Source organism: Lathyrus oleraceus, chromosome 7 (assembly GCF_024323335.1).
Source record: "Lathyrus oleraceus cultivar Zhongwan6 chromosome 7, CAAS_Psat_ZW6_1.0, whole genome shotgun sequence".
NCBI lineage: Eukaryota > Viridiplantae > Streptophyta > Magnoliopsida > Fabales > Fabaceae > Lathyrus > Lathyrus oleraceus.
Genome location: NC_066585.1, coordinates 298,760,827 through 298,832,915, shown reverse-complemented (window position 1 = coordinate 298,832,915; position 72,089 = coordinate 298,760,827). Strand labels below are relative to the sequence as shown.

The 72,089-nt window shown below is 38.5% G+C and overlaps 3 non-coding genes across 3 annotated transcripts; all 3 read left to right on the top strand.

Moving 5' to 3' along the window:
* The first annotated feature begins 48,885 nt into the window (after positions 1–48,885).
* Positions 48,886–48,992, top strand: LOC127108832 (small nucleolar RNA R71). Its single transcript, XR_007796342.1, has one exon. It is a non-coding gene; the product is annotated as a small nucleolar RNA R71 (small nucleolar RNA).
* A 5,388-nt stretch (positions 48,993–54,380) lies between these two features.
* LOC127108831 (small nucleolar RNA R71) lies at positions 54,381–54,487 on the top strand. Its single transcript, XR_007796341.1, has one exon. It is a non-coding gene; the product is annotated as a small nucleolar RNA R71 (small nucleolar RNA).
* Positions 54,488–59,874: 5,387 nt separating this feature from the next.
* On the top strand, positions 59,875–59,981 carry LOC127108830 (small nucleolar RNA R71). The gene has a single exon (XR_007796340.1). It is a non-coding gene; the product is annotated as a small nucleolar RNA R71 (small nucleolar RNA).
* Positions 59,982–72,089: the final 12,108 nt, after the last annotated feature.

The window sequence follows — 72,089 nt, the reverse complement described above, 5'->3', positions numbered from 1 at the left end:
AAACAAATGTTTAACATGCATTTATTTGAATGAAAATATCATTGCACAAAATGTTGCCAACAATGTCATCACTTCTCCTTTTGGCATGGGAGAAGGGTTTTTAAACAAAGTGATTATTACTCTGACTTCTGAACAACTGTAGGAACACCCACAGTGACCCATTTGTGATAGATCCCACCAGGGATAACAACTGTCAGTATCCTTTGCATCAACAACTTCTGCTTTTGAACAAACCTCTTCGTTGAAGACCTCAGAAGAACAACCATCGCCAACCCGGGACTTGCCGTCTTCAAGCTTGATTAACACGGGGACCTAAGTCTTCAAAGCTCAGAATCCCTGACCTCACAAGGTCTTGAACCTTCATCTTCAGCTGGAAACAACTATCCACATCATGACCAGGAGCACCCGAATGATACACACAATGCTGTTCAGGCCTATACCACCACCGAGGGTTGACGGGTATAGCCGGCGGGTCTCTGGGAGTAATCAAGTTCCGCTCTATCAAAGAGGGATACAGCTCTGCATAGGACATAGGGATCGGATCAAAAATGATCTTCTTCCTCTCATTACTCGTACTGGCTTGATTACCATTGGGAGGCCGGTAAGCCTGCTGCTGAGGACGATGTTGTCGATGCTGATATTGCTGAGTTGGTCTTCTCTGTTGTTGTTGAGTTTGAGTGGCTGGAATAGTCACAGCAGCAACTTGCCGATACTGTCCTTTGTTCACACTCCTCCGACGGTGCACAACGTTTGTCTCACCCTCTCCCCTTCTGGGTGCCCCAGAGGATGGCTTTTTAGAACTTGAAGGATTTGAAGAGCCAGGATGGCGAACCTGAGCAAGAGTTGCTCTGACATTAACAGTCTCTGTAGCAAGGGGCTGTCTACTGATTATAATACCCCTCAAATCTTCACCCACGGCATAGTTGTTGACGGGAATAATGACAACAGTAATTTGATCATTGACAAGGACCCCCTCTGGTGAAGCACGACTGGGCGGCAGAATCACAGCTTCCTGTCTCTGGGCTAAGGCACGCAGCTCCTCTTGCCCATGAACAACTCCTTGCATCATGGTCATGAACTGGGCCATGTTTGCCCTCATCTCAGCCAACTCAGCTTGGACTTGATCCATACTCCTCTGATGATTCAATCTGGTTGCGGTGCGGACGATGATCAACAATCCAGTCTCAGTCAAAACCCAGAGTGAGAAGTCTCTCCCAAGCATGTCTGCAATGCAAGGATGATATGTGCATGATATGCATATGATGCGGATGCTATTTTATCATGAATGATCCTGAAAAGGATATGCACATGCGAGTTAACTTTTTTCATGCATTATTATTTTTTGGAAAATAAACATGCTATGATGCAAATGATGGAGCCAAGACTGGCAGGCTGTGCATCTCGGCACACAGGATCCGAAGCTTCGGCTTGAACTCTGATCACAACCATCTGAAACCCAAAGTCAATCTGATCAACTGGCATCTGAACCCATGTCTGGAGAACTGAGTCACCATCTGAGTGAGCACCCACAGATTCAGCCCAGGGATCCGAAATAAACGGAACCCGCTGATAAACCACGGACATAATTCCGGCGTCCCAGAAATAAACGTCCATAAATTTGGCTGAACCAAAGTCACCATCACAGCACCACTGGCAGAAGCCGTATCTGTAGAGATCAAACCCTCCCCTCACTGGTAAGTTCTAAGAACAGAAGTTTGTCAGCTTCAGCCCTTCAGTCGAGAATAATACATTTACCACTGAAGGTTCAGCATTATTACGGGATAAAAGACCTCTGCTGACTCCCCTCAACAGGACATCCTAAAGCAAGTTCCCAGTCTCGGGGTCCTCGGATTGAGCAGCGAGAATGCGCCCACCAGAGCTAACATAATCACGTCTCGGAGGAGAGGCCTCGACTGAGTTCTCGGGAAATGGTCACCAGAGTCGACGATTTCTAGAGGAATATCTGTCGTTATGGAACACCCATAGGACATAATATATCCAAAAGAAACCTCGTCTGGAATGTGGGTCTCATGAACGACTTAACGTAGCAACATACCACGCAAGCCTCATGACTATCCACTCTAGCACCTATGTGTACACTCAAGCCTGGGTAGTGGGCTTATCTCTCATAGAACAGTCCCAACCCAACAAACAAACAACCCACAGAACCCACAGATACATCAAGCATATGTACATGAATGCAATAAGATAAAGCAGGTAAATGCGGAAAATGAATAACTGTACAAAAGAATAAACACCCAACAAACAAGAAATCTACAAAAGCTAGGAGGGACTCGCTTAGGGAAACCGGGTCCCCAGCAGAGTCGCCAGCTGTCGTAGCCTGAAAAATACAGAGGTGCGAAAAAACAACCGGCGAAAGAAAAGACAGAAGAGTCGCCACCGTGCGTTATTTATCCCAAAGGAGGGAAAGGAAACGCTCGAAGTAAACCTGGAGAAAGGAAAGGAAAAGACAAGGTCTCGCAACCAAATCTTGGGTTCGGGAGTCGATTATGCGAAGGGAAGGTATTAGCACCCCTACGTATCCGTAGTACTCTACGGGATCCACTCTTGTTGTTCTTGTCTAAAGGGTGTATGTTTATCTAATGTACTATTTACTAAAAGAAGGGGTCAAAGAAAATGACTCGCATGGATGTCGCATCCACTGCATACGTATCTCATCTGAATATGAGAATCAGAGTCTTCGTAGCTCGGCTACCTATGGGTTAAGGATAAGTGTGCTCGCTAAGACGTCGCGTCTTATGCCTACGTATCTCATCGGGAATGAGAATCAGAGCAAAACGTAGTTCAGCTAACTACGGGAATAAAGGGTCTCGATTGCAACTAGGGCAAGAGAAAAGGAAAGTCTCGATCGCAACGAGGGCGAGAGAAAGGATCGCAACGAGGGCGAAAGCAAACAAGGATTAGTTGTTAGTTGTTAGTCAAACTCGGCAAGACATCGCATCTTGTGCCTACGTATCTCATCTGAACATGAGAATCAGAGTTGCCGTAGTTCGGCTAACACGCACACAAACAAACACAGGCAAACGTGGAGCCTGACTGCCAATCACTGGACTTACATCAGCATCCGAACCAAAACACAAACAAAGAGGCAAACGTGGAGCCCGACTGCCAATCACTGGACTTACGTCAGCATCCGAACCAAGCAAACACACACTGGAACCCGAATGCCACTCGATGGACTTACATCAGCTTCCAAGCACACAACAACCAAACAAGTTAATAGGGAGTTGAGACACAAAGGTTGAAAAAGAAAAAGGGCGCCCGGAGAGACCTCGTACGGTCTCCTGCCTACGTACCTCATCTGGTATGAGAATCAGGGCGACGTAGTTCCCCTACATAGGGGGGTTTGCCATCTGAATATGGACTTAGAGAAGGAGGACACCAGTTGTGTCAAAAGAGAGTGGGCAATGTGTTCACATCCTAGCAGTAGGTGTCGCAGCTCACTGAATCGAGTCTTAGGCAGTTACCTCTTTGCAATAGAACGGACTACATGCCACAAGATCGAAGACGCTCGGAAAGGTCTAGAAGTGGGGGAAGCTCTGCCCTAGAGTTGTCATGCAATATGTACTTAAGTGTTAGGATTTACAAATGGGAACATCTACCTAATGTTAGCATGCAAAGAATATGGGAATCCTACCTACGTTATCATACAAAGGGTTCTATCTAATGGGTGCTACCTAATCGGAACAAGAGTTGACGAGTGGAGCAAGGAGAAGTGTTAGGGATAAAGGTAGATGGCGATGCATGAAGCAATCGACTTACAAGGTTGATGGCGATGCATAAAGCAATCGACTTACAAGGTTGATGGCGATGCATAAAGCAATCGACTTACAAAAGGATGGATGAATACGTGCTGGTTCTGTTAGGTTTTGAAAAATGATTACTCGACGTGGGATCGAGGTTTTGATCTTGTTTTGAAATGTTTATCGAATGTTCATTTTAATTCTTGTATTAACAGATGAATAAAGAATGAAAGAATAAATATTATACATTTCATGGGAGAGGGATACATTTGTTATGAATGGGGGTTGACATGGCAATCAAGCAATATAAATATATGCCTCAAACACCATACAAGTAGGCCACAGTTAATCAAACAAGTAAGATATAAACAAGTATATAATCGAATCAAATAATCAAAGAATGAAATAATAAAGCATTAAACAATGTATGAGTGTAAGTGCAAAGGACATGTCTCATTGTAAGGAAGCCCAAGAGTAAGCTATGTGAGGTCGATGGCGATGCTTAAAAAGCAATCGACTTACAAGGGTGTAAAAAATGGGCTCGATATTAAATCGAGAAAAACATGATTTTTATAGTTTAAAAATGGTTTTGAATTAAAATACAACAACTTTACATTATTAACAAAATGAACATATGAGTGTGGGAGAAATCATAATAAAACATAAACATGAGAATTAAAAAAAACTGAGAGATTGGAATGCTGAAGAATCAAAATAATACAACATGGGTATCGAACCCAGGACTAAAGGGGAGATGAGCTAAATCCATCTCCACCTGACCACAAGGTGTTTACTATTTGGATACCAACGACCGAATACTTAAACAAGGACAAAAAAAGACAATAATGAAAATAAATAAATAAAAATGAGATGGGCCTGGGATGAAAGAGAGACCAACAGTCCCTTGGGCTATCTAAACTTGGGTTACGGAATACCCACCTCCTACTTGGCCCGAGGTGAGGTGGTTTTGGAATTGGGAAACTTCCCTAGCCACGTGGCCGTTAGGGGGTGAAGAAGATAGGAGAACAAGTCTCCATTAATGGCGAGGTGCCAAACAGGTCTGGGAAATAGGGAAGTAAAACGAAGGGGCAACGAATACACCATTACCGTTTCCAAGCCAACAGGAACATCAATGCTACTAACGGTCAAACACTAATAAAGCTCTGGAGGAAGATAAAACGAACGATAACTCGTCTATATCTCTCTAGAGAAATTCGACCAAGATCTTCACCAAGGTGCAAGAACTTTCTGTTTTTTCTCTCAAAAAAGTCATGGCTATGAACAGGCAAATAGAGTTAAACAGAAATCGAATGCCAACACTAACCAGTTGCGACGGAGTCGACGGCGATGCGAAAAGCGATTTTGGATTTCTCCCTCTAGAACGTTTCTGTTTCGGCTATCCCACTTCGACTCGTGCGAATCCTCCAACGGTACTCCGATGAATCCTTTGCGTGCTCCCTGAAGTGAGGTACAGATTCTAGCTTATCTCCTCAATCTCTTTCTTTGATTATGGATTTTCTCTTATTTTAGGATTAGAGTTTTTTTGTTTGCTCTGAAGTTTTTAATTCCGCCTCCGATTTTTTTGTTGTTGATTCCTCTCCCTCTCTATTTATGTTCTTTGATTAGGGTTTCCAAGGGGGTCTCTGCAAAATCCCTTTTGATGTGCTCAGTCGGGATTGGCTTTACTCAATGCTAAATCAGAACCGGTAAACTGCACTCATGCTTTCTCTTCGTTTTTTTTGTCTGGATGCCAAATTGGGAACTCTTGAACTTTCAACTGACTTGCCAATTGCTTTGTGTTTTTTTTACTGCAGTAAAAACGACGAAGACATGAGGAGCTTTGGTTTTCACCTTGTCCCATTCCAAAACCCGTTATATCTTGAGCCAACTAAGTTGGAGGCAGAAGCAGTGATCTTGTATTGCTGTTAATTTCTGATCAGTCAATTGGACTTGATTTTCCCAAAAACTTCTGTGTAATTGCTGTGTGTCCAAAGGGGATGGGCCCATCTGTAAGGAGGTTGTATGTACAAGGCAAGGAGATAAATGGTGCTGGAATTAATTCAAGTTTTGGAGTCCACCAGGATGTGGATGGCAGGGCTACTAATGTTGCTTTGGGGTGGTCTGTTGATAACAAAATATTGGTTCCTGTTGTTGTACCTACAGGTGTGGTTTCAAGGTACTGCAGCAGGTGTGTTGCAGGCATGCTGCAGCGAGCCTAGCAAAGTGCAGGTAAGTTTCTGAATGCCAATACTAGGCTTTGTTATGTAATGTTGTATGGTATGAGTTCAGTTGGTGGATACAATATGGGATTGTGTATGTTAGGTCTGATGTATTGCAGGTTACTTCATGGTGCAGGAATGAATGCTAGTTCATGTTCATGACAGGCTACAGGATGTTGGTTTTGGATGCCATGTGTTTATGTTTTCAGTTTAACTTTAGGTTGTGTAGAATGCAAGAAGGTCCATTTGTTGCAGACTGATGTTGCTGCAGGTTGTGGGCATTGTTGAAGGTTTGATGTATTATAGGACTGGTTTGTCTTGGTAGGCAAGGAAAAATGCAAAGCAATGTGTGGCAAGGTTGTTGCAGCAGTAGGTTCTTGTAGATTTGCAACAGGATTCCCAGTATGAACATACTGCATAAACTCCTCCTTAGGATCTATCCAGAGTTGGGTGTGTAGCACATAATCATTGTCTTTGGTTGGTTTGAAGTGGTTATGAACTCATCATTTGGCTTTCCCTCGGAGGCAAGTCTCTTAGAGAGTTTTTGTGCATCATCGACGTAAGCTTTCAAAATGGGAACTGGTGGCATCTTATCGGTGAGTTTGAAGTGAAAAATATACTTGACAGCCAAAATGTGTTTACTTCTTTCAATAAGTTTCTGAATAATACCTTGAACTCTATCTGACAAAACAATAATCTGGTACAGGTCAATAAGATCATCACTTGTAGAAGCAGTAGCAGAATAAGCAGCAAGCTCAACCAGAGTCAACTCAGATAGAAAAACATAAACAACAACAGAATGTAAAAAGGCCAAAGTCCAACTCGGTTCAGAATTCTCATTCATCAGGTTTACCTTCCACTCATTAAACAATCTCTTAGCTTTCTTTCTAAGAGGCATAATCTCTTTCTGACAAGAGTAATTGTTCTGCAGGCCAGAGGAAACAAAAGATTTTCTTGAGCTATGCCTCCTCTCTGCCTCTTCTATATCTGATTCCAAACACTTTAATTGTTCAAACAATTTGGAGGCATCGCTCCGCTTCTGCTCTTTTGATGAGATGAGGAAATGCAATAATAATTCTGACTCAGCACCTTCTTTGTCTATACGTGATGACAATTCCTCACTATATAGCTCCTGTAATTCATTAATCACTTCGGATTGTAGGATTTCCCCCGTTGTTGGACGTGATGATGGTTCAGGATGCAGCAGCCAAAGACAAAAGCCAGCTTCCTTAGGATTTTCTGATAGGAAAGCTGGAGGAAGAATCCTGCGATGAAGATCAGACATTGTTGCAATATGTGCTTTTTCAGAGTCAAAATGAACTAGTAACTTAAAAAGGAGTACACCTAGGCAGTAAATGTTTGATGATGTAATGTAATGCTTATTATATGTAATAAGAATACACAAAATTTAGATTCTTGATGTAACTTGGAACAATTGTAGTAATGGATTATGCAGACTTCTGACAGGAATATGAACAACCCCTGAATGTTATTGCTTGTGTTGTTCAGGTTTGCAATTGATGCTGGTAGAGGTCCTGATATATGATCTTGATTGATTTGTATTCTGCCAAGGTTCGGAAGAAAGCCAAGCTCATCCGGCAGTGAACCTGTTAATAGATTTCCATTTAATAGCAGGAGGACTAGAGATTTGATATTGCCAATTTCCTTTGGAATACTCCCAATTATTTTGTTCCACATGAAGTTCAATCTTTCCATATAAGCTAAGCTGCCAATTTCTGGTGCCAAATTTCCGGACAAGCTCCAATTCATTAGTTGCAATTCTTGAACGTGTAAATAGGCATCAATTAATGTTTCATTGAAACATAAAATTCCTGTCCAGCGAGATGTACATGGGTCTCCGCGTATCCAATTGCTCAAATTTCCATTAGGATCAATCAATCTTTCTTTTATGGCTTTTAATGCTTCAACCTCGGTAGGGTCAGTGATATTATCCTGTGCAGCAATAAGCACCAAATAGAAACAAAACCATAAACTGAAAATAACTTGATGCTCGTGACCTTCTGAAAGAAACATCCTTGAAATATATAGAAACCACAACAACACAGTCTTTGAATTAGCACAGTGCTCAATGTACAACATCCGGTCTTTAGCTGTTCCAAATGCTTTCTCTCTCACGATACCAACCGTTCCTAACTTTTCTGCAGTTAATTCCTGGAACCTGTGAACAATTCTTCCACTTGTTGCTATGGCAATCAATTCCAACTCAACACCACCAACCCACCTAACAGCTGGCAAGTTCGTGTGCATCAAGAGATGATTTGCTTCACCATCAAAACCCCTTTTGCAAATAACAAGGGTTGCGTCTACATCCTTGCATTGTTGAACCATGTCATCAAAATATTTCTGCTCCTGCTTCCTTAAAGTCTGAAACTTCTCCACTGTGTCAATATCAATCTTATGCTTGTTTTTTTTTGCTTTGGTCTGTGCAGGTTAAGCGTGCTAAACAAAAGTGAAAACATAAAAAATTCAGAACCAAAATCGGGGTATGACAGTATGTTATCTACGTTCTGATAGTAATAGATAATATATCTCATGCGCTCTTCAGTCGAAGTCTTTTTCTTCCCCAGTTGAGTAAGATTCGTATTTCCTCATGGAATCGAATGCCCATCTTGCAATCGAGTTTGCTTTTTCAGCCCTCCTTTCGGATGATGAGTGTCTTGGAAATATTCCCCAATTCACGTCTGGTCGGTCACCTATTATATGCCCAGTAACCGGTATCCCTGGTGTTCCTTCCCTTCTGCTCCCTATTATTGACTTTTCGTCCCTTGTGGAGTCAGATTTTCCTGAGTTGAAATATACCTTTTTAGGTCTTCCTTAGATGTTTTGGATGATTGATATCTCTCACCCTTATACCGGTCTTAGATATTCATTCTCCCCGAGCGTGCTGTTCTCTCACCCTTATACCGGTGATTTGATCACATGTCTCTTTGAGCTTATTACCTAGTAACCGGTAATACCTCATTTGTTGTTCCCTCAGCTGAGCCCTTTGTGGACGTTCCCAGCCTGAGTCCCTTTGGTGGGTTTTCCCCGTCTGAGTCCGGATTTTTATCCGAAGTATCCTTTGTGGATAGTTTTGCTGTATTGGCATATTCCCCAAGACGTGCATCTTTGCGTCAGCTCGAGTCTTTCCATTGATTTATTTTCATGGAACCCCTTCGTGTCTCTCAGCAAATTTCAAGTCGTGACCTGCTCACGCATTTTATCCCCTTTATTCCCCGGTAAAGTCCTTAGAGTCTCTGTCCCATTTATGAGTGTATTACTCATATGGATTTGCAGTTTCTCCTAATTTCTTTTCTCCTTTGTGGACATATATCCCCACAGAGTATTAACTTTTGCATACATACATTTGTATCATGAGGTCTCTTAGGGACCAAAATTTGTCTCTTTGTTATTATTTAAGCCCATTCTACCTCATCGAGACGAAGATTTTGACCTTCATATCTCCGGCTAGAATGACCTTAAATAGGGGCATCTGTAAGACCCTAATTTTGACCCTAAGATCTCTCATGACATTATATCATTTGCATTACATTTGCCTCAAGGATCATAGCATCTTGGCTCCTTACCCTTGGGTGGGACTTGTGTGAGTTGGTTTGAGACCACCAAGCATGCTTGAATTGTATATTATTGCTTTTCTTATTTTGTTTACTAACCAAAAGCACAAAAATATGTCACTAACATCTTTTGTTTTGTAGCTTGAGCAATCATAAGATCTGAGGCTCCTAGGAGACCCTATGCTCAAAGAAATGGCCAAGTGAAGATGAAAGTAAGCATGACAATGGTTCCCAAAGCTCTCATTCATCATATATGCCTCCCAAAGTTCTCAATTTGTCAATTTGATCAAAGCAAACCAAAGGGCTTGAGGATTGTTTCCTAAGGAAACCCTAATTCAGCTATGCATCAACTGTGCCTTGCTCATGAAGCAACCTCAACCCATGATCAAATAAAATCAAGGGAAGTTCTTTAATTCATAATTTCATGCATATTTGATCTTATTTGAGTTTCCTCAATCATGCATTCATCAAGATTTGAAGTTTGGACTTGAGAAGTTGATCAGTCAATTCATCTGACTATTTTGAAATCCACTGAGACCTAACTTTTGATGTGTTTGTCAAATGGAGATGACCCAAGAGCAAAAATGTTATTAAGAACCATATGAACAACTTTCATGTTCATCAAAAATTTATTCATCATCCATTTCAAAACATTATAGGTCATTTTGACTGAAACCCTAATTTTAGGTCAACTTCCCAAGGACCTAACTCATTCATTTTTCATGATTTTGATGTGGGATCAAATGAATTGGAAATTTTAAGATGTCTACTTAATTTTTTATGTTGAACAAATTTTCATAATCCTAAAATAAGTACATGTGATAATACAAAACATTATAGGTCACTTTGGGCCAAAGTCATTGAAATGTGAAAAAGTCCAACTTCAAGTGCCCATAACTTTCTCATAAAAACTCCAAATGATGCACAACTTAAGTCCAAATTGATTGTCTTGAAAAGATATACAACTTTTATGTTTAAGGTTTTGTCATTTGAGGCTTGATCCAATAAATCATAAGGGCTTGAAGTTGGTCCATTTTGACAAATTTCTCATGCACATGTTTTGCACCTTGAACTTTATGACCAATTTTCATTAATTTACCATTTCCAAATGAAGTTTTGTTCAACATAACAATTGTTACTCATATAAAGACCTTTCCAACCATTACCCACAAGGCCATGTTTCATTTTGGTAAGAGGTAGTTTCAAAGAGGAGAAGATTCATGTGCATTTTTTAGAAACCATTTGAAAACTCCATGCACACCCCAATTCCATTACATCTGCACATCCAAAACTATTATGCTGATGTTAAGCTTGCATTTACAATTGGATTTGGGGCCTCCATGCGCATGTACATGCCCATGCATGAAGGCCCTCATCATTCATGCACATGATTTCTCCATGCCTTGCAGCTTGCTTTGCTATAAATACAGGTGCATACCTTCATCATAAACCAACCTTAAGGCGCTTTAGATGCTGCAGAAGTGAATCCCCACACCCTACCAAAGGAATTTTTTGCATTTCCCTTTCACTTTTCAGATCCAATTTTCAACCTCCTTGGTTGTTCTTTGGACTCTAATTCCTTATCCTTATTTCCTTTCCACCTCAAGAGCAAACTGCAACAAAGAATTGTGAAGGATCGTGCTCCATAGATCTTCATTTTCAAGGTTGATGCTCAAACTTTTTTCAATCGAAACTCACTGATTCTTGCTCATTTCTTGTGTTTATTGGCTGGTCTGAAGTCCTCTCATAAGAGACATTTGAATTCTGTTCTTAATTTTACAAATCCTTTTAGTTCAGATTGAACTCCATTATTTTCCATCTCTGATTTCTCTTCCTATGAGGATCTAGAGTGAAAACCAATGGCACAGGGGTGATGTACATCACCCCAGCTTTCCAATATGAGAATCACTCGTTTTCATTAAGTTTTGTTGACCTGCAACTCTGGCCAGAATCTCCATGTTCGTCGGAGAAGACGGTGGTGTGCACCACCGTCCCCTTGCTAGATTGAATCCAGGCCATTGATCTCAATCTCCAGATCTAATCTCAGCTCTTCATTCTTATGACTTTTATTAATTCACTGTGTTGCTCAGTCGACTCACACCTTCGGTGAGCGCGCGCCTGTAAGCCACTTGATGTTCCAGGTCATTTAATGAGAATGAATCCAACGCGCCTGATTTATTCTATTTTCTGATTTTCTATTTTCATTTTCCATTATTTCAGTTTATTTCAAAAATCCATAACTCTTTCATTTTAATTCCAAAAAATATGGGACCAATTGCATTATTTCCCTTTTTAATTCTAGTTTCTGAAAATGATTTTTAATATTTTTTATTTTGTCATTTGATATTTTTTGTGAATTTTCTCTTTTCTGGTTATTTTTAATTCATTTAAAATAGTTTCCAATATTCAAAAAATGCCAAAATATTTTCTTAACCTCTTTGAATGATGATGAATCTACGAAAAATATTCTCATCAATTTATTAATTGATTTGAAATTTATTTGAGATTTTAGTTCAATAAGGTTATTTTTTATTCATTTTTAATTGTTTAAAAATAGTTTCTGGTTTCTAAAAATGCTAAATTTTTTTGTCAAACTTTGTTTGACTTTGTTGAACTTAGGATGATCCATTTGGACTTTTAAAAGTTGATTTGAAATGGATTTGAAGTTTGACCTTTAATTGTTTATTTTAATTCAAGTATTATTTTAATTTTCAAAAATACCAAAAATATTTTATTTGTTTCTTGACTTCTAAGTTTCATATTGCTTCTGTTTACTATTGTTTGACCTTGATTCCATTCATCTTTGGTCAATGTACTTTGCTTATTTCATTTGAAGTTCAATTCATGTATATTCTTATTCATCTTCTTCTTCATATTTTTCTTTTTTTGATCAATGAGTTAAAGATTGGTGGTTAGTCTTGACATATGGGGGGATTAACCATCCTTGATTCAAATCTAATTCATCTTGGTCAAAGATCAAGTGAATGACTTTGCATTAAGGATAGGTTGCTTCTTGGTCAAGCAAAAAACCTAAATCAATACAAGATCATTCTTCTTTTCTTTTGGCATGGCAAGTTGTAGTAGCTTGGCTTACTAGTCAAGGTCTCTAACTTGTGTTTGTTGCCTATATTTTATTGACCGGCCTCAGATAGGTGTGACTACTACATTAGTCCACTTACGATTGCTTAACATAGCGCTAAATTGCCTTATGGCACACTAACACTAACTATTGACCATTAACTTTTAATTCAAGCCTTTAATTCTTGCACTTTTCATTAATGCAATTTAATTTCTTGTTCATTATTCATTTGCTTTTGCCCTTTGCTCATTTGAGCTCATATTTATGTTAATGCAATTTGCCTTTTGCTCACTTGAGCATATTATTGTGTATATACTATTGTGCTTGTGTTTTATTTTGATTGTTGTGAACCAAATGCAAATGGACAAAAGGACTTAGATCTTAGGACATTCCCTATGCTAAATGGAGTCAAAGAGCAACTAGGCCTCGTGCCTTTAGAATGCTTAATCTAGAAGGGGACTTTGAAAGGACTTAATCTCTAAACTCACTCTTGTTCATTCTTTGTTTGCATTGTAGAACTTTTTGATGTATGTGTTCTTGTGCTAGGGATCCCAAATTTGAGCCAAGTAGAAGAACCATTGTCATGAGCATCTAAAGTGAGAGATACAAAAGCCATTTGAAGATTCCTAGGAGCTTGTTTGATTGTTGTGTGCTTGATTGCTTAAGTCATTTGCTTATTGCTTGCTATTCCAAAGGAAAGAGATCAACTTGGATCATCACTATGATCTCAAGAAGGGAACTCCATTGTTGGTTTTATTTCTCCTCCCTCACCTTTGTATGTTTAGGACTTAGCCATTCTTCTTCTTCCCTCCACTCTAACCCAAGCCAAAACTTTTGTGCAAACATTAACATTCTTTTCAAAAATTAGAAACCTAAGCATTATGCTTTTGATTTTCAAACTTCTTTTCATAACACTTATTTTGAATTGAATCCTTAAGTCAACTTTGACCATACTTTGTAAATACTTTTCATTGGTAAATACAACTCAATCAATTGTTTTTGTGGTTTCAATGGCCACTTCTTGCCAAAGCTTTTCATAAACATTAGCTATTAGGTTTGAGTTATCTTAGTGGATGATATGATACTCACCTATATCCTTAGTGATGAACTATAAGACTTCCATGCTTATTATAGGGTTAACCCCTCACTAGCATGTTGAAGCTCTCCTCACATGGTGGATTTGTGGTTTTAGGTTGAGTTTTCTCCCTTTGAGAACAAAAGACCTTAAGGCTTTTTGACCAATCAATTCACCAACTTCTTTTGAGATTTTTACCCCGAACTACGAGGTTTTGATCCTAATCTTTTTTAAGATGGTACGTAGGCAATGGGTTTATCCATTCAAACACAAAATTGTAAATAATTTGTACGTTCTTCTCTCATCTCCACAATCATGTTTGCACAAATAATTTTTCACAAATACCAACCTACCTTACAACAATTGTGAAAAGGGTTCCCTAGGAGTACCTAGGATGTTTTGGGTGCTTAAAACCTTCCCATTGCATAACCAACCCCTTACCTAAATCTCTGACATTTTTATTAGTTTTTGATTCGATAAAACTTCTCGGTTTTTGTCCGCTTTCTAACCTTTCCTTTGGATAAATAGAAGTGCGGTGGAAACTCGAATTGTATGATTTACTTTTGATTTAGTCAATAAATCTAAAGGTAACGAATACCCCGCTACAATGCCGCTTTCCATTTGGGCTTTAAGTCGTTCGTAAGGGAAATCATCATTGATTGGAATTTGTTCAGGTTTATTCCCTTCGATTCGTGATAAGTGGTATGCTACTACGTTTTCAGTACCCTTCTTATCTTTTATCTCTAAGTCAAATTCTTGTAAGAGTAAGATCCATCTTAAAAGTCTTGGTTTGGCATCCTTCTTCGTTAGCAGATATCTAATAGCGGCGTGGTCAATATAGATAATGATTTTCGCCCCTACTAAGTAGGAACGGAATTTGTCCAAGGCGAACACAACGGCTAAAAGTTCCTTTTCAGTGGTGGCGTAGTTCATTTAGGTTGGATCTAGTGTTCCACTTGCGTAGTAGATAGCATGAAGTTTCTTATCCTTTCTTTGTCCTAGTACTGCGCCTATTGCGTAATCACTCGCATCACACATGATTTCGAAAGGTAATCTCCAGTCAGGTGGTTGCATTATAGGTGCGGTGATTAAAGATGTTTTTAATTGCTTGAACGATGTTAAACATTTTTCATCAAAGATAAAATCAGCGTATTTCATTAATAAACCCGTATGTGGCTTGGTAATTTTCAAGAAATCTTTGATGAAACGTCGGTAGAAACCGGCGTGTCCTAAAAAGCTTCTATTTCTCGTACGGTTGTTGTAGGTTGAAGATTCTCTATGATTTAGATCTTGGCTTTGTCTACTTCAATTCCTTTATCAGATACTACGTGACCTAACACGATTCCTTGTTGGACCATGAAATGGCATTTCTCCCCGTTTAAAATGAGATTCACCTTTACGCATATTTCAAGTACCATTTCAAGGTTTGATAGACATCCTTCGAAGCTCTGCCCACAAACAGAAAAGTCGTCCATAAAGACTTCCATAATGCCGTCTATAAAATCAGCGAAGATTGATATCATGCATCTTTGGAATGTTGCGGGAGCGTTGCATAATCAAATGGAATTCGTCGGTAAGCGAATGTACCATAAGGGCACGTGAAGGTTGTCTTTTCTTAGTCGTCAGGATGGATTGGAATTTGAAAGAATCCTGAATAACCGTCTAGATAGCAGAAGTGGGAATGCTTAGCCAATCGTTCAAGCATTTGGTCAATGAAAGGCAGAGAAAATGATCATTCTGAGTGGCTTTGTTTAGTTTTCTATAGTCAATGCACATTCTACTTCCGGTCACAACTCTTTGTGCTATAGATTCGCCCTTCTCATTCTTAACAACTGTAACACCCCCTTTCTTGGGTACTACATGAACGGGGCTAACCCATTGACTATCGGAGATCGGGTATATGATTCCAGCATCTAGTAACTTCTTTACTTCATCCTAGACTACCGTACTTAAGATTGGGTTGATCCTTCTCTAGTGTTCTCTAGAGGTTTTACAATCTTCCTCCAGCATAATGCGATGCATACATATAGAATGACTTATCCCTTTTAGGTCGGAGATGTTGTATCCTAACGCAGTTGGATATTTTCTTAAGACATCTAGTAACTTTTCAGTTTCCATCTATCCCAAGTTAGTGTTGACTATTACTGGTCTTTTGAGTTCAGTATCTAGGAATTCGTATCTTAGGTTCTTTGGTAGTGCTTTTAATTCCAAGTCAGGTTTCTTTGGGCATGGCATGTGGTTGGGCGTAAGTGCTAAGCATTTGCTTAGACTGTCATTTTGGTATGGTTCATGCCAATTCTCGTCTTCAAAGATTGGAGGGATTTGGATTTTCATTATATCAGAGCATGTGGTTTCTTGCATTTCCATCTCTCTTACGCACTTGTCTATGACATCAAGTAGACAACAGGTATCGTCTATAGCTGGCGCTTGTAAGAATTGGGTCAAGATGAATTCAACCTTTTCCTCTCCAACTTCGAATGTTAGCTTACCTCTCTTTACGTCTATTATGGCTCCGGCGGTAGCTAAGAATGGCCTTCCTAATATAATAGGTGTACTGGCATCTTCTTTGATGTCCATGATTATGAAGTCTGTAGGAATGTAAAATTGTCCTACACGTACAGGGACATTTTCTAGTATACCGACAGGATATTTGATTGAGCGGTCAGCTAATTGAACATACATCTTGGTTGGTCTTAGTTCTCCCATATTGAGCCTTTTACAGATGGTTAAGGGCATTACACTAATGTTGGCTCCTAGATCGCATAGAGCTTTGTCTATGATGAATTTTCCAATGACACGGGGTATGGAAAAACTACCTGGGTCTTTTAGTTCGGGAGGCATGTTATTTTGGATTATTGCGCTACACTCAGCAGTAACTATAACTGTTTTGTTATCCTCGATCTTTTTCTTATTGGATAGGATCTCCTTAAGAAATTTGGCATATGGGGGCATTTGTGTGATGGCTTCTGTAAAGGGAATTGTAATGTATAGTTGTTTCAGAAGTTCAACAAATTTCCTAAATTGCCCTGCAGTTTTAGAACTTGCGAGTCTTTGAGGATACAAAATGGGTTGTTTATAAGGTGGTGGAGGCACATAAGGTTTTTCTTTCTCTTCGGCCTCTAGGATATTATCTTCCTCTTCCTTCGGTTCACTTACCTGCTCAGTTGTGGTTTTGTCTGGTTTTTGGTACATGGCAGGGTTTTGGAGTCTTGGATCTACGGGTCCGTCTATTTCTTTTCCACTCCTCAGTATAATGGCATCTGCATGTCCTTTTGGATTAGGTTGGGATTGTCCAGAAAATGTTCCAGCGGGAGCGGAAGTAGATGCTTGTTGTTGAGCCTGTAATACCCCAAAACTTACCCTTCATTTTTCCTGGAAGCATGGGATTATGTTTTACACTTCATTAGCATCATATTAGGTCATACTCATTGCATACTGCATTAGTGACATGGAGATCTTTGATCGATCACTCCTTAACAGAAGGAGCCCACACAAAGCAAGATTGAGAATTGGACTTCATTTTCTAAGTATACAAGTCTCAAGGGTCTCAAGGGGGTCCAAGTATCTTATTATGGTCCTTAGTTCATCAATGAAGGATTCAAAGCTATTAGAGTGTTCATCTAGATTTAATCAGAAATTAGGGTTTCATGGCTACCTGCAATAGGCAATGTTTGGTTGGAAGTAGAGGAGCTCATCCATGTCATTATTAGAGAGGCATCTTGGCCTAGGAAGATTCACAATTATCTCAGAAAGATCCAGTGGCAATCAGTGCAATCAGTTCTTGATCATTTTGCCCTAAAACTAGGGTTTGGTATAAAATCAGTTTATTTCTGATTCTTTGGGTGACACTCTTTTCCATGGCCCTCCATATGTCCACAAGGGTCTACATACAAAAAATCAGCTCTTTATTTGAGCTAGAAGTGCTTCAAATGATCAATGGAATCGGAAATCAGACAGTTTGGGAAAAGTCAAATGTGAGGCCAGAAAAGTTAACTCCTGACATTTCGAGAGTGGAATATCAAAATCCATGCCTAGGGGATCCTACATGTGAAATTTGATCAAGGTTGGATCATGGATTCATCATTTAATCAGGAATTGGAAAAGTTACTTAATTTGGAAATGGTTGACTTTCCATTTAGGGCAAGTTTTCATGATCGTTGCACTCACTTTAATCCCATTTTGCATCAAGATAAAAGATCCATTTGAAAATTTCCCCAACATGAAAGTTGTTCCTCTTGTTCCAATATTTCTGTAGATATAAAGTTTGCTCCATTTGGATTAGAATTGAGAAAGTTATGCTTAGTCAAAATGAGACATTTTTTTAGGACACTTAGAAATATTTCTAAGTCCAAAATCTTCAAAATTTGTCAAGACTTCTTGGCCAGTTTTCTTGCACTTCAAGGCATTATTTGAAAATACTTTCTTCACAACAATTTTACCTTGCCATGTCCTCTTTAACATCCTTTTGGAATCATCTCATTTGGATCTATGGTTTGAGAGATACATTCATTTAAAGTGGGCACCATGACTTGATTTTCTAGGCAGATTTTGGGCTTGGCTGGCCCAATCAGATTTTCTAAGCATGCTGCACAAACCAGTCACGTTTTTTTTACCTCTTTTGGCCATGCATTGGACATCCATTCACTTAAGTTTGGCCCAAAATAACAACATTTTACACCTCACTTCACACTTTTATTCTTATGGATAAATCACTTATTAAAAAGCCCATGAGAACACCTAATCCACCCTATTTAAGAAGCTGAAACCCTAACCCTAAAGGAGCATTGGAATTTCGTGGCAAGGAGGAAAAACTTCATCACATATCATATTCCATTCCACTTCTATTTTCCATTAGGTAATCATCTCTTCCATGACCATGTTTTGATATATCTGCGCTTGCTTACCATGTTCATCACCATTAATCCTTCCATTTTCATATTTCTTTTTCTTATTTAAAATATTTTCTTCGTCCATAAAATTACCCAAAAATATTTTTCACTTTTCTTAACGTTTTATTTAATTTTATATAATTTTTATTTTCGTATTTTTTAATATTAAAATATTATTTTAATTATTTATTCTAACTGGTCCATTTTAACACACTTTTTTTTATTGATTTTATTTTTATGACTTAAAATTATTGTTAGCATTTGATTTTTGGGATGAAGGTTGACCACTGTCTCATGGTCAAACTGACCTTTTCTTGGAATTTTATTTTACATTTTCAATTTATTTTGGATTTATTTTTGACCTAGTTTGGTTGGTGGACTTTTAATTTGACTTCTATTTTATTTTAATTAATTCACGTACCAATTTTCATTATTTTAAAAATATTTTTGGGGGATGATGAAGTCCTGACCCCACCTTATTTAGTTTAATGTTTCATAATTTTCTTGATTAATTTACTATTTATTCTTGATTTATTACTAACCTAGTCTTATTAATTGACTTTTAATTTGACTTCTGTTTTATTTTAATTAATTCACGTGCCAATTTTCATTATTTTTAAAATCTTTTTGGGGGATGATGATGTCCTGACCCCACCTTATTTAGTTTAGTTTTTCATAATTTTATTGATTAATTTACTATTTATTCTTGATTTATTTCTAACCCAGTCTTATTAATTGACTTTTGGTTTGACCTATGTTTTGTTTTAATTAATTCACGTGCCAATTTTCATTATTTTTAAAATCTTTTTAGGGGATGATGATGTCATGATCCCACCTTATTTAGTTTAAGTTTTCATAATTTTCTTGATTAATTTTCTATTTATTTGTTATTTTTTAAATTGACTTGAATTTTCAGTTGACTTCTTTATGATCGATGTTTGACTTAGGGATTACTTATGGCAATTGAAGAGATCTTTTGATCCTCTCTTGTTCATCTCATATGCCATGTATTAGAGGCCTCTTACCTTGATTTTATTTGGTCCTTACCTCATTTCCTGATTAAATTATTCAGTGGACCCTTCGTGTGCATATTTTCATCTGTTTGATTCATCTGTTATCTTTTATACTTGTTTCTCTCATTCATGCTTTCTATTGCTTGATTATTTAACATATTCATACTCCCATGCATTGTTTAAATGCTACATTATTTGATTCTTTGGTTTGATTATATATTGTTTGTTTATCCGATCTGATTGATAACTGTTGCCTACTTGTATGATGTATGAGGCATATATTTTTATTGTTTGTTTGCCATGAACAATCCCCATTCATAACAAATGTACCCCTCTCCCATAAAGTGTATAATATTTATTTCTTTATTTATTTATTCATCTGTTAATACAAGAATTAAAACGAACATCCGATAATCATTTCAAAACAAGATCAGAAGCTCGATCCAACGTCGAGTAATCATTTTCAAAACTTAACAAAACCAGCACGCATTCATCCATCCTCTTGTAAGTCGAATGCCTCAGGCATCGCCATCTACCTGTAAGTCGATTGCCTCTGGCATCACCATCTACCCTTATCCGTAACTCCTCTCCGCGCTCCATCCGTCGACTATTGTTCCGTTTAAGTAGCACCCATTAGGTAGAACCCTTTGTATGATAACATAGGTAGAATTCCCTTATTCTTTGCATGCTAACATTAGGTAGATGTTCCCCTTTGTAAATCTTAACACATAGGTCCATATTGCATGACAACTCTAGAGCAGAGCTTCCCCACTTTTAGACCTTCTGTGCGTCTCCGATCTTGTGGCATGTCAGTCCGTTCTATTGCAAAGAGGTAACTGCCTAAGACTCGATTCAGCGAGCTGCGACACCTACTGCTAGGACGTTGAACACACTGCCCACGCTCCTTTGAAACAGTTGGTGTCCTCTTTTGTAAGTCCATATTCAGATGGCAATCCTTAACCCCTAGTTAGCTGAACTACGTTTTTCTCTGATTCTCATTCCAGATGAGATACGTAGGCATAAGACGCGACGTCTTACCGAGCATACTTCTCTTTAACCCATAGGTAGCCGAGCTACGAAGACTCTGATTCTCATACTCATATGAGATACGTAGGCAGTGGATGCGACATGCTTGCGAGTCATTTTCTTTTAACCTTCCTTTTAGTAAATAGTACTTTAGATATACCTACACCCTTTAGACTAGAACAACACTTATGAAAAGGGCTCCCTAGGAGTACCTAGGATGTTTTGGGTGCTTAAAACCTTCCCATTACATAACCAATCCCTTTACCCAAATCTCTGACATTTTTACTAGTTTTTGATTCGATAAAACTTTTAGGTTTTTGTTCGCTTTCTAACCATTCCTTTGGATAAATAGAAGTGCGGTGGCGACTCTACTTGTATGGTTTACCTTGGATTTAGTCAATATCTCTAATGGTAACGAATACCCCGCTACAGAAAAGTAGCGACTCTGCTGGGGACTATCATTTGTCTAGTGGGTTTTGCCTACTTTTCATATTTGTTGTATTGTATGGTATATTGCTTTGTGACATATTTTTGTGCAATTTGGGATTACTGTATTGTATGTAATGATTGAATTGTTTGAATATTAATTCCTTGTATGCTTGGTGATCTTCGTGAGATGAGTTCTATACCCGAACTCGAGTGTACTTAGGATAGGAGAATGGCATAGTCTTGTTGACTTGTGTGGAGTTATTCCTTAGCAAGTTGACTTGCAAGCCCATTCACTTGGTGGAGGTTATGTTGGGATCAATAATGTCATACGAGTAGTCGTGGTTAGGCATTACTCTTTCCAATATATGCCTTACAAGCCAAGGACCTTAGTTTACCACGCCCATCTTGGCCTATTTTGTAGGACGTAGTGCGAAGATCGTTCAAGTGTAAGATTTGATGCGATTGTTACGCGATACTACACTCATAAGAGTCTCTCTTGAGAATATTTTTGGAATACGAGTAGTCGTTTATCCGATAATATCCGAAAGATGGAATGATGACTATGGGAACCTCTTGTAGAACATGATTATCAGGTTTAACCATAGTACACTCCCTTTGGGTGGTTCTTAACCAAGACTTCATGCTCGCGACTTGCAACAAACCCTTGATTCGTGGTTGATCCGTTCTTGTGTATCCTTAATATCAATGGAACTTGGGTGTCGATAAGGTGTAAGCCATAATCCACCAAAATGGATGATTGATATTAAGGATGACTTGATCCATCCCATGACCTTTGTGTGGTGTGATTTGCTTGATCCTTGAGTGTGATTGTTGCATCCATGCATTCATGCATTCATACACATCCATATCATCAACAATGAGAAAATTTTCAAGGAACTTAAGAGGTCTATTTGCAAATTTTCAGACATGGATAAGCAAAGAAGGAATACAAAGAAGTACAGTTTCAGACAACCCGACTTGAAAGAGTTAAGGAGTTTGACATCCTATGTATTAGATCCCTTGGAATTCAAGGCTCGTCATGGGAAGCTTCTGTCTATTCTGGCTACTCAAGTGGATGAAGGTCTAATGAGTGTGTTGGTGCAGTTCTATGATCCCTTGTATCGTTGCTTCACTTTTCTGGATTTCCAGATTTTGCCCATGCTTGAGGAGTATGCCTATCTTGTGGGCATACCTATCCTAGACCAGTTTCCGTTCAGTGGCTTGGAGAGAGTTCCTTCTTCTCAAGAGATTGTTGATCTGTTTCGTATAAATAAATCTATTATTGGTGCTCATATGACTACCAAAGGTGGAATTCAAGGTCTCCCGTCTGATTTCCTCATTGATCAAGCTACTATGTTTGGGAAGGCCATGAGTGAGGACACCTTTGAGGCCATATTTGTATTTCTCATCTATGGGCTAGTGTTATTCCCCAACATCGACAAGTTTGTGGACGTGAACACCATTAGGATTTTCTATACTCTTAATCCCGTTCCTACTCTGTTGGGTGACACTTATTTCTCTTTGCATATGAGGAATGCAAAGGGCGGTGTGTGTTGTTTGCCTCTGTTGTACAAGTGGTTTATTTCGTACTTGCCTCAGACGCTCGCCTTCAAGGAGAACAAAGGATGTCTACGGTGGTCCACGAGACTTATGTCTCTCACTAATGATGATATCTTTTGGTACAACCGTGTATATGATGGTGTGTAGATTATCGACTCTTGTGGTGAATTCTCCAATGTACCTCTTCTTGGTACATGCGGTGGAATTAACTACAACCCTATTTTGGCACGTCGTCAACTTGGGTTCCCCCTAAAGGATAAACCCAATAACATTCTGTTAGAGGGTGTGTTCTTTCAGGAGGGTAAAGATCCCCAAGGCTTGAAGGGCAGGATGGTCCGCGCTTGGCGCAAGATCCACAAGAAAGGAAGGAAGGAGCTAGGTCCTAAGAACTGTATCGCTTTGGAACCTTATACCTCTTAGGTTAGGAGGAGAGCTTCCGAGTACCTCATGCCTTATGAGTATCCAAGACCCACACCTTTGGTTGTGGCTGGGCCTTCAACCCTCCCTAGCCAAGGAGTAGAGGAGTTGAGAGACGAAGACTGTTCGCCTGCTTGGATCCATGAACGAGAGGAGTTGCTTCAGCAGATCAGAGAGAAGGATGCTTTGATAGAGTTCCTTGAGCACCAGGTTATTGATGATCCTGATGACGCATTGAGTTCTCTACTTCCCCAGTCTTCCAAGTTTTGGAAGAGGAAGTATGATCGACTTGCCAAAGAGAAGGCAGATATGGAGGCAGCCTATGAGAGGGAGGTGAAGATGCTTCGTACAGGTTATCTTCCGGTCTCGAGGGCTTTGGACGATTGCTTCTAAGGATCCATAGGATGTTCATTTTCCTTCTCTCTTGTATCGTATTTGGTTACCAAGACTGTACTTCTTTGGCGTAAAAACATTTCCAAATATTAATTGACGTGATATTTCCGTATGTGATAAACGTTTAACATTTCCAAATTTTGAAAATAAGACTCTAAAGTTCCTCTGATATAAAAAGTAAATCATAAGGATTGCATGCATCATGTTTATCTATTCCTAGGGGGTTTATATCTTCTTCTTGATTCTAGTCGGGGTTTTCTTACACTGTTTATCTAATGTGAGACTGGAATCAAGGGGTAGAATACCCTTTGAAATTGATAAACATGTCATTGCATTTGCATATTCATTAGCATGTCTTGCATAACAGGTACCGCCGCAGTGTTCTCATCTTGTTTGGTATTCCATTATTAGGATAGCTGACTCAGGCATTCACCGATACGGTACCCGAAGGAATCAACAGAGAGAAATGGAAGGTTTACAAGCAGAGCTCGTTGAGATGAGGATTCACATGAATCAGTTCATGGAAGTGGTCCAAGGAGTGGCTCAGGGACAGCAGGAGATTAGATTGTTGGTACAGGGGAATCCCCCTACTACTCAACCGGAGGTTGTGGCTGATCCTCCCGCTGGAGAGGCTAATGGACCCAATGGACCGGGGCATATCCCAATCCCACATGGCAACCTTGGTCAACAAGCCATCCATGATGATCAGGAGGATCAGTTCCCCCTGCTTCAGGAGGACTTTGTCATGGGCCATGGTATGAACCCTATGTTTCGGAGACTGGAAGAGAGGTCGAAAGTTGTGGAAGGGCAGAATGCTCTTGGTGTGGATGTTGCTGACTTGGGGCTGGTCCCAGACGTGAGAGTTCCGCCAAAATTCAAAGTCCCCGTGTTTGATAAGTACAATGGCAACTCTTTCCCGAAGACTCATGTACAAGCTTACTTCCGCAAGATGATCGTGTATTCTGATGATGAGAAGCTGCTCATGTACTTCTTCCAAAACAACCTAGCTGGGGCATCCTTGGAGTGGTATATGAGGCTGGACAGAGCCCATATTCGCTGCTGGAGAGACTTGGCTGAGGCCTTTGTGAAGCAATATCAGTACAATGCAGATATGGCACCTGACAGGACTGAGCTCCAGAATCTGTCTCTCAAGAGCAACGAGTGCTTCAAAGAGTATGCTCAACGCTGGAGAGAGTTGGCTTCCCGTGTTCAGCCTCCGATGTTGGAAAAAGAGATGGCCAATATGTTTATGAACACACTGCCTGTATCTTATTTGGAGCGTCTGGTGGGTTGCAACGCCTCGAATTTTGCTGATGTGGTCTCTACTGGTGAGAGGGTGGAGAACTACTTGAAGACGTGTAAGATCCAAAATGGGGTTGGATCATCTTCGAGGTCAAAGAAGCCGTTCTTAGGAGGACAGAAGAGGAGAGAAGGGGATTCAAATGCCATATCTTCTTATCAGAACAGGGGTAACCGGAGGAATAACTTTCAGAATTACCATCGACAACCTTATGTTGCAGCAGTGACCATTCCGGCTGCAGCACCAGTGCAACAACAACAACCTCAACGTCAACAAAATCAATACCAATAACAACAGGGTAACATACCTGCTTATCAATAGAGACAGAGGATGATGGATAGGCGTTTCGACACTCTTCCGATGTCGTATGCCCAGTTGCTTCCCAACCTTCAACATTTGCAACTTGTGCAGTTACGCACTTTGGCTCCTCCCGTTGGCAGGCTTCCAGTGGGTTATGACGCCAATGCTAGGTGTAATTTCCATTCTGGGGCACCTGGCCACACTATTGAGAACTGCAAAGCTTTTAAGCACGTAGTTCAGGACCTTATTGATTCAAAGGCCATTAACTTTGCGCCGGCTCCTAATGTTGTCAACAATCCTATGCCGCAGCATGGTAGAGCAAATGTTAACATGGTTGAAGGAGAAGTCAAATTAGTCAATGTGGTGTTGAAGCTGAAGACTCCGCTGTTAGAAATCAAAGAATACTTGCTAAAGGCAGATGTTTTCCCCGGCTGTGGAAGCGGTTGTTTGGGGTTGTGTTGCACAGAGTGGGGGTTGTGTGAAGCTGCAGCAGGGTTTCCAGACCTTGCTTGACGATGGTATCCTCTAAGCTGAAGACTTATCTGCCCAAAGGTCTGTTGAAGGGGTTGTTGAGAATGTAGATGTTGATCCTCTCTTTCCTGAAGATGCTGAAGAATTTACAAATGTTGTTCCTGCTGATTTTGTAATTCCCAATGACGTAATTAATTTTTCTGATGGTGTTGCTGATATTCCAAACATGGTGCTTGATTCCGATGTACTTGTTGAACTTGATTCCGATGTTTCGGACGTTTGTACTTCAATAAATAAGATTTCCGAGTATGACTGTGACGTTGCCACTATAACAGTTTTCTACCTGGCCGCTCAGATCAGTGTGCCAGTAGCGCAACCGGTACCACAAGTGCGACCGCATCAATCCACTATGACCATCACGACCCCTGGTCCTTTACCTTTCACCAGCGAAAGGGCCATTCCTTGGCATTACGGGGGGAGTGTGTACACGCATGATCATGGAACGGAGCAACCACTGAAAGTAGAAGAGGTGCAGGATCAGAAGTCTGAACCTGGAATTGAGATAAAAGATCCCGCAGTGGACAATGTTGGTGGAATCGGGCAATTCACCAGAAGTGGTAGACTGTTCTCACCACTGGTTACCCAACCTGATAGTGCTGACGCCGCGGTGAAGGCCAAAGGCAAGCAAGTTGTGAATGAGGGTACCTCTGCACCACAGGCTGGCTTTGAGCCTGCTTTTGCGAAGGATGTGGACGAACTTTTGAGAATTATAAAGAAAAGCGATTACAAGGTAGTCGATCAGTTGATTCAGACGCCATCCAAGATATCTATTCTCTCACTCCTGCTGTGTTCAGAGGCACACAGGGAGGCACTCCCGAAGGTCGTTAATGCTGCATATGTGCCTCAGGAGATCTCAGTGAACCAACTAGAAGGGATCGTTGCAAATGTTCATACAAGCAACGGGTTGGGTTTTATTGATCCTGACTTGACGCTAGCTGGACGCGATCATAACAAGGCTTTGCACATCTCGATGGAGTATAAAGACACTGTGATATCCCATGTTCTGGTGGATACAGGTTCCTCTCTCAATGTGCTACCCAAGAGAGCCCTGTCAAAGTTAGACGTAGAAGGTTTGATCTTGAAGCCTTCCGATCTTGTTGTGAGAGCTTTCGATGGTTCTAAGAGGTCGGTATTCGAAGAGGTAGAATTTCCAATTCAGATTGGATCACAAACCTTTAACACCGTATTCTATGTGATGGATATCAGCCCTTCGTATAGTTGCTTGCTGGGTCACCCTTGGATCCACAATGATGGGGCAGTCTCCTCGACCTTGCATCAGAAGATTAAGTTCCCGGTCAACGGAAGAATTATCACTGTCTGTGGTGAGGAGGATATTCTGGTCAGTAACCTGTCTACATTCAAGTATGTAGAGGTAGAAGGTGAGATTCATGAGACCCTGTGTCAGGCCTTTGAGGCAGTTCAAGTCAAGGATGCAGCTCTAGTGGAAGAGGTTGAAGCAGGTGCATCTTTGTCGTCCTTCAAGCAGGCACAAGCCTTGGTAAATTCAGGTGTTGCTCCCGGTTGGGGACGTCTGGTGGATTTACCTGTAAAGGAAGACAAGTTTGGGATTGGGTATCAGCCGACATTAACTTTTACAACTTCAACGCCTCAGACTCGTCAGGGGCCGATTACTTTCTCCAGTGATGGCATCATTCTGTACGGCCAAGTCTCTACAATCAACAAAGAAGATATAGATTTGTTGGTGTAAGCCCTAGAGGCCAATACTTTTGGTACTTGTATCGAATTATTTATTAATAATAAAAGGCTTTTTCTTTATTACGTTTGTTTAATAAAGTCCCTAGAATAGCTAGTCTGTTTAATGTATCAAGTATGACTTAATCATGAGATCACATTAAACATAAGGACACTATTCTTAAAGTATCCGTAGTCGAGCTTTAGTGTGAAGTGGGATAACATTAAAGCATTAAGACTATTATGTTTGTAGACTGATGATCACATCTCATGGATCATGGATAAAGAGTTATCAAGTCTTAAACATAGGTATGAATATTAGGAGTAATATTTATACCGGATTGACCCGCTATGAGAATACTATATAGAAAGTTATGCAAAGTGTCATAAGTTATTCTCATGGTGATAATAGTGTATTCCACTCTTCGACCTGAAACCACTATGGACCCTAGATGTAGAGTCGAGTGCTTTATTGCTGATCCAACGTTGTCCGTAACTGGATAACCATAAAGACAGTTGATGGGTACTCCACGAAGCATGCTGAGGGACATGAGTGACCTAGATGGAATTTGCCCATCCTGCATAACAGGATAAATGTCTATGGGCCCAATATTGAACTGGACAAGGATGACACGGTCTATGCCTTGTGTTCAATATAGACATAAGGGCAAAAGGGTAATTATACACATAAGTATTATCACAGAAGGAATTGTCAGATCACTTGACATTTTCGTGTCTTGGGTAGCAGTGATGTGTTGCTAGATACCGCTCACTGTTTATTATGTTAAATGCGTGATTTAATATAATTGCCAACGTCATGAAAACCTATAGGGTCACACACAAAGGACGGATTGATGAGAGATAGAGTAACTAAGGAATACCGTAAGGTATGGTGCCCTTAAGTGAATTATAGAACATCGTAAGGTACGGTGTACTTGAGTAGAATACGAAATATGGTAAGGTACCATGGGCTTAAGTGATTTTGGGCATATTATAAGATATGGGCCAAAATACACTTAAGTGGGCTTTTTAGCTTGAAGCCCACACAAGTGGTTCTATAAATAGAACCCTTGTGCAGAAGCATTCATTGCGGTTGCATTATTTCGTTTTCTCTCTCTCTCTCTCACTCACTCAAAGCCTTCATTCGTACCAGCTAGCACTGAGATTGAAGAAATCCGTTCGTGTGGACTGAGTAGAGACGTTGTCATCGTTCAACGTTCGTGATTGCTTCGTGGATCTGCATCAAAAGGTTTTGATCGTCACAAGAGATCTGCACCAACGGTTTCAACCGTCACAAGAGGTAAATATTCTATCACTGATCATGACCATTCGTAAGGATCTCTAAAGGAGAAAATTTTAATTTCCGCTGCGTTTTGGACCGCAATTCTCCTTCAAGATTATCCAAGTCACTCTTCTTAAAGAGTAATTTTCTTTGTTTATTCATGCATATCCAAGTCTTACGTTTCGCCCAGGGCGTGATGACTCATTGTAGGGATCATCTATGTGGATACCTGCATGTTTTATCATAAATAAAGGACATCTTTTTGCATTCAAATATTTTGTTCATTGTCTTTCTATTTTTGCAGTTTTCAAAAATCAAAAATATAAAAAAAATATATGCATTTGGCAATGTTTTGTTTAGTTTCCACTTCTTGTTCACACTCATAAGCACATACCATCACTCATGCAGATGCACGTCACCGGATCCAATAGATAACAGTTCTGCTATGGCTCACTTCGACTTTGAAAATCCAATCTTTCAAGCTGAAGAAGAGGGTGATGAAGACTGTGAACTCCTTGAAGAACTTGCCAGGTTATTAAAACAGGAGGAAAGGGTCATTCAACCGCATCAAGAGTCTACTGAAGTGATTAATCTCGGCACCGAGGACGTCAAGAGAGAGATCAAGATAGGGGTGGCTTTGGAAGATAATGTGAAGAAGGGGCTGATTGAATTGCTGCAAGAGTATGTTGACATCTTCGCTTGGTCTTATCCAGACATGCCAGGGCTTGACACAGACATTGTGGTACACGGTTTGCCTCTCAACGAGGATTGTCCTTCGGTCAAGCAGAAGCTCAGAAGAACAAGACCAGAGATGGCTGTCAAGATAAAGGAAGAAGTGCAAAAACAGTTGGATGCAGGGTTTCTAGCGGTTACAAATTATCCGCCATGGGTTGCAAATATTGTTCCAGTACCTAAAAAGGATGGAAAGGTACGGATGTGTGTTGACTACCGGGATCTGAACAGAGCTAGTCCTAAAGATGATTTCACATTACCTCACATCGACGTTTTGGTGGATAACACGGCTCAGTTCTCGGTATTCTCCTTCATGGATGGCTTTTTTGGCTATAATCAAATTAAGATGGCACCAGAAGACATGGAGAAGACAACTTTCATAACCCCATGGGGCACCTTCTGCTACAAGGTGATACCGTTTGGTCTAAAAAATGCTATGGAAACATATCAACGAGCTATGGTAACTCTTTTCCATGATATGATTCATCATGAAATCGAGGTTTATGTTGATGATATGATTGCCAAATCTCATACGGAAGAAGAACATCTGGTGAATTTGCAGAAACTTTTTGAGCGTTTGAGGAAATTAAAGCTGAGGCTTAATCCAAACAAGTGTACTTTCGGGGTGAGATCTGGAAAACTGCTGGGTTTTATTGTTAGTGAAAAAGAGATTGAGGTGGATCCGGCCAAAGTGAAAGTGATACAAGAAATGCCTGAGCCAAGAACAGGAAAACAAGTCCGTGGTTTCTTAGGAAGGTTGAACTACATTGCAAGGTTCATCTCTCACCTAACAGCCACGTGTGAGCCAATATTCAAATTATTGAGAAAAGATCAGGCCATCAGGTGGAATGATGATTGCCAAAGGGCTTTCGAGAAGATAAAAGAGTATTTGTAGAATCCTCCAATCCTTATGCCTCCAGTCCCAGGGAGACCGCTGATTATGTATTTGACAGTACTTGATAATTCCATGGGTTGTGTTCTCGGTCAACACGACGAGACAGTTAGGAAAGAGCATGCCATCTACTACCTGAGTAAAAAATTCACAGATTGCGAGTCGAGATACTCAATGCTTGAAAAGACATGTTGTGCACTTGCATGGGCTGCTAAGCGATTGAGACAATACATGCTAACTCACACGACCTTACTAATCTCCAAAATGGATCCAGTCAAGTATATATTTGAGAAGCCAGCTCTCACCGAAAGGGTTGCTCGTTGGCAAATGGTACTGACAGAGTACGACATCCAGTATACATCCCAGAAAGCTATCAAAGGGAGTATTTTGTCAGACTATCTTGCTCAGCAGCCGATTGATGATTATGAGCCGATGAAGTTTGATTTTCTGGATGAAGACATCATGTTCCTCAAGATGAAAGATTGTGAAGAACCAGTTGTTGAGGAGGGACCTGATCCAGATGAAAAGTGGACTTTATGAAGGTGAGAAAAACAAGAAAGGGGGGTTTGAATTGTTTTTGAAAAATAAGCGTTCTTGCAAAATAAAATCACACAGAACTTTATACTGGTTCGCTTATAACACAAAGCTACTCCAGTCCACCCGGCCAAGGTGATTTCGCCTTCAACAAGGACTTAATCCACTAATCTTGAAAGATTATTACAACCAACGTCTAAGAGAAGGATCTCTTAGTCCTCTCAAGTATACAGACTGCGCAGAGTCACTTGAGGAATATAAAACAACTTAGATAAAAACAGAGTTTGTAATCTAGAGTGCTTCTAGGATAAAGCAAATATTACAACAGTAAGAACAAAAGAATGTTTCACGTTCTAAGCAAAAGCTTCGTGAAAGATTGAGAGAGAGAAGAATGAGTTTATGTGTATTGGTGTATCTCTCAATGCTGATTGCTGTCCTTTATATAGAGGTGAAAGGACCGTTGACATTGATGGCAGATAATTTAGTCTTGAATAGGAATTAATGCCATAACTTCTGTTGTTTCTTGCCAAAACAACTTTGTCTCCCTGAATAACTTCTTTCCAATAATAGTTCCTTTCCATTTAAATTTGAAGTTGACGTTACTCTTTATGATTCAGGAAATCCATAATCAAGGTCTATGTAACTCTGTTAATCTGAGATCTTGCTATGTGGATTCGGAGCTTCTGATGTTTTGATCTCTTAGGGTTCTGATGATGACTTCAGATGACGCTGAGAGCTCTGGAATTTAGATATACCTTTGTTTAGAGTCAGAACTTCTAGAGCGTACTCCTTGTTCAGATGCCTCTGATGTTTTTGCTGTTTTGCTCAGAGTTGGAACATCTTGAGCGCGTTACTACTTTAGATGCTTCTGATAATTTGTATCTGATATGATTCAGTATCTGATGACGCAATCAGATTCCTTTCTTTTTGTGTAGATTCCTGCACACTTAGAAACATTTTGTTAGAGTGCCATTTTTGGTTTTGTTCTTTGTTATCATCAAAATCTTGGAATCTGTTGTAGAACAATTTTTGTTCTTACAATCTCCCCCTTTTTGATGATGACAAAACAAACTCAATTAGCAGATGAAACATTAAAGAATATCATATCAGATAGAAGTGAGCTCCCCCCGAGATAGGCTAGGGAGTTCAGAAGTTCTTACCAGAGCTTCCAAGCAATGAAGTTTCTTGATACCTTCTGCAATTTCTTAAGTCCAGTGTTAGAAGAATTTATTTTTAAGAAATAGTATGTTTGCAGAGTGCTTAAGGTATTAGGCAATTTTTCATCAGAGCTATATTTGATTTCTCCCCCTTTTTGTCAGAATCAAAAAGACTTAAAAAATTAATCAACAAAACATTGTATATATTCAGATAACAGACATCAGAGATAAGGGCAAGAAAAAACAAACAACAGAAACAAAGATAAGCAAGGCAACAAGCAAAAGATCCTAAGTGCCTAAGGGTTGGGAGGAGGAGGCATTCTCTGAAGCAGTTGAGTCAGCAGGTTCTGGATATTGTCGTTGACGGTGTCCTGTTTGTCCATTCTGGCTTTGAGTTCCTTCTGGTCTTTCTGAAGTTCTTCAAGCGTCTTGAGAACCATAGGAATGACAGTAGAGTACTCCCCCTAAGTCAGAGCACTCTGTTCTTCAGCAGCTCTGGCTTCAGCTTCTGCGGCTGCCTTTGCTTCAGCTTCAGCAGCAGCAGCAGCGTCAGCTAGAGCTTTGGCCTCAGCTTCCTTGGCCCTTTGGATTTCTGCTTGTCTGGCTCTTTCTTCTTCTTGCCTTCTGGCTTTTTCTTTAGCTTCTCTGGCCAGACGCTCCTGTAGTCTTGCCTCAGCATCTTTGATGAAGTCGTTTCTGACTTGCTCAGAGATGTGCTTCAGCTTGAAGGCCTCAAAAGTCATCCAGCCAATGACTCTGTTCCAGTGTGTCCTTACAGAGTCAGGATCATCACTGATGCCGGAGTTTATGGTCAGAGACTTGACCTTTTGTACTGAAGCCCCTGCGAACAGCATAATGGCTTCCTCTAGGGTAGGCAAGGAATGTTCAGGTTCAGATGTTTGAGGTGGAGAGGTTGGAGGGCTTAGGTTTAGTGTTTGAGGTTCAGGTTCAGGTTCAGATTCAGGTTCAGGTTCAGGTTCAGATTCAGGTTCAGGTTCAGCTTCAGCGGAAGGGTTTTGAGGGATAATGTCAGAGGTATGAAGGTCAGAGGGTTGAACTTTAGAAGGAGTGATGGTTGGTTGTAGTGTAGTTACTGCAGGTGGAGGTTGTGTTGGTTGTTGAGAGGCAAGGCTTTGAGCCTGAAGTTGGGCTAGGGTTGGAGAAGTTGGGTCAGAGTGTTCTGTATCTGAGGAAATGATAAAATAGGGAGGTGATTCTGGGGCTGTGGATGAGGAAGTGGTTTGATTTAATTGTTCGGCTTCGGATAGTGGTAAAGAGGTATTGGCAAGATTGAATTTTGGTAGAGGTTGAGAGGTTCTGGTTGTAGAAGGAGGGGTTTCAGATGTGGTGTAGATGGGGTTTGGTAGAGGAGTAGAAGAAGCCAATGACTGTACAGAGGGAATAGCAGAGGCAGACTTACCAGAAGATTCTTGCAGAGGCGCTGGAGGTCTTGATTCAGAAGTTTCTCCTAGCCTTGCTTTCTTCGCTCTTGAAGACTTCTCAGATGGACCTCTTTTGAACTTAACGAAGTCTGATTCTGAATCTAGCATATCGTCTAGTCTGAAGTCTGAGATGTCCACTCCTTCATCCTTCAGACGTTGGAGATAGTGGAGGATTGTCTCTCTGGGTTCATTCTTGTAGAACCTTGCGAGACCATGTGGCATCTTCCTCTGATCTTTTAAAGCGTCCCAAGAGGTGTCCAGCGTAGGTTTGACTTGAATCTTCTTCAGAATTCCCATGCTCTTCAGATTTCTGGAGTTCAGAGGCCTTCCAGTATCTATTGCCAAATCTTCCATGAGTTTGTTCTTCTCCAGATGATCTACAAGCCCATTTTCAATCAGAACATCAGAGAGAAGTCTTCCCAGAGGGATGTAGGTTCTGGGTTTCATGTTGTTCCTGGTCTCCCGTACAGAGTCTCTGAGATATTTGAAGAGGAGGACTGGGAGGCAAAGCTTCAGACCCTTATGAATATAGTACAGAATACACTTCTGATCTGTATTGATGTAATCTGATGAGTTGGATGCTGGGCGATGATGAATAGTTCCCAGAATGATCTTGAGCCACACTCGGAGATTCTGATGTAGTTCCTTGTTCTTTGATGGGTTGCCTTCTATGTTGTGTTTGAAGATAGTGGGGTTGATTTCATGAGCAATGTACTTTGACCTAGGATTGATGTCATAGATCCTTCTTCCTCCAGCTTTCTCCATGTTTAGCAATGAGGCTATTGACTTTTCAGTTATTACGATTTTTACCCCCAAAATGTAGGAGACGATGAAATGGTCGTCAGCGTCAGCAAACCTCCAGAATTCCTTGATGAGGTTTGGGTAAACAGGGCCATAGAGCCTTTGAAAGTAGTTTTCCCAACCTTGTTGACGGAGTTCTTCAGTTAGGTCTACTCCATTCCTCTTCATGTTGTTGAAATCCACAAGAGATTCACACAAAACTTCCAGTTTTTCAAAAGGAGTTGCAAGATTGATGTGAGCCTCACGATCAAGAATATGAGGTTCCTTGTAAACTGGTGTTATGGTTACGCCTGTAACTGTTGGAGTAGGAGTGCTTGTGCTTTGAGCTGCGTTGCTGGAGTCCATTTGTTGAGAGTAGTTGAATACTGATTGTTATTGAGAATCCATTGATGATGAAGAACAAGATGAAGATGAAATGTTTGCAGAAATGCCTGAGAGAGCTGGTTTGAGAAAGTGAGTGAGAGTGAAGTGTGTGCACAATGTGAGAGAAGTGTTTATATACTAAAAGGAACTGCATGCAAAACGACACAACAATCAGAGTTTAGCACAAAAACCAAGTTAGCACGCTTAGAGGGAGAAATGATTATGGCTCATTAATGAATGTCTAATCCCAACAGTATGCACACTGCTCGAGGAGATCTCAAACGTCTGTCCTTTGAATTTCTTCTGGACAGCTGTCTAGAAGTTCCAAGGTTAGACGTAATTCACTCCACGTGTTGATGTATCTGATCTTCAGGAATACCAAAGGATTGGTTCCTGGAGATTTCTAACTCAGATATCTTCTTAACATGGTAGAAGTATCAGAGTCAGAGGTAGAAGCTCATTTGTGTATGTCAGAGTCTCATTTTACATCTTCAGAGGCACAACTTATTCAGGGCAATTTTGAATGTTCAGATTTTATAGGATAAAAAGAAATCTATCTTCAGCTAAAGGCTTAGTAAAGATATCTGCCCATTGATGATATGTATCAATGAACTTCAATGTTACTATCCCTTTCTGAACATAGTCTCTGATAAAATGATGTTTTATTTCAATGTGCTTAGCTCTGGAGTGTAAAATGGGATTCTTACTTAAACAAATGGCAGCAGTATTATCACAGAAAATAGGAATGTTACTCTCGAAGATTTGCAGATCTTCTAACTGATTCTTCATCCAGAGCATCTGAGTTGTGCACAGTGATGCTGAGATATATTCTGCTTCTGCAGTTGATAGAGCGATACTTGACTGTCTTTTGCTGGCCCAGGATATAAGATTGTTTCCTAGGAGCTGACAATTTCCAGATGTGCTTTTTCGTTCCAATCTATCTCCTGCGTAATCTGCATCACAGTAACCCGGAAGTCTATACTCTGATGTTTTCTCATACATCAGGCCCAGGTTAGGAGTTCCTTTCAGATATTTGAAAATTCTCTTAACTGCTGTTAAGTGAGTTTCTCTGGGATCTGATTGGAATCTGGCACAGAGACAGACACTAAAGAGAATATCAAGTCGAGTAACAGTCAGATAGAGAAGGGAGCCTATCATACCACGATAGAGCTTCTGACAAACCTTTTTACTGACTTCTTCCTTTTCAAGAATGCATGTTGGATGCATGGGAGTCTTTGCAGGGTTGCATTCAGCCATGTCAAATTTCTTCAGAACGTCTTTTATGTATTTTCTTTGATGAACGTACGTGACTTCTGAAGTTTGGTTAATTTGAATTCCTAGAAAGAACTTCAGTTCTTGCATTAAGCTCATTTCAAATTCTGCCTGCATTAACTCAGAGAATTCTTGACAAACAGAGGCGTTAGCAGAACCAAAAATAATATCATCCACATATATCTGACATATCATGAGGTCATTGTTAAGGTTCTTACAGAAGAGTGTGGAGTCAACTTTCCCTCTGATAAAATTGTGTTCCAGAAGAAAATTACTTAAACGTTCATACCAAGCTCTGGGAGCTTGTTTAAGTCCATATAAAGATTTTTTAAGTTTAAAGACATGTTCTGGAAAATTTGGATTTTCAAAACCTGGAGGTTGGTTGACATACACTTCTTCTGATATATAACCATTAAGGAATGCGCTCTTGACATCCATTTGATATAATTTAATAGAATGGTTGATAGCAAAAGATACAAGAAGACGAATAGATTCTAACCTTACGACTGGAGCAAAGGTTTCAATTGTAGTCAATACCTTCTTGTTGACTGTAACCTTGAGTTACCAGTCGAGCTTTGTTTCTTACGACTTCTCCTTTCTCATTCAGTTTGTTTCTGAATACCCATCTGGTTCCAATAACGTAAGTGCTTCTGGGCTTGGGAACAAGATCCCAGACATCATTCTTTGTGAATTGATCTAACTCTTCTTGCATAGCTGAAACCCAGTCGTTATCTTGAAGTGCTTCATCACAGGACGTAGGCTCGATCAGAGACACTAGTCCCAGAGGCGTCGCTTCAGAAGTCCTGAAGGTAGATCTGGTTCTGACAGGTTCGTCTATGTTGCCCAGAATTAAATCTTCAGATACGTTGATGCGACTTTTAGCTTTCTTTGGGATTACTGGGGAATTAATTTCCTCAGAGTTCTGAGTGGCAGTTGCTTCTGGAGCTTTATCAGATCCTGCAAGAGTGATTTCTAAATCTGCAAAATTTTCAACTAGCTTTGACTTTTCAGGGTCAAGCTTATCATCAAATCTGACATGAATTGATTCTTCCACAATTTTGGTTTCTGTATTGTATACTCTGTAGCCTTTAGAGCGTTCTGAGTATCCTAACATAATACCTTTCTGTGCTTTGGAATCAAACTTGTTCAGATGTTCTTTAGTGTTTAAAATAAAGCAAGAACATCCAAATGGATGGAAATATGAAATGTTTGGTTTTCTTCCTATACACAGTTCATAGGGAGTCTTTTCCAGAATAGGTCTTATGGAGATTCTATTCTGAATATAACACGCTGTATTTACAGCTTCGGCCCAAAAGTGCTTAGCCACATTCGTTTCATTGATCATGGTTCTGGCCATCTCTTGGAGTGTCCTATTCTTCCTCTCTACAACTCCATTTTGTTGTGGAGTTCTAGGGCAGGAGAAATCATGGGATATTCCATTAGAGTCAAATAATTCCTCAAAATTTTTGTTTTCAAATTCCCCACCATGATCACTTCTAACTCTAATAATTTTAGAGTCAAATTCTTTTTGTACTTTGGAGCAGAAACTAGTGAATACAGAGTGTGACTCACTCTTGTGCTTTAGGAATTTCACCCATGTCCAGCGACTGAAATCATCAACAATGACTAGTCCATACTTCCTTCCATTGACTGATGCTGTTTTCACAGGACCAAATAAATCAATGTGAAGAAGTTCTAGAGGCTTAGAGGTGGTAACAATAGTTTTCTTTTTGAAAGAAGTTTTTGAAAATTTTCCTTTCTGACATGCTTCACATAGAGCATCTGAAGAAAACTTCAGTTTAGGTAGGCCTCTGACTAACTCGAGTTTATTTAGCTGAGATAGTTTTCTCATGCTAATGTGGCCCAAGCGTCTATGCCATACCCATTGCTCTTCGTGAACAGACATCAGACATTTCACATTTTGTTCTTTTAAATCAGAAAGATTAATTTTATAAATATTGTTTTTCCTCTTGCCTGTGAATAGGACAGAACCATTGTTTTGATTTATGGCTTTACATGTTTTTTGATTAAAGATCACGTCATAACCGTTATCACTTAATTGACTTATGGATAACAAATTATGCATTAATCCTTCCACGTAAAGGACGTCAGATATAGAGGGAAGAGTACCATTACCAATAGTTCCGGAGCCTCTGATCCTTCCTTTCTGATCTCCTCCGAAGCCTATAAATCCAGCGTCTTTAAGTTCCAGGCTTTGGAACATAGACTTTCTTCCCGTCATGTGTCGCGAGCATCCAGAGTCCAGGTACCATGACTGGTGTTTGAACTTTGCTGCATAGGATATCTGCAACATAAACAATCTTATCTTTTGGCACCCAGAGTCTCTTGGGTCCTTTCTGATTAGTTTTCCCAGAGTTTCTTATAACTTTGGGTTTTCTAGCATTTTCAAATTTTTGTTCTTGTGTGTGTGTGTAGTGATATGAAAAAGGAGATTTGTGTTGGTCACTAGTAGAAGTTTTATCTTCCTTAGGATCATACCCAATTCCCTTTTTATTGTTTTGACTGACTCCATAAATCATGGATGCCATAACATTCCTTCCTATCCCATTTTTCAAAAATTCTTGAAAGGCTTCTTCATATTTATAAATTATTGTATTTGAAGTCTGTGGAGCTTGAGATAACGCTTCTTTCAGTTCTAAACGATTTTTATTTGCAGCGTCTCTTTGTAATGTTAAAGATCTAATTTCATCTTCTCGTTTTAGAATTGTCATCTCAAGCTGGCCACATTCTTCAAATTTTTCTTTAAGACAACCTTTTATTGCTTTAAACTTTTGTTTTAATTTCTGATATGAGCTAAGAGTTTCTGACAAGCATGATTCTAGATCAGATCGAGAGAGTTCAGAAAATACCTCTTCAGATTCTTCATCTGAACTATTACTGGATGTGGTAGCCATGAATGCCACATTGGCCTGTTCATCAGAGTCAGATTCTGATGAGTCAGATTCGCTATCATCCCAGGTAGCCATTAATCCTTTCTTTGTCCTGAAGGTATTCTTCTTGAAACTTTCTTTTCTGGAACTATCTTTCTTTAGCTTGGGGCATTCATTCCTGTAGTGACCTGTTTCTTTACATTCATAACAAGTAATATCTTTGTTAGTTTTACCTTTTGAGGTTGATTCTGATCGACCCCCTCTGGGTTTTGGTCTTCTGAAGTTGTTGTTCCTCTTTTTCCAGAGTTGTTTAACTCTTCTGGTCAGGAGGGACAATTCTTCTTCCTCATCAGAATCTTCTTGTTCAGAGTCATCTGCATCTTCTGTCTCGGCCTGGAATGCTTTGGTTCTGTCAGATTTGCGCCTTTCAGATCTGGACTTTAATGCTACAGACTTGTTCTTCTTCTGAGGTTCGTCTTCCTCTAGTTCTATCTCATGGCTTCTGAGAGAACTGACAAGCTCTTCAAGACTGATATTGTTCAGATCCTTAGATAGCTTCAGAGCAGTGACCATGGGTCTCCACTTCTTTGACAAGCTTCTGACTATCTTTTTGACGTGGCCTGCAGTTGTGTACCCTTTGTCTAGAACTTTGAGACCTGCAACAAGAGTTTGGAATCTAGAGAACATTACCTCTATGGCTTCGTCATCCTCCATTTTGAAGGCTTCATATTTCTAGATAAGCGCCAGAGCCTTTGTCTCTTTGACCTGAGAGTTTCCTTCATGAGTCATCCTCAGAGAGTCAAGTATGTCTTTGGCTGTTTCTCTGTTGGTGATCTTTTCATACTCGTTGTAAGATATAGCATTGAGAAGTATGGTTCTGGCCTTGTGATGATTTTTGAAAACTCGCTTCTGATCATCTGACATCTTACTTCTGGGAACTTCAACTCCATCCTCTGTGACAGGAGGTTTGTATCCATCTGTGACAATGTCCCAGAGATCAGCATTGTAGCCTAGAAAGAAGCTCTCAATCCTATCTTTCCAGTAGTCGAATTTTTCTCCATCAAAGACAGGAGGCTTAGCATTGTAACTGTCTCTTTCATTTTGTGGGCCATGGTTTTTCTCGTTCTGGATCTCTCTACACTGTTAAGTGTTTGATTAGAAAATCAATAACAGAGCCGAAGCTCTGATACCAATTGAAGGTGAGAAAAACAAGAAAGGGGGGTTTGAATTGTTTTTGAAAAATAAGCGTTCTTGCAAAATAAAATCACACAGGATTTTATATTGGTTCGCTTATAACACAAAGCTACTCCAGTCCACCCGGCCAAGGTGATTTCGCCTTCAACAAGGACTTAATCCACTAATCTTGAAAGATTATTACAACCAACGTCTAAGAGAAGGATCTCTTAGTCCTCTCAAGTATACAGACTGCGCAGAGTCACTTGAGGAATATAAAACAACTTAGATAAAAACAGAGTTTGTAATCTAGAGTGCTTCTAGGATAAAGCAAATATTACAACAGTAAGAACAAAAGAATGTTTCACGTTCTAAGCAAAAGCTTCGTGAAAGATTGAGAGAGAGAAGAATGAGTTTATGCGTATTGGTGTATCTCTCAATGCTGATTGTTGTCCTTTATATAGAGGTGAAAGGACCGTTGACATTGATGGCAGATAATTTAGTCTTGAATAGGAATTAATGCCATAACTTCTGTTGTTTCTTGCCAAAACAACTTTGTCTCCCTGAATAACTTCTTTCCAATAATAGTTCCTTTCCATTTAAATTTGAAGTTGACGTTACTCTTTCTGATTCAGGAAATCCATAATCAAGGTCTATGTAACTCTGTTAATCTGAGATCTTGCTATGTGGATTCGGAGCTTCTAATGTTTTGATCTCTTAGGGTTCTGATGATGACTTCAGATGACGCTGAGAGCTTCTGGAATTTAGATATACCTTTGTTTAGAGTCAGAACTTCTAGAGCGTACTCCTTGTTCAAATGCCTCTGATGTTTTTGCTGTTTTGCTCAGAGTTGGAACATCTTGAGCGCGTTACTACTTCAGATGCTTCTGATAATTTGTATCTGATATGATTCAGTATCTGATGACGCAATCAGATTCCTTTCTTTTTGTTTAGATTCCTGCACACTTAGAAACATTTTGTTAGAGTGCCATTTTTGGTTTCGTTCTTTGTTATCATCAAAATCTTGGAATCTGTTGTAGAACAATTTTTGTTCTTACACTTTAATGTTTGATGGGGCCGTCAATGCCAAAGGAAGTGGAATTGGTGTTGTCATTACCACTCTGAAAGGTGCCCACATGCCTTTCACCGCTCGTCTGACTTTTGAGTGCACCAATAATGAAGCTGAGTATGAAGCCTATATCTTGGGTATCAAGCAAGCCATTGATTTGAGAATCAAGACTCTGAACATCTTCAGAGATTCAACTCTAGTGATCAATTAAGTGAATGGTGATTGGAATACTCTCCAGCCTAATCTGGTCCCCTACAGAGATTACACGAGAAGACTGTTGACTTTCTTCACAATAGTAAAGCTATATCATATACCTCGTGACGAGAACCAGACGGCAGATGCCCTTGCTACTCTATCCTCCATGATCAAGGTGATTCGGTGGAACTATGCTCCCAGGATCGATGTTATGCGCCTTGATAGGGCCGCATATGTGTTTGCTGCTGAACTGGTAGTTGATGACAAGCCCTGGTACCAAGACATTAAGTGCTTTCTGAAGAATCAAGAGTACCCTGCAGAGGCATCCAACAATGATAGAAAGACTTTGAGAAGATTGGCAGGCAGTTTCTTCTTGAACAAAGACGATGTGATGTATAAGAGGAACTTCGACATGGTTTTGCTGAGATGCGTGGATAGACACGAAGCGGACATGTTAATGCAAGAAGTTCATGAAGGCTCCTTCGGTACTCATGCCGGCGGACATGCAATGGCTAAGAAATTGTTGAGAGCGGGTTATTACTGGATGACCATGGAATCTGATTGTTTCAAATATGCTCAAAAGTGTCATAAATGCCAGATTTATGCTGATAAGGTGCATGTGCCACCAAATCCTCTGAATGTGATGTCTTCGTCGTGGCCGTTTGCTATGTGGGGCATCAATATGATTGGAAAGATTGAGCCGACTGCCTCCAATGGGCATCGTTTCATCCTTGTTTCCATCGACTATTTCACCAAGTGGGTCGAAACAGCATCATTTGCGAAGGTCACCAGACATGTGGTTGCCCGATTCATCAAGAAAGAAATCATTTGTCGTTATGGGATTCCCGAAAGAATCATTACTGATAATGGTTCTAATCTCAATAACAAAATGATGAAAGAGTTGTGCAAGAACTTCAACATTCAACATCACAAGTCTTCCCCTTATCGTCCTAAGATGAAAGGTGCTGTTGAGGCAGCAAATAAGAACATAAAGAAGATTGTGCAAAAGATGGTCGTTACGTATAGAGATTGGCATGAGATGCTACCCTTTGCCTTGCATGGGTACCGTACTTCAGTACGTACATCGACCGGGGAAACCCCTTATTCCCTTGTGTATGGTATGGAAGCAGTCCTACCTGTTGAAGTGGAGATTCCTTCTCTAAGAGTCATGTTGGATGTCAAGTTAGATGAAGCTGAGTGGATTCAGACAAGGTTCAATGAGTTGAGTCTTATCGAAGAGAAGTGAATGGCAGCCATTTGTCATGGGAAATTGTATCAGAGTCGGATGAAGAGAGCCTTTGATCAGAAAGTGCATCCTCGATGCTTCCAAGTCGGAGATTTGGTGTTGAAAAGGATCCTTCCTCCTCAGATAGATCACAAGGGCAAGTGGACTCCTAACTATAATGGACCGTATATTGTCACCAAGGTTTTTGATGGTGGAGCCTTAATGCTTGCAACTATGGATGGTGAAAACTTCACTTCCCCTGTGAACTCAGGCGTAGTTAAAAAATACTTCGCATAAAATAGACCCGCTGGACGATAAAAAGAATAGTCCAGGCAAAAAAAATCGGCATCCCAGCGAACCAAGAAAATGAAAAAGGTTCGAGCAAAAGTTAGGGATTAAAAAATGAAAAGATTGTACACCCGGTAAGTTGAAAACCTGAAAGGGCAACTTAGGCAAAAATGGGTATCCTGGTGGATTGAAAACCCGAAAGGGCGATCCAGGCAAAAGTTAGGGATTAAGAGAATGGATAAATTTTTAATAGTTTTGAATATCATCTCGTGTTGATAACTGGAAACTTTTGAAGGATAGGAAACAATCCAATCACCTTTTTCGGAAAGTTGATCATCTGGAGGATCTTGAAGACGAGCGAATCATAGCAGAATTGGAACCCGATAGAAATCCATTTCACATTGCCATTAGATTAATTTCTGTTTTTATCTGTTGTGAAATTACCTCTTTCCAGGGATTGCTTCCTGATGTAAATACCTATTCAGAGGTCACTCAATCAATAAAATCATGTTATTCAGTACATCTCTGTGTTCATTTTCATTTTACTATTTTGTTTGCAAAAATGACGTCCGAATTTTTGATAAACATTGCATCATGAAACATAAGAGCTTTACAGGTACGTGCTTAATAAACATTGAAAATTGCTGTAAAATTTAAGTGCTTTGGATCGTCTATTCAGAACAGGTACACTCGGGGCATTTCCTTAAGGTCCCCATCAAATGATCGCGGATGTTTTTCCTCAACAGTTGGAATTTGGTATCTTATCCCTACAGAGCTGGTCCGAGCGTTGGATTCTTCAATCCCCAGCAGGCTCTCACTGATGTACTTCCCCAAGCATTTGTTTCAGATTATACATTCACCAGTAGAGTCGACAGTGTTTGACTGTATATCCCCAGTGGAGTTGACAGTGCCAGACTGTATCTTCCCATCAGAAGCAGCTGCTCCTCAGAGTTTGATGCCAGATCGATGATCTCGACGCTAGACCCATAGTCTCTTTCCTTGAAGCAGAATCTCGGCCATGGTTATTTCTGTGTTATTCTGTGTTACCATTTACTTTTGTATTCAGGCTAACATTCCTTATTTCGGTGTTCAGACCGACTCTCACCGTACCAGATGGATTCTTTTTCAAGACCACCTCTTGGCCGATTCTGACAGGCATTGTTACTTCATTTTTTCACTTCAGTGTAAATTTTTGGGCTTTTATCGTATTCAATCACTTGATACCTCGAAAGTGCGAAAGCCGTTGCTATCTTCCTTTCGGGTTTCCAGTTGATTGAATAGGGGCAGATGTAATACCCCAAAATTTACCCTTCATTTTTCCTGGAAGCATGGGATTATATTTTACACTTCATTAGCATCATATTAGGTCATACTCATTGCATACTGCATTAGTGACATGGAGATCAGGTTTTGATCGATCACTCCTTAACAGAAGGAGCCCACACAAAGCAAGATTGAGAATTGGACTTCATTTTCTAATTATACAAGTCTCAAGGGTCTCAGGGGGGGTCCAAGTATCTTATTATGGTCCTCAGTTCATCAGTGAAGGATTCAAAGCTATCAGAGTGTTCATCTAGATTTAATCAGAAATTAGGGTTTCATGGCTACCTGCAACAGGAAATGTTTGGTTGGAAGTAGAGGAGCTCATCCATGTCATGATTAGAGAGGCATCTTGGCCTAGGAAGATTCACAATTATCTCAGAAAGATCCAGTGGCAATCAGTGCAATCAGTTCCTGATCATTTTGCCCTAAAACTAGGGTTTGGTATAAAATCAGTTTATTTCTGATTCGTTGGGTGAAACTCTTTTCCATGGCCCTCCATATGTCCACAAGGGTCTACATACAAAAAATCAGCTCTTTATTTGAGCTAGAAGTGCTTCAATTGATCAATGGAATCGGGAATCAGACAGTGTGGGAAAAGTCAACTGTGAGGCCAGAAAAGTCAACTCCTGATATTTCGAGAGTGGAATATCAAAATCCATGCCTAGGGGATCCTACATGTGAAATTTGATCAAGGTTGGATCATGGATTCATCATTTAATCAGGAATTGAAAAAGTTACTTAATTTGGAAATGATTGACTTTCCATTTAGGGCAAGTTTTCATGATCGTTGCACTCACTTTAAGCCCATTTTGCATCAAGATAAAAGATCCATTTGAAAATTTCTCCAACATGAAAGTTGTTCCTCTTGTTCCAAGATTTCTATAGATATAAAGTTTGCTCCATTTGGATTAGAATTGAGAAAGTTATGCTTAGTCAAAGTGAGACATTTTTTTAGGACACTTAGAAACATTTCTAAGTCCAAAATCTTCAAAATTTGTCAAGACTTCTTGGCCAGTTTTCTTGCACTTCAAGGCATTATTTGAAAATAATTTCTTCACAACAATTGTACCTTGCCATGTCCTCTTTCACATCCTTTTGGAATCATCTCATTTGGATCCATGGTTTGAGAGATACATTCATTTAAAGTGGGCACCATGACTTGATTTTCTAGGCAGATTTTGGGCTTGGCTGGCCCAATCAGATTTTCTAAGCATGCTGCACAAACCAGTCACGTTTTTTTACCTCTTTTGACCATGCATTGGAAATCCATTCACTTAAGTTTGGCCCAAAATAACAACATTTTACACCTCACTTCACACTTTTATTCTTATGGATAAATCACTTATTAAAAAGCCCATGAGAACACCTAATCCACCCTATTTAAGAAGCTGAAACCCTAACCCTAAAGGAGCATTGGAATTTCGTGGCAAGGAGGCAAAGCTTCATCACATATCATATTCCATTCCACTTCTATTTTCCATTAGGTAATCATCTCTTCCATGGCCATGTTTTGATATATCTGCGCTTGCTTACCATGTTCATCACCATTAATCCTTCCATTTTCATATTTCTTTTTCATATTTAAAATATTTTCTTCGTCCATAAAATTACCCAAATTTTTTTTCACTTTTATTAATGTTTTATTTAATTTTATATAATTTTTATTTTCATATTTTTTTAATATTAATATTTTAGTTTAATTATTTATTCTAACTGGTCCATTTTAACACACTTTTTTTTATTGATATTATTTTTATGACTTAAAATTATTGTTAGCATTTGATTTTTAGGATGAAGGTTGACAGCTGTCTCATGGTCAACCTGACCTTTTCTTGGAATTTTATTTCACATTTTCAATTTATTATGGATTTATTTTTGACCTAGTTTGGTTGGTGGACTTTTAATTTGACTTCTGTTTTATTTTACTTAATTCACGTACCAATTTTCGTTATTTTAAAAATCTTTTTGGGGTATGATGATGTCATGACCCCACATTATTTAGTTTAATTTTTTATGATTTTCTTGATTAATTTACTATTTATTCTTCATTTATTTCTAACCTAGTCTTATTAATTGACTTTTAATTTGACTTCTGTTTTATTTTAATTAATTCACGTGCCAATTTTCATTATTTTAAAAATATTTTTGGGGGATGATGATGTCCTGACCCCACCTTATTTAGTTTAATTTTTCATAATTTTATTGATTAATTTACTATTTATTCTTGATTTATTTCTAACCTAGTCTTATTAATTGACTTTTGGTTTGAGCTATGTTTTGTTTTAATTAATTCACGTGCCAATTTTCATTATTTTAAAACTCTTTTTAGGGGGTGATGACGTCCTGACCCCACCTTATTTAGTTTAAATTTTCATAATTTTCTTGATTAATTTGCTATTTATTTGTTATTTTTTAAGTTGACTTGAATTTTCAGTTGACTTCTTTATGATCGATGTTTGACTTAGGGATTGCTTATGGCAATTGAAGAGATCTTTTGATCCTCCCTTGTTCATCTCATATGTCATGTATTAGAGGCCTCTTACCTTGATTTTATTTGGTCCTTACCTCATTTCCTGATTAAATTATTCAGTGGACCCTTCGTGTGCATATTTTCATCTGTTTGATTCATCTGTTATCTTTTATACTTGTTTCTCTCATTCATGCTTTCTATTGCTTGATTATTTAACATATTCATACTCCCATGCATTGTTTAAATGCTCCATTATTTGAGTCTTTGGTTTGATTATATATTGTTTATTTATCCGATCTGATTGATAACTGTTGCCTACTTGTATGATGTATGAGGCATATATTTTTATTGTTTGTTTGCCATGAACAATCCCCATTCATAACAAATGTACCCCTCTCCCATAAAGTGTATAATATTTATTTCTTTATTTCTTTATTCGTCTGTTAATACAAGAATTAAAACAAACATCCGATAATCATTTCAAAACAAGATCAAAAGCTCGATCCAACGTCGAGTAATCATTTTCAAAACTTAATAGAACTAGCACACATTCATCCATCCTCTTGTAAGTCGATTTCCTAAAGCATCGCCATCTACCTGTAAGTCGATTGCCTCCGGCATCGCCATCTACCCTTATCCGTAACTCCTCTCCGTGCTCCATTTGTCGACTCTTGTTCCGTTTAGGCAACACCCATTAGGTAGAACCCTTTGTATGATAACATAGGTAGAATTCCCTTATTCTTTACATGCTAACATTAGGTAGATGTTCCCCTTTGTAAATCCTAACACATAGGTCCATATTGCATGACAACTCTAGAGCAGAGCTTCCCCACTTTTAGACCTTCCGTGCGTCTCCGATCTTGTGGCATGTCAGTCCGTTCTATTGCAAAGAGGTAACTGCCTAAGACTCGATTCAACGAGCTGCGACACCTACTGCTAGGACGTTGGACACACTGCCCACCCTCCTTTGACACAGCTGGTGTCCTCTTTTGTAAGTCCATGTTCAGATGACAATCCTTAACCCCTAGTTAGCCGAACTACGTTTTGCTCTGATTCTCATTCCAGATGAGATACGTAGGCATAAGACGCGACGTATTACCGAGCACACTTCTCTTTAACCCATAGGTAGCCGAGCTACGAAGACTCTGATTCTCATACTCAGATGAGATACGTAGGCAGTGGATGCGACATCCTTGCGAGTCATTTTCTTTTAACCTTCCTTTTAGTAAATAGTACTTTAGATATACCTACACCCTTTAGACTAGAACAACACTTATGAAAAGGGCTCCCTAGGAGTACCTAGGATGTTTTGGGTGCTTAAAACCTTCCCATTGCATAACCAACCCCCTTACCCAGATCTCTGACATTTTTACTAGTTTTTGATTCAATAAAACTTTTAGGTTTTTGTTCGCTTTCTAACCATTCCTTTGGATAAATAGAAGTGCGGTGGCGACTCGACTTGTATGGTTTACCTTGGATTTAGTCAATATCTCTAATGGTAACGAATCCCCCGCTATGGGTTGTTTATAAGGTGGTGGAGGCACATAAGGTTTTTCTTTCTCTTCGGCCTCTAGGATATTATCTTCCTTTTCCTTCGGTTCACTTACCTGCTCAGTTGTGGTTTTGTCTGGTTTTTGGTACATGGCAGGGTTTTGGAGTCTTGGATCTACGGGCCCGTCTATTTCTTTTCCACTCCTCAGTATAATGGCATCTGCATGTCCTTTTGGATTAGGTTGCGGCTGTCCAGAAAATGTTCCAGCGGGAGCGGAAGTAGATGCTTGTTGTTGAGCCACTTGTGAAATCTGTGTTTTAAGCATTTTTTCGTGGGTGGCAAAGGCGTCTACTTTGCTCGCTAGTTGTTTAAGTTTCTCGCTAGTATGTATGTTTTGGTTCAAGAAGTCTTTTTTTGTCTGAGCTTGGGTAGCTATGAAGCTTTGCATCATTAATTCTAGGTTTGACTTCCTAGTAATGTTAGGAGCATTATTAGATGGCTTTTGATATCCAGGCGGAACAGCTGGTGCTTGGCCAGGTGTATACATGGCGTTGTTATTCTTATACAAAAAATTAGGATGGTTTTTCCAACCTGGGTTGTAGGTATTCGAATAAGGATTTCCTTGTGCGTAATTCACTTGATCGGTTGGGACTCCTGCTAATATTTGACATTCTGGTGCAGTGTGTCCAGGGGTTCCACATAACTCACAGTTTGGAGTCACGACAGCCACGGTGGCTGCAGGTGATATGGTCAAGTTGTCTAACTTTTGAACAAGGGCATCTACCTTGGCATGGACATGGTCAAGGCTACTGATTTCGTAGATTCCACTTTTTGTTTGGGACTTTTCTACTAGAGTTCTTTCACCTCCCCATTGGCAATGGTTTTGGGCCATGTTTTTAATGAGTTGATAGGCTTCATTGTATGGCTTGTCCATAAGTGCACCGCCTACGGCAGTGTCTACTGTCAGTCTTGTGTTATACAGAAGCCCATTGTAAAATGTGTGAATGATCACCCAGTCTTCGAGATCGTGATGTGGACATATCCTCATCATGTCTTTGTATCTCTCCCATGCGTCGTAGAGAGATTCTACATCTTTTTGTCGAAATCCGTTGATTTGAGCTCTCAGCATAGCAGTTTTGCTCGGCGGAAAATATCGGAATAAGAAAACGTTCTTCAGTTCTTCCTATGTTGTAACTGAGTTGGATGACAAAGATTGCAACTAAGCACAAGCTCTGTCTCTTAGTGAGAAAGGAAAGAGGCGTAGTCTTATCGCATCTTGAGATACACCATTCGCCTTTACAGTGTCTACGTACTGCACAAACTTGGTCAAATGTTCATTAGGGTCGTCTGTAGGATTTCCAGCAAATTGATGTTGTTGGACGGCTAATAATAATGAGGATTTCAGCTCAAAATCGTTTCGATTGATAGCCGGGGCAGCAATGCTGCTGTGAGGTTCTTGTTGGGATGGGGTAGCGTAGAACTTAAGAGGACGATTTTGTGGTCCTTCTTCAGCCATGGTTGGTTTTTCGTCTGGTTCAGCAGTAGGAAAAAAGATATCGGGAATATCATACCTTTGTTGGTACTCTAGTATTCGGCGTCTTATATATAAGAAACACTATAATTCAGCGATTGGCGGTGCTAAGTTATCGCCTTGTGAGCGAGTACTTGGCATACATTTGGGGGAAATAAGGGAAAGGAGATTTTTTTTTATTTTTACTTTAGTCTATACCGTGCAACGAAAGAATCACACTATTTGACTAAATCAGGTCCCCGGGAACGGCGCCAAAAACTTGATACGTCTCGTGACTGTATATAGAATATAGTCTATCAGGTACTTGACTGCAAGTGCACAGTCCAGTCGTTTTAGTTTTAAAAGATATCGAACCCACAGGGATCGATGGACAAACTAATGCTACTGACGTCACTATGTTTAGCTAAGGGGATGATTTTTAGAAGATTGGTTGAAGAAAATTAAATCTAAGGAAAGTTGAGTTTTAAGAAAGTATTAATAGGAGGATATCAGTATGCAATGCATTAATCGTCAGGGATTCGATAGGTCATCGGTATATAATTTAAGTACCAAATATCTTTCAGTAGAAAATACTTATTTAAAAGGCTTTATCTCACACTCTCGTGATTGTTGATTCGGACTATACCTTTAAGTCAGAATGTACGCTCTCGCTGTCCCATTTGAAGTTAAAAATACTTTTTGAAAATAGATAAGTTCTAATTGCTTTTAAAGTGCTCTCGCTGTTTTTAAAATCAATGCCTAGTTTTTACTATCCAGTTCGACCCTCACGCTCTCGCGATTGTCGGTTCTCACCTTAGTTAATTTCCCACTTTCGTGGAAAAATCGTATTAAATAACTTCTCACCCTTGTGACAAAGTTAATTAAATTTAAATTAAAAACCACAGCCGAAAAGATTGTTTGAGATAAGAAGTTTTTCACCGATTATTATCAAATCCCGTCTAATTAAATTGTTACATACCGATACCGGTAGTTTAGCCAGACATGTTAAATAACACAAACACAGACGAGCATAAACTGATTAATAGTGCAGCAAACATAATTATAATAATAACAGAGCAATAATAATAATAATTGAATAAAAACCTGGCAATTGGATTAATAGAGTACGCCGAATCTTGAAGTACTTGAGCAGTCCTCCACAGGTCGGTAGGATTCTGCTTCTTCGATACAATTGCTTAAACTAAATTAAATAAATTGTAGTAGTTCCCCAGTGTAGGAAACTACTACTTTGGCTAAATGAAAAATGGAAAGGAAAAGGGAAAACGGAAACTCTAAACCTAACGGTAACTGAATTGCGGTAGAGGAAACAATGTTGCTGAAGGAAAATAATACTAGAAGACTGAATTGCTGTAGAAAATAAAATTGCAGAGAAAAATTAAGCCCCTCTCATTTCCAACCTCTGTCCTTTTTATATCTCCTGGTAGGTCATGGCAGTTGAGAGAAACAAGGATGACTCGGTTGAGTGAGGAATCCACGGGAAAGTGGTTCTGTTGCGGGAATTTAGGCATGTTTGCTCGCTTCTGTTGACTGTTTCAAGGCGTTGATTCTGGCCGTGTGACGTTCGTCATGGGCATGTGACAGTCGTCACAGGCTGGGCGTTCCGGTCGTTACACGCTTTGTGACGTTCGTCACATCAACAATTTTTGTGTTCTGCTGCTTTCTATTTTTCTATTGCTTTCTCTTCCGTTTCTTCTTCTTTTTCTTCCTTTTCTACACTTTGCTCATTTATGCATGGGGATTAAAATACCTGCAAAAATAACTTGAATACTTGCGGAATAATCGGAATATAAACGAAAGTGGTACGATCTTTGAGTGTAAATCAACGCAAATATACGATGTATTTTCGCGTTATCAATGGTCGACGTTGAGGCATTTTATGGGTTGTATAATAGCGTTATGGCCATCACATTGTCACTAAAGGTTGACACATTTGGTTGAAGGTTGGCCATCATGGATGTTGGCATACCATAAGGGTAATCTTTTCTAGGTGGTGGCATTGAGAACCCAAGCAAAGGTCTCGCGATCACAGGATTATTCAGAGAATTACCCGACTACGGTGGGGTGTTTCCCCTTGAGATGGAAAGTTGCGACCGACACCATTGATGCCACCAGAGCGGCCACTCTAACTAGTGTCGAGAGAACTGACTCCTCAACCGCAGGCACTGCTGGTTGTTGCACTACATTTTGGGGATTATTCAGAGGATTGACACTATTTATAGGAGGAAAAGACATTCTAGACAAAGTCTCACCACTCCTTAATTGCATACAAAATGCCCAGAAGTGACTTTTAAAAATAGAACACTATCTAAAAAGACAGAAAATAAGAAAATCTATAAACGGATAGGAAACTTAGCACACGTCCCACTGTGCGTGCCAATTTGTTTACGCTAAAAAATGGTAAACAACCGTTGGTCTCCAAATTAAGGGTTACTTGCAGGATGAACTAGTGAATCCTAGAACATAGTGTCAGATAACAACTTTGTTTTTTATTCTCTTATGATCAAATGATTGTTTTCGACTTGGTCGAAAAAATAGGGTCTTAGGCGACCGTAAGAACGAAAGACATCGACTACTTTAAAAATGTATAAAAGAAAAGATAAATACTAGAAATATTGAATGAAATTACTTGGATACTATTGAAAATAAATTAAATAAGGTAAAGTGAAACAGTAAGACTAGAAACTTTACATTGAAAGTAAAAGGTTGGTAATTCATCGGTTTTTACGTTCTCTCAGCCATTCGCTCGTTTCTCTATACGCTGATACTTTGAGTTTTCAGTGAGATTTTTGTAATACAATGAACACCACTGAATTCAACGTAATAAACTCCTATATATACAAGTATGAAATAACTACCCCTAACATTTCTATCTTTAGAGTTCACCACGTAAAACTCTGCATGCAGTTTGTCTATGTGCTTTCTCCATGTGTCTCTTTAGAAGGAAACCCACTGACAATTATTGATATTCGAAAGTAACATTGCACACCCAAATAACTGCCTTTTAGATCGATTTTCCACTGCCGTAAGACCTAGGTGATCAATGCTATCCAAAAATTTCTCTTGCGACATCCAAAAATTTCTCTTGCGACATCCAAAAATTTCTCTTGCGACATCCAAAAATTTCTCTTGCGACATCCAAAAATTTCTACCTAATAGGCAACACCCATTAGGTAGAACCCTTTGTATGATAACATAGGTAGAATTCCCTTATTCTTTACATGCTAACATTAGGTAGATGTTCCCCTTTGTAAATCCTAACACATAGGTCCATATTGCATGACAACTCTAGAGCAGAGCTTCCCCACTTTTAGACCTTCCGTGCGTCTCCGATCTTGTGGCATGTCAGTCCGTTCTATTGCAAAGAGGTAACTGCCTAAGACTCGATTCAACGAGCTGCGACACCTACTGCTAGGACGTTGGACACACTGCCCACCCTCCTTTGACACAGCTGGTGTCCTCTTTTGTAAGTCCATGTTCAGATGGCAATCCTTAACCCCTAGTTAGCCGAACTACGTTTTGCTCTGATTCTCATTCCAGATGAGATACGTAGGCATAAGACGCGACGTCTTACCGAGCACACTTCTCTTTAACCCATAGGTAGCCGAGCTACGAAGACTCTGATTCTCATACTCAGATGAGATACGTAGGCAGTGGATGCGACATCCTTGCGAGTCATTTTCTTTTAACCTTCCTTTTAGTAAATAGTACTTTAGATATACCTACACCCTTTAGACTAGAACAACACTTATGAAAAGGGCTCCCTAGGAGTACCTAGGATGTTTTGGGTGCTTAAAACCTTCCCATTGCATAACCAACCCCCTTACCCAGATCTCTGACATTTTTACTAGTTTTTGATTCAATAAAACTTTTAGGTTTTTGTTCGCTTTCTAACCATTCCTTTGGATAAATAGAAGTGCGGTGGCGACTCGACTTGTATGGTTTACCTTGGATTTAGTCAATATCTCTAATGGTAACGAATCCCCCGCTATGGGTTGTTTATAAGGTGGTGGAGGCACATAAGGTTTTTCTTTCTCTTCGGCCTCTAGGATATTATCTTCCTTTTCCTTCGGTTCACTTACCTGCTCAGTTGTGGTTTTGTCTGGTTTTTGGTACATGGCAGGGTTTTGGAGTCTTGGATCTACGGGCCCGTCTATTTCTTTTCCACTCCTCAGTATAATGGCATCTGCATGTCCTTTTGGATTAGGTTGCGGCTGTCCAGAAAATGTTCCAGCGGGAGCGGAAGTAGATGCTTGTTGTTGAGCCACTTGTGAAATCTGTGTTTTAAGCATTTTTTCGTGGGTGGCAAAGGCGTCTACTTTGCTCGCTAGTTGTTTAAGTTTCTCGCTAGTATGTATGTTTTGGTTCAAGAAGTCTTTTTTTGTCTGAGCTTGGGTAGCTATGAAGCTTTGCATCATTAATTCTAGGTTTGACTTCCTAGTAATGTTAGGAGCATTATTAGATGGCTTTTGATATCCAGGTGGAACAGCTGGTGCTTGGCCAGGTGTATACATGGCGTTGTTATTCTTATACAAAAAATTAGGATGGTTTTTCCAACCTGGGTTGTAGGTATTCGAATAAGGATTTCCTTGTGCGTAATTCACTTGATCAGGTGGGACTCCTGCTAATATTTGACATTCTGGTGCAGTGTGTCCAGGGGTTCCACATAACTCACAGTTTGGAGTCACGACAGCCACGGTGGCTGCAGGTGATATGGTCAAGTTGTCTAACTTTTGAACAAGGGCATCTACCTTGGCATGGACATGGTCAAGGCTACTGATTTCGTAGATTCCACTTTTTGTTTGGGACTTTTCTACTAGAGTTCTTTCACCTCCCCATTGGCAATGGTTTTGGGCCATGTTTTTAATGAGTTGATAGGCTTCATTGTATGGCTTGTCCATAAGTGCACCGCCTACGGCAGTGTCTACTGTCAGTCTTGTGTTATACAGAAGCCCATTGTAAAATGTGTGAATGATCACCCAGTCTTCGAGATCGTGATGTGGACATATCCTCATCATGTCTTTGTATCTCTCCCATGCGTCGTAGAGAGATTCTACATCTTTTTGTCGAAATCCGTTGATTTGAGCTCTCAGCATAGCAGTTTTGCTCGGCGGAAAATATCGGAATAAGAAAACGTTCTTCAGTTCTTCCTATGTTGTAACTGAGTTGGATGACAAAGATTGCAACTAAGCACAAGCTCTGTCTCTTAGTGAGAAAGGAAAGAGGCGTAGTCTTATCGCATCTTGAGATACACCATTCGCCTTTACAGTGTCTACGTACTGCACAAACTTGGTCAAATGTTCATTAGGGTCGTCTGTAGGATTTCCAGCAAATTGATGTTGTTGGACGGCTAATAATAATGAGGATTTCAGCTCGAAATCGTTTCGATTGATAGCCGGGGCAGCAATGCTGCTGTGAGGTTCTTGTTGGGATGGGGTAGCGTAGAACTTAAGAGGACGATTTTGTGGTCCTTCTTCAGCCATGGTTGGTTTTTCGTCTGGTTCAGCAGTAGGAAAAAAGATATCGGGAATATCATACCTTTGTTGGTACTCTAGTATTCGGCGTCTTATATATAAGAAACACTATAATTCAGCGATTGGCGGTGCTAAGTTATCGCCTTGTGAGCGAGTACTTGGCATACATTTGGGGGAAATAAGGGAAAGGAGATTTTTTTTATTTTTACTTTAGTCTATACCGTGCAACGAAAGAATCACACTATTTGACTAAATCAGGTCCCCGGGAACGGCGCCAAAAACTTGATACGTCTCGTGACTGTATATAGAATATAGTCTATCAGGTACTTGACTGCAAGTGCACAGTCCAGTCGTTTTAGTTTTAAAAGATATCGAACCCACAGGGATCGATGGACAAACTAATGCTACCGACGTCACTATGTTTAGCTAAGGGGATGATTTTTAGAAGATTGGTTGAAGAAAATTAAATCTAAGGAAAGTTGAGTTTTAAGAAAGTATTAATAGGAGGATATCAGTATGCAATGCATTAATCGTCAGGGATTCGATAGGTCATCGGTATATAATTTAAGTACCAAATATCTTTCAGTAGAAAATACTTATTTAAAAGGCTTTATCTCACACTCTCGTGATTGTTGATTCGGACTATACCTTTAAGTCAGAATGTACGCTCTCGCTGTCCCATTTGAAGTTAAAAATACTTTTTGAAAATAGATAAGTTCTAATTGCTTTTAAAGTGCTCTCGCTGTTTTTAAAATCAATGCCTAGTTTTTACTATCCAGTTCGACCCTCACGCTCTCGCGATTGTCGGTTCTCACCTTAGTTAATTTCCCACTTTCGTGGAAAAATCGTATTAAATAACTTCTCACCCTTGTGACAAAGTTAATTAAATTTAAATTAAAAACCACAGCCGAAAAGATTGTTTGAGATAAGAAGTTTTTCACCGATTATTATCAAATCCCGTCTAATTAAATTGTTACATACCGATACCGGTAGTTTAGCCAGACATGTTAAATAACACAAACACAGACGAGCATAAACTGATTAATAGTGCAGCAAACATAATTATAATAATAACAGAGCAATAATAATAATAATTGAATAAAAACCTGGCAATTGGATTAATAGAGTACGCCGAATCTTGAAGTACTTGAGCAGTCCTCCACAGGTCGGTAGGATTCTGCTTCTTCGATACAATTGCTTAAACTAAATTAAATAAATTGTAGTAGTTCCCCAGTGTAGGAAACTACTACTTTGGCTAAATGAAAAATGGAAAGGAAAAGGGAAAACGGAAACTCTAAACCTAACGGTAACTGAATTGCGGTAGAGGAAACAATGTTGCTGAAGGAAAATAATACTAGAAGACTGAATTGCTGTAGAAAATAAAATTGCAGAGAAAAATTAAGCCCCTCTCATTTCCAACCTCTGTCCTTTTTATATCTCCTGGTAGGTCATGGCAGTTGAGAGAAACAAGGATGACTCGGTTGAGTGAGGAATCCACGGGAAAGTGGTTCTGTTGCGGGAATTTAGGCATGTTTGCTCGCTTCTGTTGACTGTTTCAAGGCGTTGATTCTGGCCGTGTGACGTTCGTCATGGGCATGTGACAGTCGTCACAGGCTGGGCGTTCCGGTCGTTACACGCTTTGTGACGTTCGTCACATCAACAATTTTTGTGTTCTGCTGCTTTCTATTTTTCTATTGCTTTCTCTTCCGTTTCTTCTTCTTTTTCTTCCTTTTCTACACTTTGCTCATTTATGCATGGGGATTAAAATACCTGCAAAAATAACTTGAATACTTGCGGAATAATCGGAATATAAACGAAAGTGGTACGATCTTTGAGTGTAAATCAACGCAAATATACGATGTATTTTCGCGTTATCAATGGTCGACGTTGAGGCATTTTATGGGTTGTATAATAGCGTTATGGCCATCACATTGTCACTAAAGGTTGACACATTTGGTTGAAGGTTGGCCATCATGGATGTTGGCATACCATAAGGGTAATCTTTTCTAGGTGGTGGCATTGAGAACCCAAGCAAAGGTCTCGCGATCACAGGATTATTCAGAGAATTACCCGACTACGGTGGGGTGTTTCCCCTTGAGATGGAAAGTTGCGACCGACACCATTGATGCCACCAGAGCGGCCACTCTAACTAGTGTCGAGAGAACTGACTCCTCAACCGCAGGCACTGCTGGTTGTTGCACTACATTTTGGGGATTATTCTGAGGATTGACACTATTTATAGGAGGAAAAGACATTCTAGACAAAGTCTCACCACTCCTTAATTGCATACAAAATGCCCAGAAGTGACTTTTAAAAATAGAACACTATCTAAAAAGACAGAAAATAAGAAAATCTATAAACGGATAGGAAACTTAGCACACGTCCCACTGTGCGTGCCAATTTGTTTACGCTAAAAAATGGTAAACAACCGTTGGTCTCCAAATTAAGGGTTACTTGCAGGATGAACTAGTGAATCCTAGAACATAGTGTCAGATAACAACTTTGTTTTTTATTCTCTTATGATCAAATGATTGTTTTCGACTTGGTCGAAAAAATAGGGTCTTAGGCGACCGTAAGAACGAAAGACATCGACTACTTTAAAAATGTATAAAAGAAAAGATAAATACTAGAAATATTGAATGAAATTACTTGGATACTATTGAAAATAAATTAAATAAGGTAAAGTGAAACAGTAAGACTAGAAACTTTACATTGAAAGTAAAAGGTTGGTAATTCATCGGTTTTTACGTTCTCTCAGCCATTCGCTCGTTTCTCTATACGCTGATACTTTGAGTTTTCAGTGAGATTTTTGTAATACAATGAACACCACTGAATTCAACGTAATAAACTCCTATATATACAAGTATGAAATAACTACCCCTAACATTTCTATCTTTAGAGTTCACCACGTAAAACTCTGCATGCAGTTTGTCTATGTGCTTTCTCCATGTGTCTCTTTAGAAGGAAACCCACTGACAATTATTGATATTCGAAAGTAACATTGCACACCCAAATAACTGCCTTTTAGATCGATTTTCCACTGCCGTAAGACCTAGGTGATCAATGCTATCCAAAAATTTCTCTTGCGACATCCAAAAATTTCTCTTGCGACATCCAAAAATTTCTCTTGCGACATCCAAAAATTTCTCTTGCGACATCCAAAAATTTCTACCTAATAGGCAACACCCATTAGGTAGAACCCTTTGTATGATAACATAGGTAGAATTCCCTTATTCTTTACATGCTAACATTAGGTAGATGTTCCCCTTTGTAAATCCTAACACATAGGTCCATATTGCATGACAACTCTAGAGCAGAGCTTCCCCACTTTTAGACCTTCCGTGCGTCTCCGATCTTGTGGCATGTCAGTCCGTTCTATTGCAAAGAGGTAACTGCCTAAGACTCGATTCAACGAGCTGCGACACCTACTGCTAGGACGTTGGACACACTGCCCACCCTCCTTTGACACAGCTGGTGTCCTCTTTTGTAAGTCCATGTTCAGATGGCAATCCTTAACCCCTAGTTAGCCGAACTACGTTTTGCTCTGATTCTCATTCCAGATGAGATACGTAGGCATAAGACGCGACGTCTTACCGAGCACACTTCTCTTTAACCCATAGGTAGCCGAGCTACGAAGACTCTGATTCTCATACTCAGATGAGATACGTAGGCAGTGGATGCGACATCCTTGCGAGTCATTTTCTTTTAACCTTCCTTTTAGTAAATAGTACTTTAGATATACCTACACCCTTTAGACTAGAACAACACTTATGAAAAGGGCTCCCTAGGAGTACCTAGGATGTTTTGGGTGCTTAAAACCTTCCCATTGCATAACCAACCCCCTTACCCAGATCTCTGACATTTTTACTAGTTTTTGATTCAATAAAACTTTTAGGTTTTTGTTCGCTTTCTAACCATTCCTTTGGATAAATAGAAGTGCGGTGGCGACTCGACTTGTATGGTTTACCTTGGATTTAGTCAATATCTCTAATGGTAACGAATCCCCCGCTATGGGTTGTTTATAAGGTGGTGGAGGCACATAAGGTTTTTCTTTCTCTTCGGCCTCTAGGATATTATCTTCCTTTTCCTTCGGTTCACTTACCTGCTCAGTTGTGGTTTTGTCTGGTTTTTGGTACATGGCAGGGTTTTGGAGTCTTGGATCTACGGGCCCGTCTATTTCTTTTCCACTCCTCAGTATAATGGCATCTGCATGTCCTTTTGGATTAGGTTGCGGCTGTCCAGAAAATGTTCCAGCGGGAGCGGAAGTAGATGCTTGTTGTTGAGCCACTTGTGAAATCTGTGTTTTAAGCATTTTTTCGTGGGTGGCAAAGGCGTCTACTTTGCTCGCTAGTTGTTTAAGTTTCTCGCTAGTATGTATGTTTTGGTTCAAGAAGTCTTTTTTTGTCTGAGCTTGGGTAGCTATGAAGCTTTGCATCATTAATTCTAGGTTTGACTTCCTAGTAATGTTAGGAGCATTATTAGATGGCTTTTGATATCCAGGCGGAACAGCTGGTGCTTGGCCAGGTGTATACATGGCGTTGTTATTCTTATACAAAAAATTAGGATGGTTTTTCCAACCTGGGTTGTAGGTATTCGAATAAGGATTTCCTTGTGCGTAATTCACTTGATCGGTTGGGACTCCTGCTAATATTTGACATTCTGGTGCAGTGTGTCCAGGGGTTCCACATAACTCACAGTTTGGAGTCACGACAGCCACGGTGGCTGCAGGTGATATGGTCAAGTTGTCTAACTTTTGAACAAGGGCATCTACCTTGGCATGGACATGGTCAAGGCTACTGATTTCGTAGATTCCACTTTTTGTTTGGGACTTTTCTACTAGAGTTCTTTCACCTCCCCATTGGCAATGGTTTTGGGCCATGTTTTTAATGAGTTGATAGGCTTCATTGTATGGCTTGTCCATAAGTGCACCGCCTACGGCAGTGTCTACTGTCAGTCTTGTGTTATACAGAAGCCCATTGTAAAATGTGTGAATGATCACCCAGTCTTCGAGATCGTGATGTGGACATATCCTCATCATGTCTTTGTATCTCTCCCATGCGTCGTAGAGAGATTCTACATCTTTTTGTCGAAATCCGTTGATTTGAGCTCTCAGCATAGCAGTTTTGCTCGGCGGAAAATATCGGAATAAGAAAACGTTCTTCAGTTCTTCCTATGTTGTAACTGAGTTGGATGACAAAGATTGCAACTAAGCACAAGCTCTGTCTCTTAGTGAGAAAGGAAAGAGGCGTAGTCTTATCGCATCTTGAGATACACCATTCGCCTTTACAGTGTCTACGTACTGCACAAACTTGGTCAAATGTTCATTAGGGTCGTCTGTAGGATTTCCAGCAAATTGATGTTGTTGGACGGCTAATAATAATGAGGATTTCAGCTCGAAATCGTTTCGATTGATAGCCGGGGCAGCAATGCTGCTGTGAGGTTCTTGTTGGGATGGGGTAGCGTAGAACTTAAGAGGACGATTTTGTGGTCCTTCTTCAGCCATGGTTGGTTTTTCGTCTGGTTCAGCAGTAGGAAAAAAGATATCGGGAATATCATACCTTTGTTGGTACTCTAGTATTCGGCGTCTTATATATAAGAAACACTATAATTCAGCGATTGGCGGTGCTAAGTTATCGCCTTGTGAGCGAGTACTTGGCATACATTTGGGGGAAATAAGGGAAAGGAGATTTTTTTTTATTTTTACTTTAGTCTATACCGTGCAACGAAAGAATCACACTATTTGACTAAATCAGGTCCCCGGGAACGGCGCCAAAAACTTGATACGTCTCGTGACTGTATATAGAATATAGTCTATCAGGTACTTGACTGCAAGTGCACAGTCCAGTCGTTTTAGTTTTAAAAGATATCGAACCCACAGGGATCGATGGACAAACTAATGCTACCGACGTCACTATGTTTAGCTAAGGGGATGATTTTTAGAAGATTGGTTGAAGAAAATTAAATCTAAGGAAAGTTGAGTTTTAAGAAAGTATTAATAGGAGGATATCAGTATGCAATGCATTAATCGTCAGGGATTCGATAGGTCATCGGTATATAATTTAAGTACCAAATATCTTTCAGTAGAAAATACTTATTTAAAAGGCTTTATCTCACACTCTCGTGATTGTTGATTCGGACTATACCTTTAAGTCAGAATGTACGCTCTCGCTGTCCCATTTGAAGTTAAAAATACTTTTTGAAAATAGATAAGTTCTAATTGCTTTTAAAGTGCTCTCGCTGTTTTTAAAATCAATGCCTAGTTTTTACTATCCAGTTCGACCCTCACGCTCTCGCGATTGTCGGTTCTCACCTTAGTTAATTTCCCACTTTCGTGGAAAAATCGTATTAAATAACTTCTCACCCTTGTGACAAAGTTAATTAAATTTAAATTAAAAACCACAGCCGAAAAGATTGTTTGAGATAAGAAGTTTTTCACCGATTATTATCAAATCCCGTCTAATTAAATTGTTACATACCGATACCGGTAGTTTAGCCAGACATGTTAAATAACACAAACACAGACGAGCATAAACTGATTAATAGTGCAGCAAACATAATTATAATAATAACAGAGCAATAATAATAATAATTGAATAAAAACCTGGCAATTGGATTAATAGAGTACGCCGAATCTTGAAGTACTTGAGCAGTCCTCCACAGGTCGGTAGGATTCTGCTTCTTCGATACAATTGCTTAAACTAAATTAAATAAATTGTAGTAGTTCCCCAGTGTAGGAAACTACTACTTTGGCTAAATGAAAAATGGAAAGGAAAAGGGAAAACGGAAACTCTAAACCTAACGGTAACTGAATTGCGGTAGAGGAAACAATGTTGCTGAAGGAAAATAATACTAGAAGACTGAATTGCTGTAGAAAATAAAATTGCAGAGAAAAATTAAGCCCCTCTCATTTCCAACCTCTGTCCTTTTTATATCTCCTGGTAGGTCATGGCAGTTGAGAGAAACAAGGATGACTCGGTTGAGTGAGGAATCCACGGGAAAGTGGTTCTGTTGCGGGAATTTAGGCATGTTTGCTCGCTTCTGTTGACTGTTTCAAGGCGTTGATTCTGGCCGTGTGACGTTCGTCATGGGCATGTGACAGTCGTCACAGGCTGGGCGTTCCGGTCGTTACACGCTTTGTGACGTTCGTCACATCAACAATTTTTGTGTTCTGCTGCTTTCTATTTTTCTATTGCTTTCTCTTCCGTTTCTTCTTCTTTTTCTTCCTTTTCTACACTTTGCTCATTTATGCATGGGGATTAAAATACCTGCAAAAATAACTTGAATACTTGCGGAATAATCGGAATATAAACGAAAGTGGTACGATCTTTGAGTGTAAATCAACGCAAATATACGATGTATTTTCGCGTTATCAATGGTCGACGTTGAGGCATTTTATGGGTTGTATAATAGCGTTATGGCCATCACATTGTCACTAAAGGTTGACACATTTGGTTGAAGGTTGGCCATCATGGATGTTGGCATACCATAAGGGTAATCTTTTCTAGGTGGTGGCATTGAGAACCCAAGCAAAGGTCTCGCGATCACAGGATTATTCAGAGAATTACCCGACTACGGTGGGGTGTTTCCCCTTGAGATGGAAAGTTGCGACCGACACCATTGATGCCACCAGAGCGGCCACTCTAACTAGTGTCGAGAGAACTGACTCCTCAACCGCAGGCACTGCTGGTTGTTGCACTACATTTTGGGGATTATTCTGAGGATTGACACTATTTATAGGAGGAAAAGACATTCTAGACAAAGTCTCACCACTCCTTAATTGCATACAAAATGCCCAGAAGTGACTTTTAAAAATAGAACACTATCTAAAAAGACAGAAAATAAGAAAATCTATAAACGGATAGGAAACTTAGCACACGTCCCACTGTGCGTGCCAATTTGTTTACGCTAAAAAATGGTAAACAACCGTTGGTCTCCAAATTAAGGGTTACTTGCAGGATGAACTAGTGAATCCTAGAACATAGTGTCAGATAACAACTTTGTTTTTTATTCTCTTATGATCAAATGATTGTTTTCGACTTGGTCGAAAAAATAGGGTCTTAGGCGACCGTAAGAACGAAAGACATCGACTACTTTAAAAATGTATAAAAGAAAAGATAAATACTAGAAATATTGAATGAAATTACTTGGATACTATTGAAAATAAATTAAATAAGGTAAAGTGAAACAGTAAGACTAGAAACTTTACATTGAAAGTAAAAGGTTGGTAATTCATCGGTTTTTACGTTCTCTCAGCCATTCGCTCGTTTCTCTATACGCTGATACTTTGAGTTTTCAGTGAGATTTTTGTAATACAATGAACACCACTGAATTCAACGTAATAAACTCCTATATATACAAGTATGAAATAACTACCCCTAACATTTCTATCTTTAGAGTTCACCACGTAAAACTCTGCATGCAGTTTGTCTATGTGCTTTCTCCATGTGTCTCTTTAGAAGGAAACCCACTGACAATTATTGATATTCGAAAGTAACATTGCACACCCAAATAACTGCCTTTTAGATCGATTTTCCACTGCCGTAAGACCTAGGTGATCAATGCTATCCAAAAATTTCTCTTGCGACATCCAAAAATTTCTCTTGCGACATCCAAAATTTTCTCTTGCGACATCCAAAAATTTCACTAAGTCCAGATTCTGGTCGAACCAAGATTTTTCGTCTTTGCCCTTGTTTGCTGAGGCTTTTCCTCCTGTCAAAAACTCCAGCTAACACATGTGTGACTGCTTCTTGTTCAAGGTTTGAAAACCAACTTTTTTCTCTTTCAGCGGAAGATCTGGGATCTGTATTGTGGATCTTGCAATGGAGTTATGGAGTCCTTACTTCATGTTTTTCGTGATTGTTGGTTTGCAAACATGTTTCGTTGAGTCTGCTTTTAATAAGTCAGCGTTCTCATTTCTTCTCCCTCGAGCTTGAAGAGTGGATTGTTCTGAATCTTACTCAAAATCTGGGTAATTGTAGCCTTGATTGGGTTGCTTTATGGGTCACTACTAGCTATAAGGTTTTGTAGTGGAGAAATCTTAGAATTCATAATCGAACTTCGTGTTGTCTGATTGTTTATCTAATGTGATAAAGACTTTCCTTGCCTAGTATTCTAGAGTTATGTTACTTCAGAAGTCGATATTGCATATAGGTCAGAACAAGGAGTGAGCTAGGTCAGCGTCTGCTACCAATAGTTAGGTGACGATCAATGCTGATGGGGTTGTTAGCAGTAGTGTCAAAGATGTTGATGTTTATATTCAAAGTATAGTTGGTGTTAGGGCATTGCTCGGAACGTTGCAGGTGGTTGGATCAAAGGCTTTTCCAACTTTTTAGGCTTCTATAACAGTTACTTTGCTGAGTTGTTGGGAGTTCATGTTGGGATTCAATTGGCTAAGAATCTTAAGCTTTCCAAAGTTGAGAGATCCAGGTTAATAATGCTGAAGTTGTCAAAGATATCACCAATTGTAAGACTATTCGTAAGGCTGGTCTCAGCTTAGTGCATAAAATCCAAGATGATCTCAATAGTTTGGATTATTATCATTTTAAACTTATTCTCCGTGAAGCTAACAAGTGTGTGGATCAGCTAGCTAAAGCTAGCCCCTCTTCTAATTTTTATGATAGTGTATTTGACTATTGTCCCTCCTTATTGCTTGGGTATGTCCTACAAAATATTGACGAGATTGGTTAGTGTTGTTGTTGTATGGGCTTAGGCCCTCTTCTTACCTAAAATAAAATTTTTGAGTTAATTTAAACTAAACTATTTGTATTTGTGATTTAAATGTATTTAAATTATATATATATATATATATATATATATATATATATATATATATATATATATATATATATATATATATATATATATATATATATATATATATATATATATATATATATATATATATATATATATATATATATATATATATATATATATATATATATATATATATATATATATATATATATATATATATATACACTTAAAAAAACCGTCTGTACCCACATGATATTCACGTCACGACGTGAAAAATCACTTCACAACATATTTTTTGCAACGTGAACTTTCATGCAGCAGGAGCACGGGTGGCAACTCTATTGCCACTGTAGCGGGGTATTCGTTACCATTAGAGATATTGACTAAATCTAAGGTAAATCATACAAGTCGAGTCGCCACCGCACTTCTATTTATCCAAAGGAATGGTTAGAAAGCGAACAAAAACCTAAAAGTTTTATCAAATCAAAAACTAGTAAAAGAGAATCAGAGATCTGGGTAAGGGGGTTGGTTATGCAATGGGAAGGTGTTAGGCACCCAAAACATCCTAGGTACTCCTAGGGAGCCCTTTTCATACTTGTTGTAAGGTTGTTGTTTTTTGTGAAAAAATTTGTTTGTGCAAACATGATTGAAGAGATGATAAGAGAATATACAAGTTTATTTACATTTTGTGTTTGGATGGATAAACCCATTGCCTACGTACCATCTTAAAAAAAGATTAGGATCAAAACCTCGTAGTTCGGGGTAAAAATCCCAAAAATGAGTTGATGAATTGATTGGTCCAAAAGCCTTAAGGTCTTTTGTTATCCAAGGGAGAAAACTCAACCTAAAACCATAAATTCACCATGTGAGGATAACTTCCACATGCTAGTGAGGGGTTAACCCTATAATAAGCATGGAAGACTCATTGTCCATCACTAAGGATATATGTGAGTATTACATCTACCACAAAGATAACTCAAACCTAATAGCTAAAGGTTATGAAAAAGTTTTGATTAAGAGAGTGGCCATTGAAACCACAAAAAGATTTGAATGAGTGGTATTTACCAATGAAAAGTATTTATAAAATATGGTCAAAGTTGAATTAAAGATTCAATTCAAAATAAGTGTTATGAAGAGAAAGTTTGAAAATCAAAAGCATAAGGCTTAGGTTTCTAATGTTTGAAAACAATGGTTAAATGTTTGCACAAAAAGTTTAGGCTTGGGTTAGAGTGGAGAGAAGAAGAAGAATGGCTAAAATCCTAAGCATACAAAGAGGTGAGGGATAAAGAATAAGACCACAATGGAGTTCCTCTCTTGAGATCATATGGATGATCCAAGTAGCTCCCATCCTTTGGAATAAGCAATCACAATAATGGTAAACTCAAGCGATCATCAAACAAGTCTCTTAAGAGATCCTCAATGCATCTTGTATCTTCCACTTTGGATGAACATGGCAATGGCTCTTGAGCTCTCATAGAATCTCCTAGCACAAGAACACACACATCAAAAGTTCCATGAAGTAAATCAAGAATGGACAAGAGTGAGTTTAGAATATGGTCTTTTCAATGTTCATCTTCAAGTTTCAAGCATTCTAAAGGCATGAGGCCTAGTTGTTCTTTGACTTTTTATAGCACTCTAAAGGCCCAATGCCTAGTTGCTCCTTGACTCCAAATTTGCATAGGGAAGATCCTAAGTCTAAGTCCATTTGTCCAATTCTTTGCATTTGGTTCACAACAATCAAAACAAAACAAAAGCACAATAGTATATACACAATTATGTGCTCAAGTGAGCAAAAAGCAAATGGCATTAACATAAACATGTGCTCAAGTGGGCAAAGGAAAAAGTAAATGAATAATATGTACAAGAATAGTAAATTGCATAAAAATAAAGTGCAAAAAGTAAATGTTAATTGTTAATGGTTAGTGTTAGTAGTTAGTGTGCCATAAGGCAAATTTAGCGCTATGTTAAGCAATCGTGATTGGACTTATGTAGAAGTCACAACTATCTGAGGCCGGTCAATAATAATGTAGGCAACAACACAAGTTAGAAGTCTTGATTAGTGAACCAAGTTCCAACAACTTGTCATGCCAAAAAGAAGAAGAGAATTGATCTTGTATTGGTTTAAGTCTTTTGCATAATTTAGGAAACAACCTATCCTTAATGCAAAGCCATTCACTTGATCAATTGATCAAGATGAATTAGATTTGAATCAAGGAAGGTTAATTCTCCCTAATCAATGCTAACTTATTAACCTTCAACTCATTGATCAAAAAGAAAAAGAAGAAGAAGAGGAAAGAGATGAATAATGGAAAAGGAAATGGAAGGAATAAAGTGCAAAAGGTGAAATCAAATGTACCAATCCATATGTGTTGACCAAATGACATTGAAAGTCAAAGTCAAACAATGAGAAATCAGAAATGAGATGAAAATTGGAGGTCAAACAATAAGCAAAATATTTTTGGCATTTTTAATATTAAAATAAACTTGAATTAAAAATAAAAGAAAGGTAAAACTTCAAAATCACTTCAAATCAACCTTGAAAGGTCCAAGTGATTTATCCCAAGTTCAACAAGCTCAAACAAAGTTTGACAAAAAATTTCAGCATTTTTAAAAGTCAGAAACTATTTTTAATCAATTAAAAAAGAATAAAAATAATCTAATTGAACTAAAATCTCAAATAAATCTCAAATCAATTAAAAAATTGATGAGAATATTTTTCATAGATTCATCATCATTCAAATAGGTTAGGAAAATATTTTTGTATTTTTTGAATATCAAGAGCTATTTAAAATGAATTAAAAACAACCAGAAAAGAGAAAATTCACAAAAAATATCAAATGATGAAATAAAAAATATTAAAAATCAAAATTAGAAACTAGAATTTATTTGGAGAAGAATGCAATTGGTCCCATATTTTTTGGAATTAAAATGAAGAAGATATGAATTTTTGAAAATAATGGAAATAAAAGAAATAAAATCAGAAAATAGAAAATGCCAAAAATCCAGAGGCGTCAGATCTGGATTCATTAATTGACGTGGCACATCTGCAGGCACGGAGACGCGCGCGCATGGTGTACTTGAGTCAACAGCATCACACATGGCATTATTAAAAGTCATAAGATCCAAGGGTTGGGATACAAACTGGAAATCAGATCCAATGGTCCACAACACATCTGGCAAAGGGACGGTCACCGGAGCCACCTTCTTCTCCAGTGAGCATGAAGATTCCGGTGACATTTGCAGGTTTCAAAAGCTTAACCAAAATACACGATCCATACATCATTGGAAAGCTGGGATGATGTACATCATCCCTGTACCACTCAATTCCACTCTAGATCTCTATATTGAGAGAAATCAAAGATGGAAATTCTGTGGTGTTCATATGAACTTCATGGATTTCAACAATTGAGTACTCAAAACAATTGCCTCTATGAAGAGGACTTCAGCCAACACAAGATCCAGGCAAATAGATCAATAAATGGTGAGATTCGAAGAAAAAACCAGTTGAAGAACAACCTTGGATTCTGGAGATTTGATCTTGCTTCCTTGCTTCCTTTGGCAAAACAGAAGTGCAATGGACTGAAGGATGAAGGTCTAGGAGCTTTAGATCCAAAGATTCAACCAGATGTAGTTGAATTTTAGATCTGAAAAAATTGAAGAAAAGTGAAATAGCTCCTTTGGTGAGAGGTTAGGTTTTCAGTTCAGCAGCATTTCAGGTTGATTCATCCATTTAATTTGAATTGAATGGAGCTCTTATTTATAGATGGAGAGGCAGGGCAAGTGTGATCAAAGCCGTGTGCATGGAATTGGATATTCATTGCATGGGCTTGCATGATCATGCAAAAGGCCCAAATTCAATGCCAAATGTAATCTGAAATGAATGTGAGATGATTTGAACGCGTAGTTTGGAGTGAAATGGCTTGTGCATGGAGTTTTGATGTGTTATGCATAATTGAACCAAAAACTTCCCCTCTTCGAAAATGCCATTTGCCAAATCCCAACATGAGCATATGAGTAATGGTTGGAAAGGTCTTGATGTAAGGAACAATTGTTATGTTGGGAAAAAATCCATTTGAAGTGTGGAAATTGGTGAAATTTGAGTTTAAAGTGCAAGGTGCAAAACATGTGAAGGCAAAGTTTCCAAAATTGGTCAATGTTCAAGCCCCTCTGTTTTGATGATGCAAGCCTCAAATGAAAACACCTCCAACATCAAAGTTGTAGATATATTCAAGAAAATCAAAATGGACTTAAATTTTGCATCATTTGGATTTTTGATGAAAGAGTTATGGGCACTTGAAGTTGGACTTTTTTGCCTTTCAATGCATTTGGTCCAAAAGGACCTATAATGTCTTGCATTGTCACATGTATACATCTTAATATTTGAAGTATACATCTTAATATTTCTAATGCATTTGATCCCACCTCAAAATAGTAAAAAATGAATGAGTTATGTCCTTGGGAAGTTGACCTAAAATTAGGGTTTCAGTCAAAAGTACCTATAATGTCTTGGAATGGGAGATGACCTTCCAAGCTTCAAATTAATTTTTGATGAACATGAAAGTTGTTCATATTGTCTTTAAGAACATGTTTTATTTTAGGATCATCTCCATTTCACCAACACATAAAAAGTTAGGTCTCAGTGCATTTCAAAATAGTCAGATGAATTGACTGATCAACTTCTCAAGTCTACAACTCATATCTTGATGAATTGATGATTGAGGATACTCAAATAAGTTCAAATATGCGTGAAATGATGAATTAAAGAACTTCCCTTGATTGCATTTGATCATGGGATGAGGTTGCTTCAAGAGCAAGGCATTGTGGATGATCTGATGAACTAGGGTTTCCTTGGGGAACAAACCCCAAACCCTTTGACTTGCTTTGATCAAAATGATGAATTGAGATGCTAGGGAGGCATGTTTGATAGGTGAGAGATTTGGGAACCATTGCCATGTTTGCTATCATCTTCACTTGCCCATATCTCTGCACAAAGGATCTCCTTGAAGCTCTTGACTTTGTGATTGCTAAAGCTACAAACAAGAAATGTTAGTGACATATTTTTGTGCTTTTGGTTAGTAAACAAAAAATGAGAAAAGCAATAATATACAATTCAAGCATGCTTGGTGATCTCAAACCACTCACAAGAGGTCCCACCCAAAGGCAAAGGGAACCAAGATGCTTATGATCCTTGAGGCTTTGCAAATGCAATGTTATGATGCCATGAGGGACCTTAGGGACAAAATTAGGGTCTTACAGCCACGTGAAAATCACATCGCAACTTTGCCACGTGAAATCACTTCACAACATATTTTTCAGCTTTATCTGTTGTAATTCAGAGTAGTAGAGATGGCAGATAAGCGGACAGTGACTTGCAACATGATTATCACGTGGCAAAGTTATGAAGTGATTTTTACTTCACAATTTTTTGTCTGTTATAATTCAGAAAAGCAGGGAAGGTGACAGTGACTTGTGACATGTTTTTCACGTGGCAAAATTGTGAAGTGAAAATCACTTCAGAACTTTGTTTTCCAGACATTCCATCGGTGATCGACTACTTGAAGCATGCATATTACTAGTCTTTGGTACGTTACTCGACAGTTCTTCTCTATTATATGTCCAAACCCAATAATTTTCAATGAAACCCCCTCTCTTCAAATGACATTCTACTTCCTCTAGATCACTAATTATATGTCTACATTCACATTTAAGACAAGGACATCTAACTCCTCATTCGCTTCGACAACATTCCTGAGCAAATGCCCACGTGATAAATCCTTTAACTCCTTCAAAATTTGGTTTAAGTCCGCGTGTTCCTGGATACAACCTATCGTACATCCAACTTCGAAAGTACAAATAATATTCCATACTAGACATTTATACAATCATTGTCCTTTTAATTACAAATATCATTTTAATATATCAGCCAATTTTAGGAATTTTGATAAAACATTATCTACAAATATTAACTAACTTAATATTATTCTTAGACATAAACTAATATTAATTAGAAACTACTTTTCATCCAACAACAAATAAATAACTTTATATATATAACTACAAACAAATTTCATACTATTTTGTTTCTTATAAACTTATATAATAAATTCTTTAAGATAAACATAAATATTTTATTTTTGTTTTAACTACATATTTAATAAACATATAATAATTTATTTTTTTAACAAATAACTACTATGTTCTATTTTAATAAATATAAATATAAATATAAATATAAATATATATATATATATATATATATATATATATATATATATATATATATATTATATATATATATATATATATATATATATATATATATATATATATATATATATATATATATATATATATATATATATATTTATATATATATATATTTATATATTTATATTTATATATATTTATATATATATATATATATATTTATATATTTATATATATTTATATATATATATATATATTATATATTATATATATATATATATTATATATATATATATATATATATATATATTATATATATATATATATATATATATATATATATATATATATATATATATATATATATATATATATATATATATATATATATATATATATATATATATATATATATATATATATATATATAAACATATAACATAACACATAAATAATAACCATATATTCTTTCTTTTTTTTTGAAAAAAATTGTTATGTTTAAAAAAAAATATTTCACACCAATTTTTTTATTAACATATTATTCTTTTAATATACATAAAAGGTAACTATATTTTATTTTATTTTGTTTTAAATATACATATATAATATATTATATTTTTAATAAATATTTTGTTTATAAAAATTATTATTCTGTTTTTAAAAAAATAACTCTACATAATAAATTTATAATAACAACCAACAACCCGATATATATATTTATATCTGAAAAAAAATTAATAAATTTCTGAAATACCTCAATGAAGATAAACACAAACTTGAATCTTGAAGCTTGAATCATGATATATCTTAATGAATCTTGAAGAAAAAAATTAATAATATTAGTTATACAATTAAAAAATCAACAAAATATTTAACAAATAAAAAACGAAAAATTAAATTATCTATAAATAGCTTTTAAGAAAGATAATATTGGGGGAAGAAATTTGAAGATGAAATATGTTGATGAAATGAACTGAGAGATTAATGATGAAGATGAAGGAATTGAGGGAAGAAGAGATGTACTGAAATATGTTGATGAAATGTTGATGAAATAGCTTTTATATATGATTTTTTATTGGATGTGAATTTTATTTGTAAATCTATTATCAAAATGTGTTAAGTATTGTTAGGAATTAAAAAAAGTACTAATACCTATTGAATTTGTGCAATTTTTAAGTTGGCAATAACTAAGGGATCTTGTTAATTGAAATTAAATTCTGTTTTTACCCTTTTCAAATAATTAAGAGAATTTATTTCTTTA